This window comes from Sminthopsis crassicaudata, chromosome 3, assembly GCF_048593235.1.
Source record: "Sminthopsis crassicaudata isolate SCR6 chromosome 3, ASM4859323v1, whole genome shotgun sequence".
Lineage (NCBI taxonomy): Eukaryota > Metazoa > Chordata > Mammalia > Dasyuromorphia > Dasyuridae > Sminthopsis > Sminthopsis crassicaudata.
The window spans coordinates 515,583,666-515,655,754 of record NC_133619.1 but is presented as its reverse complement, the minus strand read 5'-3'; the positions used below and the strand labels follow the sequence as shown (position 1 = coordinate 515,655,754).

Sequence of the window (72,089 nt, the reverse complement as noted above, 5' to 3'; positions counted from 1 at the left end):
AGCTTCTAGCCACTACGTAAAGGGCTGCCACAAACATTTTGGCACATACAGGTCCTTTTCCCCTCTTTAGTATTTCTTTGGGATATAAGTCCAGTAGTAGCACTGCTGGATCAAAGGGTATGCACAGTTTGATAACTTTTTGGGCATAGTTCCAAATTGCTCTCCAGAATGGCTGAATTCTTTCACAGCTCCACCAACAATGCATCAGTGTCCCAGTTTTCCCACATCCTCTCCAACATTCATCATTATTTGTTCCTGTCATCTTAGCCAATCTGACAGGTGTGTAGTGGTATCTAAGAGTTGTCTTAATTTGCATTTCTCTGATCAGTAGTGATTTGGAACACTCTTTCATATGAGTGGAAATAGTTTCAATTTCATCATCTGAGAATTGTCTGTTCATATCCTTTGACCATTTATCAATTGGAGAATGGCTTGATTTCTCATAAATTAGGGTCAGTTCTCTATATATTTTGGAAATGAGACCTTTATCAGAACCTTTAACTGTAAAAATATTTTCCCAATTTGTTACTTCCCTTCTAATCTTGTTTGCATTAGTTTTGTTTGTACAGAAACTTTTTAGTTTGATGTAATCAAAATCTTCTATTTTGTGAGCGATAATGATCTCTAGTTTTCCTCTGGTCATAAATTCCTTCCTCCTCCACAGGTATGAGAGGTAGACTATCCTCTGTTCCTCTAATCTATTTATGATCTCATTCTTTATGCCTAAATCATGGACCCATTTTGATCTTATCTTGGTATATGGTGTTAAGTGTGGATCCATATCTAATTTCTGCTGTAGGAGCTCCCATTCTAATGGGGGAGATACTATGCATATAATTACATACAAACAAGATATGTACAGGATAATTAACAGAAGAAAGGCACTAGTATTAACAAGGATTGGGAAAGGCTGTGGGATTTTAACTGGGACTTGGAAGAAGTTGGAAAAGTCAGTCAGAGAAGAGGAGGTAGGTAATTTTAGATATGGGAACAAAGCATATGAAAAATTCAATGGAATGAAAAGATGGGAAATGTAAGGCAAATAAGGAAGCTAGTGTCACTGGATTTCAGAGTACTACGTTACAGGGGAGTCAGGTGTAAGAACATTGGATAAGCAGGAAGAAGTCAGGTTATGAAGGGTTTTAAATGCCAAAGAGAGGATTTTACATTTGAATATGGAATTCATTGAGTAGGAAGTGATGTGGAAAGTGACATGAATAGAAAGCTCAATTTGACAACTGGGAAGAAGACACCCTTGAGGTATGGAAACCAACCAGCAAACTATTACAACAGTCCAGACATGAGGTGATGAAGGTCTGAAACAGGGTGATGGCAATATCAGAGGAGAGAAGAAGTACATGAGATGTAACAAAGGTAATATCAACAGGATTTATCACCAGATTGGAAATAGAAGATAAATAACTGAGGATGACATATGGGTTGTAAACCCGTATGATGGAGGAAGATGGTGTCCTGGAGAATAATTAGAAAATTAAGAAGAGGGGTATTTTTTGGAGGGAAGATAATGAGTTCCATTTTTGAGTTTATATGTCTATAGAGTATTCAGTTTGAGATGTCTAATAGGTAGTCAGAGATGTGAAACCATAGGTCGGCAGAGAGGTGGATAAGTAGACCTGTTAATCATCAGCATAGATAGGATAATCGATTCTTTGGAAGCTGATTTGAGACATAGTTCAAAATATGAAGAAAAAAAGGCATGAGGCAGGGTTTTAGGGGAGACCTGCTGCTGTTAGTTGGCATGACCTGGATAAAGATCCAATAGAAGAGATTAAGAGAGAACAATCAGGTGGGTAGGAGGATAAGTGGGAGAGAGCAGTAACACAAAAACCTAGAGAAAAAAGCCTGTGAAGGAGAAGATGATGTCAGTCATTAGAAGAGTCAAGAAGGAAGAGACTAAGAAAATGCCATTACATTTTATGATTAAAAGCTTTCAGATCACATGATCAATAAGCTGAAGGATGAGATGTTTTCTTTGATCCTCATGACCTCTAAAATTTCTCTGAAATAGAAATTATGCTCTAAATGTAAACCATTTTTAGTTGTCTCCATGGTTTAGGACACCCAGAATCCAAAAGAAGATTAACAGAAGAGAAAACTGAAAATTTATTAATTGATACTCATTGACCCTGAGCTCACTTCTGATGCTAAAGGCAGTGAGCTGCACTAGCAAACTCAAGGACCTGATGCTTGGGCTTATAACAAAAAACAAAAAGGGCTTATAACAGTCCTTGCTCCCTGGTCTCTCTGCCCACTTTGTAATGCCAATGAGAACTCAGCTCCAGGATGTGAAAGCTTGCCCAGGCTATGCCAGATAACCAGAGAAGCCACAGCCCTTAAGGAACAAAAACCTGCTGGGGGACTACAACCCTGTAGCACCAGTGCTACTAAACTCTGAACAATTGGTACTGGGGTGGGTGGGGGGGAAACCTGGCAGTTCCAGCGTTGCAAAGATCTTAATTGCAGCTGCTGGGCAGAAAACTAAGGAACAGGGAATTCGACTCTCACCTGTGGCTTCAAGAAGCTGTAGCACACACAATAGTCACACCTCAGTAAACCATGTTGTCAGACAGGCTAACCCAGGTAAACAAAAAGCTTCAAACCCATTGGTTAGTGTGTGTGGGGGTGTCTACTCCAAGTATGTAAAGACTTCCCCTAGCAGAATGGGAAGATGAGAACAGTTTGTTCCAATGGCTATAAAAACAGTTGAAGCAGGTGCTACAGAGGGCTTAGAACTTAGTCAGAAATCAAAGATATCAAGGTCATCCACTGCATCTTGGACCATTGCCAATTGTCACTAGACTTTGATGCCTCTGGAAGAGAGAATGAGGTTGAGGACTCAGAAATTTGGCTCAATTCTATATTTGAGAAATGAGGGTTTTATCAGAGAAATCCTTGTTTTTGTTTTTTTTTTTTAATTCATAATAATAATAATAAATTCTGCTTTAGACCTTTATTTTAGCTCCTTGTGGGTCTTCCTGTTTTAAGTATGTCTCTTATAAATACCATGTTGTTATATCCCAGTTTCTAATTCATTCCTTTATCTGCTTTCACTTGAGTGTGCTCATCCCATTCACATTCATAGTTATGATTACTATGCATTTCCCTCCACCCTATTTTCTTCTGTTTATCCTCTCTCTCTTTTTATCCTATATTTCCTCAAAAGTATATTTTGCTTCTGGCCATTGCCTCCTTTAATACATCCTTCCTTTCCTCCTATTTCTATTATCCACTTCTTCCCTTATTTTTTTACTGGATAAGATAGATTTCTATACCCAACTGAGTGTTTATAGATAATCTTCCAACTTTGAATCTGATGAGAGTGAGGTTCAAGTGTTGCCTCACTCTTCATCATTTTCCTCTCATTATAAAAGCTCTTCTTTGTATGCCTCTTTTATATGAGAATATTGTCCTCATTTTTATTCTACTTCTCCTTTTTGCCTTTTCTTAGTGCATCCCTCTTTCTTACCCCTTTATTATTATTGGAGATAATTCCAATGTAAGCGATTTGCACTTATATCCTCTATCTATGTAGACTCCTTCTAACTATCCTAATAATGATGTTATATGTATCATTTTTTTCATATAAAATATAGTTTGACTTAATTAATTATAATTACTTATAATTATAATTACCCTTTTATGTTTACTTTTTTGTGTTTCTCTTGAGTTTTCAGTTTGAATGTCAAATTTTATATTCAACTATTTTTTATATTCAACTATTTTATATTCAACTATTCAATCTATTTTTTGACTTTGAAATTTATATAAAAGTTAGACTTTGCTCACCTTGGGATAGGGAGGCGATGTACCAAGTTCAGAATTTTTTTTGTGTTACTGTTTTCAAAGCCAGTTCTGGGCCTCTGTAAATTTTTGGTGTTTCCAAGGTGCTGTGATCTAAGCAAAAGCATGATCAATGTTCTCTTGCTCTGCACTCTTGTTTTTACCCAGAGAGGATTTCTGCTCCTTTGCAACTGCAAATATTAATACTCTTCTTGGCCCTGAAACCCGTTACTAGGTTCTTTGCTTTCCTGTAGCAACAAATATTAGAGCTGCCTTTTTACTTTGAAACTGTGAATAGAGCCTCTGATCCCTTTTGAGTCTCTGCCTTAGGACTGTGATCCAGAACTGTGTATGGGCAATAGAGTTGCCCATCAGTGCCAGCTGCACTCAATGCAATAAAGAGTCCCAGGTAATCTTTTTCTGACCAGTTGTATAATGCCTTTACCATCTCTGTCCTGAGAACCCCCAAAGCATTTGTGGCTGCTGCCACCCCAGTGTCAGTGATCTCTCCCCTGGACCTCCTAAATTGTCTTACACTGGAAGCATATCTCACTTTGACATTTTAGTGAAGAACAGAACTCCTTAAACAGTAGCATTTGCCAAATGGAAAAAGAAGCACAAAAGCTCACTGAAGAAAATAATTCCTTAAAAATTAAAACTGAGCATATGAAAGCTAATGATTCCATGAGACATCAAGAAACAATTCTCTGCTATTCCAAAATTTGATTTGAGGAATTATTTTAAGTAATTTAGAGGGGAATGTTAGGAGAGTTCAGCTGCCTGTATTCAGCCTACTTATAAGCTCTTAATTGACTCAACTCTTTACTCTTTCCAATCCACTCCCTTTTTATAGCTATCAAAGTGATTTTCCAGATATGCAGACCATGATATCTTTTCCAGTGCTTCCCTATTGTCTTTAGACTCAACAATAAGCTTCTATGTTTGGCTTTTTAAATCCTCCACAATGGCTGCTGCATGGCACAGTAGATAGAGCACCAGCCCTGAAGTCAGAAGGACCTGAGTTTAAATCTGGTCTCAGACACTTAATACTTCTTGGTTATGTGACCCTGGGAAAGTCACTTAGCCCCAATTGCCTCAGCAAAAAAAAAAAAAAAAAAAAAAAAAAAAAAAAAAAAAAAAAAATCCTCCCCAAACAAGCTTCAATCCACCTTTCCAAACTTATTACACAAACTCTCTTACTCACATTCTTCCTTACATATGAAGCTGCATCTTTCATCTTTGTGCCTTTTTGCTGGTTGTGTTCCATATGTGGAATGCACTTCTGTGTTTGCTGGAACTGCAGATGAGCAAGTGATTCCCATTATTACATTCTAACATGGAATCTTAGAACATTGGAACAATGTGTAAAAAATAAGAACTAAATCTGAATAACAAAGAATTAAAACAGATGAAACTGGCTACATTGAGGCATAATATGGTAATAATATAAGTGAGAAGAGTGTTGTACTTGTTACCAAAAAATAAAATAAAGCAGGGACATCTAGGTAGGCAACAAGCATGGATTAAGTTCTTACTATATATCAAACACTGTGCTAAGTATTAGGTGGGAAAGTCAGAAGCAGAGCAGGGAGAATAAAATTTGGTCTGGTTTGATCTCAGAGTAAAAACACTCAAGAGAAAATCTCCAATGGGAGGGGACTAGTATGGCAGAGGGATGTTCTGGGTTGAGAAAGCTGCAAGCAAAGATGAATATTCAGGATTTGTGATTTTATTGATGTTGGAAACGCCTAAGTGCCATGACCTGCAAGTGAATTTGGATTTAAGTGAGGGAGGCTGTGCAAGGTTACCTGCCTCACTTTGTCCTCCAGAGCCATCAGGGTCCAGATATAGGTCAGGATGACTGGAGATAGCCCTGGATGCAGTAGGAAGTCTCAGCCTTTTAAAGCTCAGGTTTTTAACAGTTTATCTGAGGTCACACCCATTCAGTAAATAAGATTAGGTAGCCATTGAGGCAAAGAATGGCCTCTTTGATCTAGTCCCAAAAAAATATGGAAGGGAGTAAATAAGCATTTATTAAGTGCCTATTAGGTGCTAGGCCCTGTACTAAGCAATCATTAGTTCTTCTGATCCTCACAACAACTCTGAGATGTAGAGGCTGTTATTATTCCCATTTTACAGATAAGGAAAATGAGGCAGCAGTATTGGTGATTATCTGTCTAGCATAGCCAGTAAGGCTGCATTTGAACTCAAGTTTTCCTGACCCCAAGCCCAGCACTCTTATCTACTGCATTACCCAGCTGCCTTCATGGCCAGATTGCTTTGTGGCAGAAGGCCTGAGGATGCAGAGAAGGGTGTGCCCTAGACATACACAGGGAGATGCGGGTGCAGACATTACTGTCAAAAGGATGGGTATCTGCTGAGTCCTGGTCACTGATCTCTGGCCACAGAAGCTTTACCTTTTGGCAGTGATTAAGTTTGGCAAATTACCCCAGGAAGAGCAGTTTAAAATTTTAATGACTTCCCGAGATTCTCCTAAACTTCCTTAAACTGGGATGTCTGCAGGCCAGTTCAGAGCCCAAGGCAAGAGTCAACTGGGAATTTTTCAAGTCATTTTATCCCTTTAAAAACGTTTCCCTTTGGTTTTCCAACTAGGCAGAAAGCTGATGGTTTTTCCTTAAGCCCTGGGAGGAGACACTTCAGGAAGAGGGAGTAAGACTCATAACTGACCCCACCTTTTCCCAAAGGAAAGTAATATAGCAGTATCTGCACTGGATGTAGAGTCAGAAGCTCTGAATCCAATTCTGAAGCCATCCACAGCTTATGTGCCTTTTGATATGTTACTCTCTCTGGCCTTCAGTTTCCTCATCTGTTAAAAGAAGAAGCTAGAACTTAGGGTCTCTAAGGTCCTTTCCAGCTTCACACCTGTGCTTCTATATTAGAGCTGAAAAGGGCCTTGGGTATTAGTAGCTAGTCTACCACCTTTCTTACTGTAGTCATTGACAATTGTATCTTGTGAACCAACATATTCCACTGACCAACTGCTTTATTTCTTAGCCAGTACCAAATGGTTTTGATGTCTGCTATTTTATAATATAGTTTTAGGTCTAGTACAGTTAAGCCACCTTCATTTGAATTTTTTTCATTAATTCCATTGAAATTCTTGACTTTTTGTTCTTGAACTTTGCTATTATTTTTTCTAAATCTGTAAAATAATTTCTTGAGCATTTGATTGGTGTTTCACTGAATAAATAGATTAATTTAGGTAGTTTTTATTATATTCCCTTGGTCTACCCATGAGCACTTGATATTTTTCCAATTGATTAGATGTGACTTAATTTGTGTAGATGTTTTGTAGTTGTGTTCATATAGTTCCTGACTTTGGCTTGACAGATAGATTCCCAAATATTTTATAATATCAACAGCTATTTTAAATGGAATTTCTCTTTGTATCTCTTGCTGTTGGATGTTGTTGGTAACATATAAAAATGTTGATGATTTATGTGGATTTATTTTGTATCCTACAACTTTGCTAAAGTTGCGAATTGTTTCTAGTAGTTTTTTAGTTGATTCTCTAGGGTTCTCTAAGGATACCATCATATTATCTGAAAAAAGTGATAAGCTGGTTTCTTCATTACCTACTCTAATTCCTTTAATCTCTTTTCCTTCTCTTATTGCCAAAGCTAACATTTTTAATATAATACTAGTAATGGTGATAGTGGGCAACCTTGTTTCACCCCTGATCTTCTTGGGAATGGTTCTAGTTTGTTCCCATTACATATGATGCTTATTGATAGTTTTAAATAGATGCTACTGATATAATTTAAGGAAAACTCCATTTATTAGTACACTCTCTAGTGTTTTTAATAGAAATGAGTATTGGAATTTAACAAATGCTTTTTCTGCATTGATTGAAATAATCATATGATTTTTTTTTAGTTTGGTTATTGATATAGTCAATTATGCTAATAGTTTTCCTAATATTGAACCAGCTCTGCAGAATTGGGGATTTTTAAAAGACTAAAAAGAAGATACAGGAGGAATATGATGGATATGTTCAAATACTTGATATTTGAAAGTCTGATACATAGAAGAGAGTTTAGGGCCATTCTACAGATTTAAGCTCTGAAGGTAGTGATCTCCCTGTCAGTAAAGATATTCATGAGGTTGTATGACATTTCAAAGGTGTTGTGGAAAGGATTTTGTTTCAGGTATTAGATCCTTTAAAAAAAAACAATTCTTCTAATAATTATATATTTTTATTTATGAACTTATGGATCTGATTTTTCTCTCCATATTCCCAAGCACTTTCCCTCCTACACAACTGCTGGCCATGTTGTGATACATAGTCTCCTTACATCTTCAGTCCAGGCTTTAGCAGATGTGCTAGAGGTCTACCTCTGGGTCTTCATTCCCCCAGACTAATACTGCCCACCTGTTTTTGTGATGATGATCTCCGACTCATCTGGATCATCCATCAGGACACCAAGGCTTACTCAGTCTCCTTGCTATCAGTTCTGCTCTTTGATCTCTCCATCTCCAGCATTTCACTCCTTCTATGTCCTTTTCTTTTGTTTTGAGAACAGGCAATAATACTACCATTACTTTAGGAAAAATCATCATATTACCTAAAAGCTGTGATATTCTAGAGTCAGCTCATAAAGTCTGGAGAGAGCCAAGTGCTAAATTTTCAGTGTGAGCATTTACACCTCTGATAGCAAATCTACAAACTGGGGCTTGGTTTTTTGACTGTCTAGAGAACAGTGATATCAAACTCAAATATAAAGGAGGAGGGGAAAGTCACTAAACTATACATAAGGATCTTTGCAGGCTACATATTGACTTTAAAAACAATACACTTTTATCCATTTATTTTTTAAAATTATTAATATATCAACATGTTCAAATCAGATAGGAATATTTTAATCATTTCAGGCTGCACGCCTGAGTGTTGTGGGCCCCATGTGGACATGTGGAAATGCCTGATAGCATTTTGTACACTTAGGAAACCAAGTCAACAAGGGTTTATTGAGGTCCTGCTATGTATGCTAAGTCCTGGATATATAAAAAAAGCAAAATCAGTACTTGTTTTCAAAGATCTCACAATCTAATGAGGAAGAGTTATAAGTAAGCCAGGGTAGCCCTGGTTTTGTCCCATGGTGGGAAATTTAGAGAGCACAATAAAGTTAATCTTGTTGTTCTTCAGAAAAGTAGAATGATGTGAGATGAATACAAGTTCAGATGTTTACTGAGTCAGAGAAAAGGAGGTTCAAGTTGTAGTGGGAATATGGGGAGAGCACACTGTACTCTGTACACTTCCTCTTGCTCTTCCTCTGTCCCCTAAGGAAATCCCCAACCTGACCCACCCATTCCACTTCCCATTCCCCTTCCTTTCTTCTTTTCCAAGCTCCTCTCTAGGGCCAGGAAGCAGAGAAACATTCCATCAGTGAAACAGAACAATAATCCAGATGCTGCCTTCCAAGATGTACTCAGTGCTGGAGGAGGTCTCTCAAATGTCTTGAATTAGGCTAATTATACACCAAGGCCCTTCCAATTGTGAAAGGTTATTTCCTTAGTTTATTATATAGGAGTTACTAACCTGAGTCCAAGAAGTTGCTTTTAAAAATATGTTGATAAATGCATTTCACTGTAATTGTTTATCTTTGTAATCCAGGATTCACCATGACACCAGACTTCTGACACCAGACCATGACAAACAAGTTAGATCCCCTGATTTATAGTAACTCACTCTCCCTTATTCTCAACAAGTCAACCAGCATTTACTAAGAACTTAACATGTACCTTCGGAATCTAATGCTTATTGTGCAACAAGAAAATGGTATTTACACACATATATTGTATCTAGGTTATATTGTAACACATGTAAAATGTATGGGATTGCCTGTCATTGGGGGGAGGGAATAGATGGAGGGGGAGATAATTTGGAAAAATGAATACAAGGGATAATATAAAAAAATATTTAAAAAAAGAGCTTAACATGTGCCAAACACTGTGCTAAGCACTGAGAATAGAAATATAAGTGGCAAGACAGCCCCTGCTCTCAAGGAGTTTACATTCTAATGGGAGAAGCCAATACAAAAAAGAGAGATGGACAGGTTGGGATAGGAGGAATTCCCTGAGGTCACGGTGAAGAGTGGACCCTGGAGAAGAACAAAGGCTTGATTGGCCAGGTGCCTTCCAGAAAATGGAAGTTCTGAGATGAGCCAGCCAGCCAGAGGAAGGAGTTGGAGGGGGAGAATGGATTTCCAGTGTGAGACCTTTGAGGGTGAGGAGATTCCTACCGCATGGGAGAGAAAGTGTGGAGGGTCAGGCGTGGAGTCTAAAGAGGAAGGAAGATGAGCCTGCCAGGCATCCTACTTAAAATGGAGATTCTGGGAGGAAGTTGCCTTTGCAATTATTTATTGTAGTTTCTTTGTGCCCATCAGGTCTCTCCACTGGTCTTTGGGTCCACCCTTTGAGACTTCAGCACTTCTTGTGTTCTGATGTTTCCAGTCAAGTGGCAGCACTGAGAAAGCTTCTGAAAAGAGGGGTGTTGATGAGAAAACAACTTAGGACCATCAAAAACATGGCACAACTGAGAGGAAGAGTCACTGAAATATCAGAGACAAGAAGGGCACCTTGGAAAGTTCCACGGAGAATTTATTATTTATACAAAAAGAAAAACACATTGTTTATAATAAATACCTGCCTGTAGGTTCATGTAAAATCCTATTTTTTGTTATAATATATATGTGTATGTATATGCACATGTGCATATACATATGTGTGGAAATGCCCATTTGGGGTGTTAAGTGCATAACCACAATAGCATCAGCAACAATAATAATTGTAGAGGGCCGCAGATAGTGGGGGAACTCTGAGCGAGGCATAAGATCCTTCAGCCTAGAGCAAACCTGCTAAAAATATCTGGTTTGGCTCCCCATTTTCCCTATGGAATTTCTCACCTCCCTTCCTGACTTCCCAGAGAGGATGTGATCACCTCCTTTTTTGATGTTTTCTTCTCTCTTCCTTGGGAGAAAACATCAAAAAAAAAAAAAAAGACATTTTTAGCAGGTTTCCTGGAGGTTGGATTTGAGTCTATGAAAAGGAATTTTTCTGATTCCAAGCCCAGTCCTCTATCCACTGTGTCACCTAGCTGCCCCTAGTATAAATGCCAACTCTTATTATTAGCTATTAGTATGATGTGAACACATCTTCTAACTCTGATCCCATCAATACTTCCTGGGTCATGCTACTTTCAGAAAATGAAGCCCAGAGAAGCAAGGAACTTTGTTTAAGGTGGCACAGATTGGACTCAAACCCAGGACTTCTTCTTTTAGAAGTATTTCAGAGTGTTTCCAATTCACCACACTACCTCTGAAACATTTCTACTGTTTGATTTAGGGGTAGCATAAAAGTATTCCCTAAGGGGCATGTAATAATTTTTGCTATGATCTTATTTTCAAAAAATGACTCATAAATTTAATGTTGAACATCAGTACAACCAATTAAACATATTTTGCTACTAGGTAAATTTAATTAAATGAATTCCAACACATAAATCTCATAACCACTTTTCAGTCACTCCCTCGAAGTCTTCCTGAGAATTCTTTCTACATCCATTCATTTTCTTTTTCTTTCCGCTTCTGTATTCTTTCTCATTCTCTGTTCTGATTCTCTTCTTTCCCCCTCCCCCTTTGTATCATTTCATAAAGACTCTGTTATTTTTCTTTCTGTAGTACCTTCTCTTGAGTATTATATATTTACTCTTTAGTTGGGGTCCCCAGAGGGGCAATTGACAATACTCAGGGTTCTAGAGGTAACTAAGGAGCTAGGTCTCTAGTATTGTTACTTATGAGCCCCTATTGGTATCTTTATGTCTTTCCATTCACAGTTTGCCAGAAGATATCAATTAACTTTTTCTCCCCAACAAAAGATACTTTTAAATAAGTATGTATAGCAAGAAGAGTTGATATAAAAGATCTCTTCCACTTGGGGAGACACTCTTACCCTCTTACAGCCACAAGATCTCTGGGGGAAATAGGGTCAAATTTAAATATAAAGGTAGTGAGAATACATGTGGTAAAGAAGTTCTTAACTCCTGGCCCTGTAAGTTCTTTTTCTCCTTTGTGAAATCCTTGTTAAGTCTGTCCTGGAGTGTATCATCAGTAATAGATGATTGACTGCTCAGGTGGGCTGGCTTCTTGCATGGTATGGTGTCTCTGTTGGAATGGATGATTTACTTCTGGGCTGAGACTGGTGTGACCTCTGATGGGATCTTTGTATCTCCTGAACTCACATGGTTGCCCAAGCACTATTATCTCAGAACATTCATTCACTTAAGATAAAAAAAAAAGATTAATGAAGAGAGAGAGAGAAGCAGCTCTTAATGTCAGGTGGGAGACTAGGTTGGTACCCCTGCCCTACCCATCTCTGGATCAACCCAACCTAGTTCTGCCTTGCTTGTAGCTGTAAAAGAAGAAAAGAAACTAAAGGATGGGCAGGTCTTTCCTTTTGTATGCAGCCTTATTTCTGGCTCAGCAGTCCTTGAGTCATTGGCTCTGAAGCCAATTAGGAGATGCATCATCATTATATTGTACTAGTCCCTCAATCATGCATGTACGGGAACAAGTTGCTTTCAAGTATGGAAACAAGCTGCATCATTCCTTTGAAGCCAGGCAGGTAATATCATGCATCCTCCAAGAACTGGCCCTTGTAGGGGGAGTCCCCATATGCTATACTTTTCCCCTATTAAATGTCAATGCACCTGGTATACAGTTTGAATTCAGTGGTCATATTTTCACTCTAGAAAAACAGTTCTGGGATTCCTGAGAGGTTCAAAGATTGTCATTTCTTGTGCCTTCCCCAATACCTGAAGAGTCTCAATAAAGTCCAGATGACACAGATTTTATATCTTCCCAAATAGAGGCAGAAAGCACAGTCATCTGTCTTTGGAGGCCAAATCCACTTGGCTTGTTGATTTTGTAGAAGCATTAGCCCACTAATACTAAGAAAGACTGTACTTTTTTTTTTCCATTTTCTGCTCAGGGCTCAGTCAAGTACCAAATGAGGTAAAAACAAAAACAAAAACAAAAACAAAGAAAACTAGCATTATGTCCATGGAGGAACTAAGCCACTTTTTTTTTTTTTTTTAACCTAATCTCTATCGAAACTCAGTTCTAATGCCATAAAATCTGCTGTCTCTTTTCAACAATATTGGATGCCCAGAATTATTTAGGTATTCCTGAAATATACAGGGAGTTTAACTGTAGGTCCAGAACAACATTTCTAAGATATACATCTCTGTGTCCCTGTCAGAATTTAAGCCACCCAACATTTCTACAATTTCTATAATACCTAGGGAATTCCAGTGGCAAATCTGAACTCAGAAAACCCAAGGAGGGTATGGGGCTCCCCGAAGTACTAATTACTTGGGTTTCTAGGCCAAAAGGCATATATCATCCTGTAGATTTACATTTCATAAGAATATCAGATGAGTTATTTAGACATGATGTCACAGATGCATGCACTTAAAAGTAAAAAGTGAGCATTACTGATTTCTCATATTATACCCTAGATAAATATCAGGCACCAGTAGTTAAGAGATTCAAAATACATACAGCTCATATTAGCTACAAAACTCATATTAGGTACAGACATACAACAAATCATATTAAACCACCCCCTACAATGTAAAGCTTATGGGGAATACCAGTTCAACATCATCCCTTGCATGGGATGTTTAGAAAACAACTCATATTCTGGATTGTTGGCTCACACACTAGGTTTCTCTGAAATTTGCCCGCTGATCATTTCTTATTGTATAATAGTATTTCAGTACATTCACATATCACAGACTTATTCATTCTTCAATTGATGGGCATTCCCTCAGTTTCTAATATTTTGCCACCACTAAAAGAGATACTATAAATATTTTTGTACATGTTGGTCCTTTCCCCTTCTCTAGGATGGCTTTGGGATACAGGCCTACTAGTGGTCTTGCTGGATCAAAGTTTGATTGCCCTTTGGGCATAGTTCCAAATTACTCTTTAGAACGGTTGGATCAGTTCACAACTCTAGCCAAGGATCCTTTAATCCCATTTTCCCCACTTCTCCAATATTTATAATTTTCCTTTTATGAGATCATTTTAGCCAATTTGATATGTGTGAGGTGATACCTCAGAGTTGTTTTAATCTGCATTTCTCTAATCAAAAGTGATTTAGAGCACTTCTTCATATGCCTATATGAAGACAGCTTCGATTTCTTCATCTGAAGACTGTAGGCCTTGGCTGTTTACTGATGTTGCACTGAAGCCCATAGAGATCCCTTGTGTCTGGTGCTATGTTGGTGGGGTAGGGGATAGGCGGTGGTGCTGGAGGCCAGAAGGGTCTGTCAGCTTACTTGGTACTGAGCTGAGGTCCCAGTGCTAGTATCTGGTATGTGCTGAAGCCAAGGCTGGTGGGGTGCTTTATGAGCATATATGAGGTGCTTTATAAATGCTTGTTCCCACCTCCTTACTTCTATGAAATAGGCCGGGTACTAATTTTGATTTTTATTGATGAAGAAACTGAGGCTATGAAAAGTAAGGTGATTTACCCAATCCTGTCTCTAATACTGCATGACCATTGGCCTTGAGTATATAACTATTCATCTTTGTCTCTAACTTTTCTCCTCTACATATAATAATGTCTACATATAATATTTCTGAACACTGCACTAGGTACTAGAGTTGTAAAAACAAAGATACACAAGTCTCTGTCCTCAAGAAGCTCACATTCTATTGGAAAAGATGTATATATGTATAAACATATATGAAATATATATACAGATCTATGCTAAATATATAACTAAATATAAAGTAATTTTGGAGATTAGTAAATATGGAATTCAGGACAAAGTAAAAACATTATTTCCTGAAATAGAAACAGAGGCAGAGACAGAGAGAAACATAAAGGGAGGCAGAGAGACACACACAGAGAAGAGACAGCTAGACATACAAACAGAGACAGAGAGGGAAAAAGAGAGAGGGAGACAGAGAGAGGCAGAGACACACACAGAAGAGACAGAGAAAGACATAGGCAAAGAGAGAGACAGACAGAGAAAAAGAGAAACAGAGAGAGACACAGAGACAGAGAGAGACAAAGAGAGAGAAAAAGAGGAGAGACAAAGAGACGGAGAAGGACAAAGAGAAACAGAGAGACACACACAGACATGCAGACAGAGACAAAGAGAGACAAAGAGACAGAGAGAGACAGAAAAAGAGAAAGAGAGAGGGAGACAGAGAGAGACAGAGACACACAGAAGAGACAGAGAAAGACATAGGCAAAGAGAGAGACAGACAGAGAAAAAGAGAAACAGAGAGAGACACAAACAGAGACAGAGACAAAGAGAGACAGAAAAAGAGGAAAGACAAAGAGACGGAGAAAGACAAAGAGAAACAGAGAGACACACAGAGACACAGACAGACATGCAAACAGAGACAAAGAGAGACAGAGAGAGACAGAAAAAGAGAAAGAGAGAGGGAGACACAGAGAGACAGAGACAGAGAGAGACAGAGAAAGACATAGACAAAGAGAGAGACAGAGAAACAGAGAGATAAACACAGAGAGAGACAGAGACAAAGAGAGACAGAAAAAGAGGAGAGCCAGAAGAGACAGAGAAAGACAGAGACAAAGAAAGACAGAGAAAAAGAGAAACAGAGAAACCACACAGAGACACAGACAGACATGCAGAGACAAAGAGAGACAGAGAGGCAGAGAGACACACACAGAGAAAGACAGAGACATATAGAAAGAGACACATAGAGAAAGAAAGAGAATGAGATAGAGACAGAGAGACATAGAGACACACAGGAAGAAACAGAGAGAAAAAAAAGAGACAGAGATAGACACAGAAAGAGACACACAGGGAGAGACAGTAAGAAACAGGAGACAAACAGAGAGACAGAGAGAGACAGAGACAGAGACACAGAGACAGAGAGACAAAGACAGAGAGAGAAACAGACAGAGACACCGAGACAGAGAGACAGAGAGAGAACACAATATTCACACTTGGAAGAACATGGATTTTGATACGCAAAGAAAACCGAGGAGTGATTAGACAGATAGGAAGAGAAGCAGAAAGGAAAATTGTCATAATTGTCCAGAAAAGACAGAGAATTCAGGAAAAGAGGTTGATTAAGAATGTTGGATGTAGGAGAGAGAAATCAAGAAAGATGAAGCCTGAGAAAAGATCATCCCATCTGATAATTAAGAGATCATTGGCAACTAAGGGTCTACAATTACAATAGATTTATTACTTATTAGTTGTATGATGATAGGAAAGTTGCTTAGGCTGTCAGAGCTGGAAAGGGATACTTACCAACTGGGCAAATGAGCTTTAGTTTTTTCATGTGCAAAATGGGATAATAATAGCATCTATTTCATAGGGTTGTTGTGAAGATCAAATGAGATAGATGCAGAGCATCCCACAAACCATAAAACTACATAAATGCTAGTCACTAAAATGTTATTATTTTTAAAATGCTAGTTATTTAAAGAGTTTAGAAGTCTGTGTATGTGTGTTCTGACAGTCTGGGTTCTAGGGCCCCTTCTAGCTCTTACAGTTTATGCTCTAAAGGTCTTTCCAACTCCGACATTCTGGGTCCTAATGGTCTCTCCAGATCTGATCAGTTTTTTTGTCGTGTTTTTCTTTTTTGTTCTGATCTTTCTCTCCCAACATGATTCCTATGAAAAATTCATATTTAAAAAATGAATGTACATGTTTAACAAAAAAAGTTTTTACATGTAACTGAGGAGAATAAAAATAAAGAAAAAATAGATAATTAAAAATAAGTTTTAATTTTAAAAAAGCGTATCTGCTCTATTCATTAGCTGAGCTGTATAATTCTCCACCCCTCTACCAGATCCATTTGATCTGATCTGTGTCCTAGGAGCTCTCCCACCTTTAGTACTGACTTGTGTGTGTCTCAGTCTATGCTGGTGTAGTCAGTGTTCCCACTACTAATAAAGTCACAGATACTTTTAATCATTATGAAAAGCTTGGTCTCTAAGCTCCCTCTCAGCTCAAAAATTCTATGGCTTGATGGGCTGGTGGGGAATCCATACACAACCACAAGGTGGCAGCATTGGAAGCCGTAACAGACACCGGGTCTTTGGCCAAAAACACATATTCTGTGTCTCGGAGGATACAGAATTGGCAGAGTCCTTAGACATGATTCAGTGCAACTTTTTCATTTTTAAAATTAGGAGATTGAGGCCCTGGGAAGGGAAATGTCTTGCTCATACACGTAGACAATATTTCCTGACTCCAGGTCTGGCAGTCTTTCCACTATCCAACAGTGCTTCCTGAGACAGCTGTAGATAAAGGCTCAGACGTGATGCCGTGAGAAATTCTAGTAGGAAAAATATCATTTTCAACTTGTGGAAGGACTTAGGGAAATCTTCAGGAAGCAAGTGGATTCTGGCTCAATAGAATGTAATTACGTTCCCTGAGGACAGGGATTATCTCAATTTTGCATTTGAATTTTCAGTGCCTGGTAGGACATCTAGCACATAATTTGTACTTAAGAAATGCTTGATGTCTCTCCGGGGCTTGTATCCCAAAGAGATCATAAAACAGGGGAAAAGACCCACAAGTGCAAAAATGTTTGTGGCAGCCCTTTTTGTAGTGGTAAGAAACTGGAAACTGAGTGGATGCCCATCAGTTGGGGGATGGCTAAATAAGTTATGGTTTATGAATGTTATGGAATATTATTGTTCTAGATATAAGGAACAATCAGCAGGATGATTTCTAAAAGGCCTAGAGAGACTTACATGAAGTGATGCTAAGAACTATCTCAAGATCTAAGAATGATTGTGTGGTGGACCAATCCCTTTCATGTATATGAGTGGTCCCAGCATCAGTAATGTTGAGCCCTCTTTCTTAGGATGGGGGATTTCCTGTTTGCAAACACCCTCCCTTTGAAATTAATTAAACTTCTGCTTGTGTCCTAATTCTGCCTTTAAACTGCTTTGTGTGGTTCCAGTTACCCACAGGTTAGAGAGCATTTCCAGTCCTCGACTTCATGTGATACAAAATTCCAAGATTGTGCAGGGTCTTGAATATCAAAGTTGAATTATTCAAATCAATAATGCCCTACTATCTGGCAGACACTATACTCATGATTGTGCTTGTAAAACAATTCCTTCCTTCAGCAGGTAATGAGCAGCCAAGGAAGTGTTTTTAATGGAGAAATAATGTGATCATCAAAGTGGGTCAAGTAGACCCACTTTTCACATGCTTGGGGAGCATGTGAAGGATAGATTGGAAAGTAAATAAAGTAGATAAACTGAAGGTAGCAAGAATCCTTTGGAGATGATTACAATAACCCAGGGAGGATGAGATGAATTAGGGTGGTGATGAGAGTAAAGATGGGGTGAGAGAAATTTTAGAAGTGGAGCGAGTAAGATGTGGCAAATATCTGATTGTGTGTGTGTTTCGTAGTGGAAGGAGGGAAGATGACAGAGAAGAATCAGAAATGAATCTCAAATAACAAGTTAGTCGGCTGGAGAGATGGCAGTGTCATTGTTAGAAACTGAGAAACTGAGGTAGGAGAGAGGGTATGTTTGGGGCTCAGATGATAAATTCAGTTTTAGACAAGCTGAATCTGAGGTGCAGGTGTGCCTTCTGCTCCATATGATGAGCATCACCTGTATAAGACTGTATAAGACTGACCATTGAATCCAAGATAGGAGATGTCAACACCAAGGAAGGGAATGTAGAGGTCCAAGGACAGAACCTTTGGGGGAACATCCGTGTTTTGGGGAAACATCAGGAAAAATTAGGAGTCAGAATAGTCAGGAATCAGATAGTAAAACAGTAAATAAATCATAAATTTTGTCATTATTGACCTTAGATCAATTTTGTAAGGAGATGATGATAGAACTCCTTGGGAGTTGGGACGATTTTTTGAATTTTTTTTTACTCCCAGTGTTTTGCACAGCGTTTGGCACTTAATAGGCACTTAATACATGCTTGCTGACTGGCTGATTGACTAGATGATGAGCGACTAAAGCAGAGGTGTGCAAGAACCAATTTAAATTGACTCAAAAGAGATGATAGTTAAATTGTCAGCAAAAAAGTTTCCATCATGGAAATTAGTGAATCCTATGAATCAGTTTGACTTATTGTTTTGTTCTTAGTTTTAAACTTTAGGAGAAAATGTTACTAATGCAAATTAAACTTAAAAATGTACTATGCATACTTTTTTTTTTCCCAATTGCTAAACATTTACCAGCATACCACTAGGTGGAGATGTTCAATATTAACTACCCCTGCTAGGAGCTGAACACATTTATAGTTTGAATGAGAACACTCAAGAGACAGAGATAGAGACAGAGAGAAACAGAGACAGAGAGAAACAGAGACAGACATCCACACACACAGACACAGAGAGAGATACAGGGGAACAGAGACAGAAACAATGACAGAGGGGGACAGAGAGATACAGATTCAGAGAGAGAGAGATAGAGACACCTACACATAGAGAGATAGAAAGATAGAGGGGAACAGAGACAGACAGACAGAAAGACAGAGGGGGATGGAGAGACAGAGATAGAGACAGAGAGAAACAGAGACAGAGAAAAACAGATCCAGACACCCACACACAGACAGAGATAGAGAGAGATAGAGGGGAACAGAGACAGACAGAATGACAGAGGGGGACAGAAAGAGAGAGACAGAAAGAGACAGAGAGACCTATTCAGATTCGGAAAGAGAGATAGACAGAGACATCTACACACAGACAGAGACAGAGAGAGATAGAGGGGAACAGAGACAGATAGACAGAGGGGGATGGAGAGACAAAGAAAGAGAGAGACAGAAAGACAGACACACAGAGAGATTGAAATGTGTGTGAAAGAAGAGATAATTCATAGAGTAAGTTTACAGAGAGAACAGAGGGGATGTCATTGAGGCTTCAGGAGGAAACAATTAGTCTTTGGAAAAACTATGGATTATTTATTTTGAGAATGGAAGGAAGACGGGAATAAGCAAGTACATTGAAACGACTTGAAGACACCTAGCCCACTTTTTCTCTGATCACCATTAAAGTCTCCCCAGTCAGTCAAGGATCCCAGTCAATATCCTCTAAACAATGTATGTGTCAGCTCTATTTCAGTTCCCTTGGCCTCTGATCCCCTTCTTTAAAATGAGGAATGTTGCAGGTGTGTTCCTTAGAAGTCTTTCCAGAAATAATATATTTTTATGATTCTGTGATGTTAAGTTATTCAATTATAACCATCTACAATTTTGTGTTTCCAAGACTTTGTGATTTAAGATCACATTTTTAAGATGTGATTTCCTTAGAGTTTAGAACAATGATTTGTCACAAAATAAACTTTGATTGTGAACAGAAGCTAAACCTGGGGATTGTTCGATGAATGTGACTCTTTCCAACAGATTGATGAGATTATTGATGTCAGTTCCAATGATCTTGTAATGAAGAGAGCCATCTAAACTCAGAGAGAAGACTGTGGGAACTGTGGTTCACAACATAGTATTTTCACTCGTTTTGTTGTTGTTTGCTTGCATTTTGTTTTCTTTCTGTTTTTTTTTTTTTCCTTTTTGATCTGGTTTTTCTTGTGCAGCAAAATTGTTATATTAAAATGTGTGTATACACACACACACACACACACACACACACACACACATATATATATGATTTAACATATAGTTTAACATATATTGGATAATTTGCCATCTAGAAGAGGTGGGGGGAAGGAGGGAAAAATTTGGAACACAAGGAAATCTGCCCTCAGACATTTATTAACTATGTGATCCTGGGAAAGTCACTTAATTCTGTTTGCCTCAGTTTCCTCATTTGTAAAATGAGCTGGAGAAGGAAATAGCAAAGCACTCCAGTATCTTTGCCAAGAAAACCCCAAATGGGATCATGAAGAGTCAGACATGACTTAACCAAATGAACAGCTCTTTGGAAAAAAGGGAAAGAGCTGAGGATAAAGAGATGGGCTCTGTTCAGGAGCAAAGGGAGGAAGGAGGAGAGTCTGTCCACAATTTGACTTATTCAATCTACCTGCCTAGTCTCATCTAATATAATGTTTTTATATATTCTATTCTCTAGCCAAACTGAAATGTTCTCCATGCCCTTTTCTTGTTTTATCTTTTATCTGTCTTTGTATGTTCTATCTCCTATACTTGAACTGAACTCCCTTTTTTTCCTCCCTCACTCCTCCAACACACCCATACACACACACATAAAACCCCCACACATATACAATCACCCTCCATCTCTATGAAAAAAGTGCTCATTTCTGCTCATTGCTCCTTAGGCAAATCACTTCTGCTTTATGGCTCTTGGCTTCTTCATCTCTAAAATGAGAGTATTGCATTGGATAGTCCTTAAGGCCCCTTCAAACTCTCAATCTATGATCCTGTGTGATCCTGTCAAAATGTTAAAATTCATCTCTTCTTCAGTGATCTAACTCAAGAGGCCACTTCCTCTGAGCAGCCTTTCCCGACTCTTCCTTCACAACTAAGTACCTCTGCCTCATCCTACCTAACCCAGGTGAAAGCAATCCCTTCCTCCTGAAGTTTCTTTATTCTTTTCCACTCTTTTTAAGATTTTTCCTTTTATAATGAGGTTTTTTTTTTGTTACCTGCACTTTGTTGTAAACTATTGGAGCTGTTATAAATTATGTTGAGTTTATTTTTTTCAATTATCTAAACAGTAAGTCAGAAACATTTATTAAAAACCTACTATATGCTACAAACTTTGTTTCATGATGGGAATAGGAATACAAGCCAAAAAAGGGCACCCTTCTAGAAACTTACATTCTAATGGAGATGTTTGGTCATTCAATAGTGTCCAAGGGTTTATGGCCATTTTGGGGTTTTCTTGGCAAAGCCACTGGAGTGGTTTTCCATTTCCTTCTCCAGCTCATTTTACAGATGAGGAAACTGAGGCAAGGAGGTTAGGTGACTTGCACAAGATTAGTGTCTGGGATTGGATTTAAACTCTTTTCTTTCTATCTCCAGGCCTGGTACTCTATTCATTCCTGACCCCATAATTGAGCTAGAAACACATTATTTTTCACTTCTTGTTCCCCAAAAGGACCAATGATTTCTTGTGAATTAGATTGAGCTGCACAAGCCTCACCCTCTCCTCCATAGTCATTGGAATCTAGTGGCAAGTCAAGGCAAGATGACTGGTGATAGCTCAGCAAATGAACGTAAAAGGAAGCTGGAAAGGGGCTTCCAGAAAGAAGAGATATTCCAAGATAAGAAGGATACTAAGACAAGGATTTTTCAGCATGAGAAAACTGCTGATTGGGATGAATTACCCCGCCTTATTGAGCCTCAATTTTAATCATTTGTTTTCCTACCTTTATGAATTTGAGAAAATGACTTATTTCCTCTGCTGTAAAATAGATTCTAGGTAATTCTAGAGATGTTTTGGGTCTAAATACTATGATTCCATGAGCTCATGTCAAAGGCAAATATTAAAGTACCATACAGCTCCTGGTAGTGTATATAACTAGACATCCCTTTCTGGTGCTTTCAAGAGTATGGGACCTGGGCACCATTTATTTTTATTTCCAGTCTGGCTTTTTGATAAATGTTTGTTAAATTGAACTGAATTAATGCTGCCATTTTCCCTTCCTTCCCCCTTTCATTCACTTCACTTTGCCTGCTCGTTCTTCTGCTATAAGTACTTCTCATCTACAAGAAAGGAATGTCCCTTCCCACTTCCAACTCCTACTCCCATTAAGTGTTTTCCAACTCTGAAATCCTAAAATTCTACAAATGCATAATTCTGAGGATCTATGATTCTAGAGACTACTATTTCAAGATTCTATGATTTAAGATTTGATGATTCTATGAGGCTAATGTTCTCAGATTTTTCATTTTCAGATCTCCCTGTTCCTCAGTGTTTCTAAAAGCCTAACTTTTCCGATTCTAGGATTCTTCTAATCCAGACCTATCAGCCTCTTCCACACTTCAAAGCAACAGATGTCCTATCAGTGGCTCAGTGATTATCAGTCTCCTAACTGGTGTCTCCAATAAGCTTTTTGAATTCAGAAAGAGACAGTTTCTGTCTCTTACTTGTCTAGATTCTCAGTCCCTCTTGTAGTGTGTGGGTCATTAAGCGATTAGTAAATTGCTGAGTTGTGATGAATTGAATTGTTGCCTTTCTTCTCTTCCATCCATTTTCCATATGTTGCTTGGTTGTGCCTGACTGACTCTTTGTGGCCCCATTTGGGGTTTTATTGGCAAACATACTGAAATGATTTGCCATTTCCTTCTTTAGATCATTTTACAGATGAGGAAACTGAGGCAGACAGGGTGAAGTGACTTGCTAGGGTTATATACAGCTAATAAGTATCTGAAGCTAGATTTGTATTTATGAAGATGTCTTCCTAACTTTAGGCTTGATGATCTATTCACTGTCACGTAACTTCATATTTTCCACATAGCTAGTAAAAGTCTTTCAAAGGTGCTCAGAATCCCTCAGAGTCTCCCCTATGGCCTCTAAACTAAAATGTAATTCCTCAGTCTGGCATTTAAAACCCTCTATGATCTGATTCTCTCCTACCTTTAGTAATATTTCCTATTAATTTTCTTTATGTATTCTGTAGACATTGTCTCTCCTCTTCTGTCTTTGCACAAGCTGTTCCCTGTGCCTATAATACTCTTCACTTTCAAGTTCACTTTCTAGAATTCTTATCTTTCTTTAAGGCTATAGGGCTGGCTTCCTCCTTTCTCCAGGTTCCCCCAGTCCCCAGGTATTGTCATACTTTTTCCCTCTTTGAATAATTTATATTTACCTACATACTAAACATACTTTATATGCCTAATAAAATGAAAGCTTCTTGAATGCTCTGTAGGCCTAAGTCCTAGAATAGTGCCTGGAATTTCTGTTGAACTCTTGTAAGCACCAGAACAGGGTTATACAGCACCCTGTATTTGCCTTTTGAGATGGGCTCATGGAATCATAGAATTTAGACCCAGAAGGATCTGTAGAATTATCTAGATTCTATTTTACAGTGGAGGAAACTGAGACCATGAGAAAGTTATTTCCTTAAACTTATTAAGGTAGGATGATGCAGGATTAGAATTCAGTCTTTTCATAGCCAGTCAACAAGCTTCATTAAGCTAGGTAAAGCAATGGATAGGAGCCAAACTTGAAGTCAGAAGACCTGAGTTCAAATTCCACCTCAGACATTTACTAGCTGTGTGACTCTGAGAAAATCACTTAGTCTCTCTTTGCCTCGGTTTCCTCATCTGTGAATTGGGGGTAATGATCACAGTATCTACCTGCTGGATCAGTAATTTAAATAAATAAAATAAAAAATCAATAATTTAAAAGAGCCCTGGTACATAGCGTGTTAGCCCTGATGATGATGATACATCAGGCCTGGAGGTCCTAGAACAGGAGAGTGACATGGCCTTTTAGGAGGGTCAGTTTGACAGCAGAGTGGAGGATGGGCAGGAATGGGGTGAGAGTTAAGGCTGTGTCCACAGCAGTGAGAGGTGATATATTACCCATAGGCTGAAGAGCAGATTTTTTCATTTCCTTTTTTCAGATGTGAAAACTGAGGCACAGAACTACATCACGGGTCAACCAGATAGGACAATATGGTGGGCTGACATGGACTGGGCAACTCTTGGCCCTAACACTTACTAGTGCTGGAACCTGACAAGTCATAATTTATTTTCTCCTTTTCTACAAAATGGGAATAATGGCTTCCCCAGTTACCTTCCAAGGTCTCTGTGACTCTGTAAACCTTAAAGCCCTATAGAAAAATCATGATATGAATTATTTAATGAAAGAGGTAGAGTGGAAGGATGGTATATATATGACAGGGGGCATTAGTTCTAATGCCATCCCTTATTCTGCCACTCCCTTGGTGACTTAATTTACCTTCATTAGGCCTCAGTTGCCTCTTTTGTGAAATGAGGCAGTTGGACTAGATAGTCTGGGGTTTTTTCCTATGGCCCATCACCCGTGGGCACTTTGCCCAAGGTAAACCTTAGGGTCAGAACCAGGGCCACAGCCCAGGTGTTCTGACTCCAAGGCCAGGCCACTTTCCCTCTGGACTATTACACTGTCTGCAGCTTGACCCAAAGGCTTAAGCCCAGCCCCGAATTACTATTGCCAGGTGTGGTTTTAGAGACGAGAGGAATGCTTACCTGCCCTAAGCAAAACTCCTACTCCGCCTTCTGGCCAGAAGAAACTCTGAACTCTATGTTCTAAGGCTCCTTCCAGCTCTGACAGTATGTTCTATATTCTAGGACCCCCTGCAGCTCAGACAGCACAATCTATGTCCTAAGGTCCCTTCTACTTTTGAGATCATGTTTTATGTTGTAAAGCCCCTTCCAGCTCTGATACTACATTCTATGTTCTAGGGCTTGCAAAATGCTTTACAAATGTCACTTCATTTTCTCCTCACAACAAAGGAAGTGGCAGGTAAGTACTAATGTTATCTCCATTTTGCTAAGGGTTAAAGTGAGTCAGCAGTTAAGTGACTTGCCCACTGGTCTCATACCTAAGAAATAAATGACTGAGGGCTTGATGCGGTTCCCTACCCTTGCTTCTGGGTCTGCCATCTGGAGGCAGACAGAATAAGTCATCTTTCTTCCATATGACAGCCCTTCTAAGATATCTTTCCACTCTAGTCCTTCTTCTTCCTACTAAACATTCTCCTTCGCAAAATAATGAACAGTAAAGGCTAAGTCAGTGTAAACTAGGATTTTGAACTGAATGGTGCTTGAGATGTCCTTTCATTTTACAGACTCATCCTTAAAGAAGTCATATGACTTGGTTCACACAGGCAAAAATCAATCCAGAATTCAGTTTTTTTTTAAATTTGGAATGGGTCTCAAGGGTCATCAATCCATTTCACAGAGGAACTCCTAATTGAACATGGCTGATAAAGGATCATATAACTTCTAGAAGCCTGAAGACATCTGGGGGGGGGGGGGCTTCCTTATACTTCCTGAGGCAGCTTATTTCACTTAAAATATCATTAATTTTTTTCCCTCTCACATTGGATCTAAATTGGCCCCTTTACAACTTCTCCCCAATCCTCCTGGTTCTATCCTCTGGGGCCAATGAGAGCAAATGGTGGTCTGCTTTCTATTAATATGGTACTTCTCTCTCCAAATCCCAATTTCTTCAGTTAAACGAATTCAAGCCTCTTCCCTGTCTTGCCTGCTCTTCTCCACTTGTCTTCAGTTTCTTGATGTTGCTTCTCTAGCTGAGAGTGAGAGTGGGAGAGGACGCATCCTCCCAAGTGAAGTCTAAGATGATTATTTATTTGTCACAGTACTGTGCCGCTTTCCAATGTTAATGGTCACTATTACGCCAGACCAAAGAAAACACCTAGCTTAAAGGGTGCCTTGAATTCTTCCTTGAACCCCTTATAAGAGGTGTTTCATGGCCTGAAACTGGGAAAGGGACCCCAGATGAAACTCATCTCTTCTCATTAGTCAGGTGTGGGCAGTTTAATTTGGGGTCTCAGGTGAATAGTCTCATTACACAAGGAGACCCCATTGGGTCCCAGTTAGAACAAAAAGGCATAGCTCTTCTTGGGGGAAATTCTGGGCTCTTAAACCAAAAGTTCAGCATGACTTAGTATGTGATAGGACAACTTCGGAAATGAAATGGGATTTTAGGCTTCATGGATGGTCACACTGTCCAGAGCAGAGACAATGACAGACCTGCTGCTTTTGTTAAATTCCATCAGGTGATGGACGTGGCTCTTTTCAATAGTGAAATGATTCAGCCAGTGATGAAGAAAGCCATCTGCACCCGGAGCGAGGACTGTGGGAACTGAGTGTGGACCACAACAGAGCACTCTCACCCTCTTTGTTTTTGCTTGCTTGAATTTTATTTTATTTCTCATTTTTTTCTTTTTGATCAGATTTTTCTTATGTGGCACAATAATTGTATAAATGTGTATGTCTATGTTGGATTCAACATATAATTTTTACCATGTTTAACATATATTGGATTACATGCCATCTAGGGAAGGGGGTGGGAGGGAAGGGTGGGAAAATTTGGAACACAAGGTTTTTCAAGGGTCAATGTTGAAAAATTATCCATTCATTTTTTTGTTTTGTTTTGTTTTTGCTGAGGCGATTGAGGTCAAGTGACTTGCAGATAGGAAGTGTCTGAGACAGATTTGAACTCAGGTCCTCCTGACTTCAGGGCTGATGCTCTATCTACTGTACCACCTAGCTGCCCCCATTCATATGTTTTGAAAATTAAAAAAAAAAAAAAAACTTCAATAAAAATGAGGGAAAATATTTTTTAAAATGTAAGCTGAATTGAAAAAAAAAAAAAATTCCATCATGTGTGCTCAGTTGTGGGTGTAGTCTTCTAGGAGGAGCACCGAGAAGCTGGAAAATCTCCAGAAGATTAGGGTGAGTCAGAAAGTTCAGAAGTCATCAGAGGCTGAAGGGGGTTTAGAGAGAGATCATCTAGCCTAATCCCTTTATCTTCTAGATGAAGAAACAGGCTTTAAGAGAGGATCTGCCTCGTCTAAGGTGGTACAGTAAGTCAGTAAGAGAGAGCTGGGAACAATACCCTGGTCTCTAAACTCTTGGCTGCTGTTTTCTTCTTAAATTAATTATATAATCTACCAACTCTATCCCATACTGTCACTTACGGGAGGAATGTGTTGCTGTGTTTAACAATTGGATCTCCCCCCAAAATATATACAACACACCTTTGAACTTAATTTGCATTAATACTATTTCCCCCATTAGTTTCTTAAGTCTAAACAGTTAACAGAATAATAAATCAAGCCCTAATTTGCAGGGGTTGCTAGTTTCCAAGGGCATAAACGCTTATTTTGAAAACCTGACCCTTGGCTGGGTGCATTTGCGCTGGCTCCAGAATTGTGTATTGGTGACATCTTTACTACCACAGGGTCATTCCAGGTTGTCCACCAATGCCCTAGGCCAGAGCTTCTTTACCTTTTGTTCTGTCATGGGCAGTCTGTGGATTTTTCAGAATTATGTTTTTAGATGTATTAAATTAAATAAATAACATGACAAAGGAAATCAAGCGTATTGAAAATTTTTATATATACATGTATGTATGTGTGTGTACATATATGTGTATATAAAGCAGCAGGGTGCCACAATGGATAGACAAGAGTGCTAGTCCTAGAATCAGGAGGACCCGAGTTTAAATCCAGCCCCAGGCACTTACTAGCTGTGTGACCCTGGGCAAGTCACTTATTTCCTCATCTGTAAAAGGAGTTGGAGAAGGAAATGGCAACCACTCTGTATCCTTGCCAAGAAAATCCTAAATGGGGTCACATCTGTAGAGGGCCACAGATAGTGGATAAGGTAGAAGACCCTTTAGCCCAGAGGGACAATAGTAGAGCACAGGTGATCACAACCCTTCTCAGGAAGGGTGAGAGCACCAAAGGGAAGTGGTCACGTCGTCCCTGACTTCTCAGGAAAGGTGAGTGCACTAAACCAGACATTGTATGCACATGTATACATGCATCTCTCTCTGAACTTTATGAACTCCAAGTTAAAAATCTCTGGTCTAGGACAACCACTTCATCTTACACTTAAGGAACCTGAGCTGGATCAGGAAAGTGATTGGTTCAGGTTCACACAAATCTAATGGCAGAATTCATCATGGAAATACTGATCTGGGGGGACCTTACTGGATACATATTCCAAGCCTGAAAAAGCTCCCCCTCCACAGCTTACCTGGCAAATGTCTGCCTTCGCCTGAAAGTCTTCGAGGAGGGGCCCCCACTGCCTTCCTGTAGAGCCTGCTCCATTCTGGGAGAACTCAAGTTGAGATCTTGATCCAGCTTCCCTCCCCTGGTTCCCAGTTTTGCCCTCTGGGGCTTCTTCCCATGAGACAACCCTCCAAATAGTTCAAAGACAGCTCTCATGTTTCCCCAAGTCTTCTCTTTCCTTTTCTAGACTAAACATCCCTCATTGCATTAATGGGCTCCTTTCCTGGGAGCTCTCCATTTTCTCAATGTGACACCTAGAACTTAGCAGATTGGGCGCTGGGGAAGTTGTTTCTCTTCCTGATGCCCACCTCCCTCCACCTGAGTTCTAGCCTCCCCACCTCGGATCCCAGGCATCTCCTCCAGATGCATTCTGGGGGATGATCATCTCTTTCAACCTGGAAATCATGCTTCTCAGTGTGAGTTAAGACTTGATTCATTTTCTGGGCTCTGATTTGACAGTATTGACTCATACTGACTGTGAAGTCTACTCAAACCCCTAGGGTGCCTAGATATTAATGATTTTTGTTTCCATATCCACCGACTGGCATTTAAAGAAAAAGTCTACTGGAAAGAATAAATCAGTACAAATAGGCAACTGAAGAGGGAAGGTAAAAGCACAGAAGGGACCCCAATAAATCAACAGGATACGACACATATATAGCCTCTCACACCCCAGAATTTTTTCAGATGAGAAAACATGCATTCGGTATAACTACCTTCTTTATTGATTTACTCATTCAGCTTGTCCATTATTAAAAAAAAAAAGAAAAAGAAAGAAAAGAAACAAAACAAACCCCCTAAGAGAAAGATGCCTGAGCACAGTGTGAATCAAGGCATTGGGGGAAGGCACTTTGGGAAAAACACCAAGGGTATATAGGCAGAGATGGGCTCGGGGCCCACTTTGGCACCAGACGAGCCACGGGCTACATTACATGGCTGTGGGTGGCGTGGGCGGGGAAGGGTTGATGTCCGAGTCAGGGGAGATCTAAGTCAAGAATAAGGGGCCCGTTGCAGATGTGTGCTGGGAAATGCTGAAGCAGGAGCAGGGGCTTTCTGAGATGGAGGGGGCAAGTCCCCAGGTTTCTGTTTGCCTCAAAGAATTCCTTCTCTTTGTCCTGAACTTCCTCCTAGGCTCTGATGTCTCCCCAGACCCATGGGCGGGGAAGGGTATTCCCAAAGACCTCTGTGTCTTCTCTCGGAGTCCAGAAAGGGGATGTCTGTCTGAATCAGACGGGGCTGTCCAAGCTGGCGTTAGCAGTGTTTCCCATCACTTCTCAGCCCTTATGACTGGTCCCCCATATTCTCTAACTGGTTCCAGGTGCTACCCAGGAGGCTGGGAGAGAAGTCCCCTGCTAGGAATTGGTGTTTAGGGCAGGACCTGGGAGCAGAACAAGTGGGAAGGCACCACACACACACACACACACACACACACACACACACACACACACACACTCTCAGGAGTCGGACCTGGTATTGGCACATATAAATATAAATTAAATTGACAGGCTTACCAAAAAATGGCATGAGGGTAGGCCTCAGTACCTGCTTGTAATGGAGGTCTAGCTTTTCCTCCACCTCCATGGAAGTCCCACCCTTCCCCAGACCCTCCAGGGGCCCTCTCTGTTTCCAGCTCTCGAGGTGATAGATGAGGTTCGTCACAAGACGTAGGGGGCTTTGGCCACGGCGCCGTGGCCGTCATGGCAGTACAGGACCTCCTTTTTGGTCCGGCTCATCTCTCGTCGGTACTGGCCCTCTTTGACCATCTTGACGCACCACAGGTCCTTCCCCAGGGTGATGCTTTTGATGGATGGGAGGTATTTCAGAAACCTGTCGGGCAGGACCACCAGCCCCGTGCCTGACAGGTTCAGCTCCTGCAGGGAGTTCAAGCTGGAGAAGACCTCGGCCCTGACCGACTGGAGACTGGGGTTGCCCGACAAGTCCAGAACCTGGAGGCTCGGCAAGTCACGGAAGGCAAATGGGGCGAGCTCCGTCGAGCAGCGCAGGCTGCTGAGGGACAGGTGAATGAGGTCCTTCAACCTGGCGAAGGCCCCTGCCCGGACCCTGCTCAGGAGGTTGCCGTCCAGATTGAGGTAGCGCAGAGGGAGGCCCTGGAGGTCAGGCACCTCCTGCAGCTGGTTCCAGGAGAGATTCAGGCTCTGGATATTGGGGGTGGCCCGGTCCAGGGATGGCCGAATCACCCGGGTAAGGAGGTTATGGGAGAGATCCACATTGAGGGGCTTCCCCTGCCCACGAGAGGTAAAGCTCTCCAAGGAGACCTCTCTGAGTTTGTTGCTGCTCAGATCCACCTCACTCAGGGGAGAGCTGGCAAAGCTCTCCTCAGGCAGGGCCACCAGGGCATTGTGGCTCAGGTCCAGGGACTCGAGGTATCGTAGCCGGGAGAAGGTGGTGGAGGAGATCTTGGCGATGCGGTTGTAGCTCAGGTCGAGGCCCACCAGGGTGGTGTAGCCCGGCCCTGTGAGCATGGACTCGTTGACCGTCTCCAGCTGGTTAGAGGACAGGTCCAGATAGGTTGTGTCCAGGGGGATGGGGACCGGCACAATGTGGGAGCCCAGGCCGCTGCAGTCCACCCGGGTCAAGCTGAAGCTGTCGAACAGGCCGAAGGTTTCCACTTCACAATGGCAGCCTGGGAAGCATGGGCGAATGGCCCTGGCGCAAGGGGCCAGGAACAGGAGTAGGAACCAGAGGGACCACAGCATCGTGCAGCCTAGGAGACAAAAAGAACAAGATTACGATGAGGGGAAGAGCGATGTCAGCACCCACCGGAGGAGCAATTTCACAAAACCCAGGACCCAGGACACAGAAAGTCAGAGTGGGAAGGGGCCTCAGTGAGCACCTAAACCCACCTTTTACAGGAAACTGATCTGTCCAACGTGACAGCAGAACAGGTGAGACTCAAACTGTGGTCTTCCGACTCCTAGGCCCGCGCCAAGAATTTCAGCCCTCTCAGAAATCTTACATCTTTCCAATCTAATCTCCCAACCCCTGAAGTCATTACTTCTACAATGTCCCTGACAAATAGTCATTCATGCTCTGTCTAGAGACCCCCTGTGAGGGGGAACTCCTTCCTTCCTGAGGCAGCCTATCTCATTATACGCCGGCTCTGGTTGTTAGGATTCCCATCCTTTTACAGAGATGAAATTTGCCCAGTCATAGAATCACAACATTTAAGAGTCAGACAGGGCTTCAAAGGCATGTAGTCCAGCCCCTATTTAAAAATCTATAGCATATCTAAGAAATGGCCACCCAGTCTTTGATTGAAAATGTCTAGACAGGAATTCATTCCTATGCATTGCCCCAATCTGGGTCCCTCCTCTGGGATCGAACAGAAAAAGTCAATTTCCTCTTTCCTTCAGGCACAGGAAGATTCCCCTTTCTCCAGGTCTTTTCTTCCCTAGGCTAAACATCCTCATTTCCTCCTCCTGATCCTAGTAGATTATCCTTCTCTGTACTTGTTCATAAGCTGTAGAGCTAAGAAAAATACCAAACGCTTAGGGACTGTCTAGTCTTATTTTTACAGAACAGGAAACTGAGCCCCAAAGTCAGAAAGTGACAGACACAAATTCTGCACCCCCTTGTCTCCAAATCCCATTCCTTATCTGCGATGACACTGTGTCAATGTCTAGTCTAACCCATAATGCGAGAACTGGACACCCTTATGCAAGGAAGTTTGACCAATGTCGACTTACCCAAGAAAGGAAGTCACTTCCTGCCAGGTAGGAGCCTGGGGCCTCTGTCACCCCTGCACTGGGGCCCTGACGACTAGAGGAAAACCCTGTGCGCTCCCAGCAGCCAGACGGCCGTCCCCTCTCAAACCCACTTCCCGCTGCCTGGCCTGGATCCCAGGACCAGGGCCAGCAACTCTCTCTGCCCGAGGCTCTGAGGCAGGGTGAGGACACATAGCTGGCTCATACCCAGTCACCCAAATGCATCCGAGGCTCCACCCCTTCCCCTACTGGCCTCCTGCTCCTTTCAGATAGACTAATTTTCAGATTAAAGTCTGTTCAGGTGCCTTTCATGCCTAGCCCTAGTTAGAAGGGCTGGGGTGTTCAAAATTTCAGGAAACAAAAGGGGGAGGGAGTTACCCTAAACCCTCTATTATGTCCCAGCTTGTTTACTGTCCTACTATTAATTACATCTAAATGCTCTGAGCTCCTCCACCAGGCCCAGCTCTTCTTACACAGACCTGTTCCAAAGGTTTAAGAAAGAAAGAAGAGAAAGACAGTCCCAGAGATTATTCTTCAGTTACCCAAGGTGATTATACAACTCTGTGGGCATTAAATATGAAACAGCCACTTTTGTCAGATCTTGGGTTACGTAACCAGGTCCAACTCTAGCCTGACTCAGCCACTGCTAGGGCAAGGCAGGAGACCCGAGTTGGAACAGAATGCACCTTGGAGACTACTGGAAAGAAATGGGAGAAATATTAAAGAGGAACGTGAGATGGGACAGCCACCCAGAAGTCCTGAGTGGAAATTCCATCTCTTCACTACCTGTGAATTCCATCTCTTCACATCCTGGGGATGTTCTTTAAGTTGAGGATCTTTTTCTCACGTGTAAAAGGAGGGGATTGGAGAAGATGGTTTTGGGGGTCATTTCCAGCTCAAAATTCGGTGACTTTGTCCTATTTTCCTACTTTACAGAAAAATCACATATTCTGAAGGTTAGGAGAACCTATCTTTGAAGCAGAATCTTCTGAGAACCAGGAGTGAAAGTACACACCTATAATCCCTGTTACTAATGAGGCTAAGGCTGGGGGCTGGCAGTCAGCAGAGCTTCAAAAGGCAAATTTGTTTAGGTATTAGCATCCTGGCACCCATTCTTTAGGGAAGGGTAAACTGGTCCAGGTGGAAATAGAGCAGGTCACAATTCCCACACATATCAATAGCAGGATCAGGCCCAGGAAAGACCATTGCACTTCCTGCCTGGGTGAGATAGGGAGACCCAGGCTAAAATAAAACCCCCTCTATGACATGTGAGAGAAGTGGTCAGCCAGCTTTATGAGAAGGAAACTACACCCTCCCATAGCTGTCCATGTGAAACAGCTCTGAGAGCATGCTGTTTTAGACTAAATCTGATTTCTTACAGTTTTCACTCACTGGTCTTCATTCTGGCCTCTGGGAGAAAATTTTGAGACCCAGAGAAGAAATGACTTAAAAGTAATGAACCCAGTGAGAATGGAATCTTGGAAGGACCCTAGAGGAGGTCCAATGCAACCAATCCTTTCATTACAGAGGTCCATTAAGGGAAAATTACTTCTCTTTGAGATTCTAAGCTCCTTACTAACTCCTCATGGGAAAGGACAGTGTTTTTGTTTTTTTCTCCTAAATCTTATACCTTTCCAGTATGCAAAGTTCACTCTAGGGACTTAGAAAAGCTCAAGTTCAAATTGGGAGAGTGAGCATGCAGTGGAATGAAGAACCCAGACCTGGTTAAGAGTTAAGAGTCTTGTGGTCCCAGTCCTGGCTCCACCACCAACCGACTGGGATCTCAGGAAACTAATTCACTTCCCAATACTTAAACCTCAATTTCCTCATATATAAAATTGGATGAAATAATTTCCAAGATCTTTTCTTGCTCCATATTCAGAGACCTTATGAAATCTAGGTTGACCACTGACTAGCTCTGATTTTTTCCTCTCTAGATCTCAGCTTCCTAATCTGTAAATTAAGTTGAACTATAAAGCATTTCAAGATACCTGATCTTTAGGACGTAGAAGAGTGATGTTCTGACATTTTATGTTCCAAGAATATGACATGTTTCTATGTGCTAAAAAAAATGAATGTCAAGGACTGAGTAGAAGCTTTGGGGAGATAAAAGGAACACTTAATTAATTTTGGACCCTTCTTGCGTGACTTGGATGAAAACAATAACATTTTGAGTAATAAGGATGGCTGGGCTGGGGAATCAGCATGATACAGGAGAAAAGAGAAAAACCAGGAGAACAATTTTTATACGTTAACAACCCAACTTTAAGGACAAATAAATTTGAAAGCTGGAAGAGCTCTGATCAATGTGATCCATGATTCCAGAGGACTGATGCTAGTTGCATCAGGTGCAAGATTCAGATGCAGGAGGAGATCTGGATTTTTTTGAATACAATTAATGGGGAAATTCATTTTGCTTGACTATATGTCTTTTTTTTTTTTTTAAATAAGAAATGAATTTTTCTTTTCTTTTTAACGGAATAAGGGATCAGAAGGAGAGAAAATAGATGCCCATTGAATAAAAGACTGAAACTTTAAAAAAATAATAATAATAAAAAAAAAAAGCTCTTTAGTTTGACAATGAAAAGAAATGGACTCTAGGCTGAGCCCTACCACTAAGCCAGTGTAAATCTGGGTAAGATTGAGAAGGAAACATTTTCAAGGATTGGGAAATGACTTTGCCTGGGACAGAGATTTGGGGCAGTAACATTAACAGACACTGAGTAAATAATGCATTAAATCTTTTGATTTAATTTTGACTATTATTATTAAGTCCTGACAGAGGGCAGGAAAGAGAATCTGTCAGCCATCCAGGATTTTTTTAAAAATGACAAAAAATGTGACATACACAGAGACAAGAACAAGGAGGTCTTAGCCTTGGGTACCAAGCTTCTACTCAAAATCAAGCACACCACCTTCTGTTTTCATTGGTTAATCTATCTTTCACCTAATCTCAGTCTGTTTAAAAAAAACTCTCTGACCTTAAAGTCTCAGGTGTTTACTGAAGTGGACAAGGCTACTGCTTCTAGCCTTTTCTAGCCATTTCTCATTTCTGTGCCTCACTTTCTTTTCCTGTAAAATGGAAGGATGCTTTAACTAAATGATCTCATGGGTCCTTTCCCAGTCTTCACATTCTATGCTCTACACTCAGTTTCTTTTTCTTTTTTTTTCAGTTAGAGTTAAGTGACTTGCCCAGAGTCACACAGCTAGGAAATGTTAAGTGTCTGAGGCCAAATTGGAACTCAGGTCCTTCTGACTTCAAGGCTGGTGCTCCATCCACTGTGCCATCTAGCTGCCCCTCATGCTCAGTTTCTTAAACAATGGGTTGCAACCCCATATGGTGTCTCATAACTAAATATGGGGGTCACAAAGTTATGACTTATTATCAGTAAATGTTTGATTTGTATACCTACTTTATAAGTCTATTTACCTGAGATCATGTAAAATTTTTTCAGGCCAAAAGAGGGATAAAGGGTCAGAAGACCTGTTCTAGAGAACTTAAGTGGTACCTTCTTCAGGAGGTCTTTTCCCAGCTAAGAACAGTAATAAAAAATAGCATTTGTATAGTACCTACCATATGCCAGGCACTGTCTTAAACAGTTTACTAATCTTATCTCAGGGATAGTTAATTGATTCAGGGAATAAAACATTGAGCTTGGAATCTAGAGGTGAAGTTTCTGTCCAGGGCCACACAGCCAGTAAATAGCTGGATTTGAACTCAGAATTTCCTAACTCCAGACTCATTGCATCCTCTAACCCCGAACCTGCTAGTTTTGTCTCCTAGAAAATTCCCTTGTATACTCCATGTATACTTATATCTATACATACATACATACATATATAATAAATGCATGTTAATCACTAATCACTGAGTCACTATCCTCAGATACTCTAGACTCCTAGCCCTTTCCAGCTGACATTGCAAGCTTACCCTCTAACATTCTAGGTTTCTCCTGTTCTGACATTCTCTGCCCCTCTCCTTTCTCTGCTTCTGCTCAGCATTCAGTCCTCCATCAGAGAGCTGTTCATGAAGTAAGGCTGAGGGTTGGTTGCCTAATAGAGTGAATCTATTGCTGGTTTTGAAAAAAGGCAGACAGATGGCTCATGGGGGACCCAATTGCGATGAGAGAGATACTCAGGAAAGTTGGCCAGGAAAAGAAACTTAAAGAAAACTGACTGGGCTAGCCCCCTGCCTTCATGAGGGAATCGAAAGAGAAAGAGAGGCTCTTGGCCCCAGCAAAGCAAGGAGAATTTCCAAATTGGCTCGGAAAGAGAAGGTGATGAAATTCTAAGGGGGAGAAGAAAAGGAAAATTCTGGGAAGAGAAAGCAGTTCCTGAAAATTTGCTTTTTTTCCTGAAAAATGAAAGGTCTTCAGTAAAGTTACCCTCTTGCACCCACTCATACCTCCACGAGCCTTTCCCCTCTCTGGGAGCTCTGATGTCTGACCCCAAAGGGCACAAACCAGAGGAGGCTTGAGGGAGCAAATACTTGTGGCTTGTGACATGTGGGATCTAATGAGGCTCAGTTCTTTGCAAAAGTGACCCCTCAGTTTCCTTCTTTGTAAAACAGCACCTATCTCACATAGGTGCAGCAAGAAAAGATGCTCTGGAAATGGGAGCTACAGTGATACCTTGTACTGGAGTTGTGGGTATGAATATGTTGTTCAGTCATGTCTGACTCCATTTGGGGTTTTCTTGGCAAAGGCACTAGAATGGTTTGCCATTCTCCAGCTCATTTGACCTATGAGGAAACTGAGACAAGCAGGGTTAAGTGACTTGGCCCAGGATCACACAGCTAGTGAAGGTCTGAGGCTGGATTTGAACTTAGGTCTTTCTATCTCCAGGCCTAGAGCTCTATCCACTGCGTCACCTCACTGTTCAAGAATTATGGATATACATGTGCCATATCCACTTTACTAGTCCAGAAATTTTCTGAAGGAAAGGAATTTATTTTCTCTTTCTTCTTTACTCCCTGGCATACAGCTATCTAGAGCCCTGACCAATAAATGTTTGCCAAATTCAAATTTTTTTTTACTGATTCCATGGTCATTATGGGAACCCCATCTTTAACTGGATGTAAGGAGCCCTATTTTTCTCCCTAACCAAGAACTAAACTGAGATATTTTAATGGCAGTGGGATCCAGTGAACGCTGCATGGAAGGAGCATATAAGCTGGGTTCAAACTCTGTTTTTGCCATCAACCAGTCCTATTACTTTGAGCTGGAGTACTAGGGGGTACAACAGATAGAACACCCAGGCCTGGAGACAGGCCTCATCTTCATAAGTTCAAATCTGGCCTCAGACATTTACTAGCTACGAGACCCTGGGCAAGTCACTTAATCCCATTTGCCTCGGTGACCTCATCTGTAAAATGGGCTGGAGAAGGAAATAACAAATCACTCCAATATCTCTACCAACAAATCCAAATGGGATCATGAAGAGTTGGACAAGACTGAAAAATGACTGATCAACACTAAATTGCTGTAAGCAAATTAAATTAGTTACCCTTCTTTGAACTTAGTGTCTCTCTCTCTCTCTCAAATGATATTCATACCACCTATCCTAGAAAGGTAGAAAAGCGAGTTTTTATCACTACACCCTAAGATCCTTTAGGTGCAGGGTCCTTTTTCATGTTTACATCCCAAACCCAAACATCATATTAATTGTTCCAAGAATGTGGAAAGGCCTAGAGTAACATCTCCAGTGTATTTGGTAGACTTCTTCTGGAGGATTTATAAGAAGACACAGTCATGGAAAAGAATCACACAGCAGGAGAAGGTGTGGATGGATTATGAGCTGGACCACTGGAGTTAAAATCTCCAGTCACTGAAGTGTTGTCAGCACAGGATCTAGTGGATAGGAAGTAAGTGCTTAGACTTGCTAGTCAAACTGAGTATGTTGAAAGAAAGGAATGTGTGCTAAGATAAATTCTCTAAGGCAATGGCTATCAAAGTATGGTCCAGGGAATCAGGGGGTTCCCAAAGTAAAACTTTTTCCCTAATAACACCAAGATGTTTTAATTTCAAACAATAGAAAATATGGATATATAATATAGATTCTAATATGAAGTATAATAATAGTAAATATGGACATCTAATATGGTTCTTAATATGGCTGGCTACCTAATATATATTATAATAAAAGTGAATGTGGAGTTCTACTATAGATAACAGTAATAATAAATGTGGATCTCTAATATAAATTATAATAGTAAATATGGATATCTAATAGAGATTATAATAATAAATATAAATCTGTAATATAGATTATAGAAATAGTAAATACAAGTATATTATAGATTATGATAATAGCAAATATACATATAGAATATAGATTATAATAACAGTAATTATGGAAATGGAATATTTATTACAATAACAGTAAATATGATTATCTACTATGGATCCAAATATGGCTAATTGAGATTATGATAGTAAATATAGATCTCAAATATGAATCTTTAATATACATTATAATAGTAAATATGGATCTTTAACAGATTATAATAGGAAATATGGATATCTAATATAAATAATAAATATGGATCTGTAACATAGATTATAGAAATAGTGAATATCTAATACGGTTTATAATAATAGTAAATATAGATATCTAATATAGCTTATGATAAGAGTAAATGTGGATAGCTAATATAGCTGATAATAAATATGGATTTATAATATAGATCATAATAATAATAATAAATGTGGATATGTGATATAGAGCTTACTATGGATATTAAATATAGATTATAATAATAACAAAAAAGGTTATCAAAATTCTTTGAGGGAGACCTTAATAATTTTTAAGGATATGAAGTAGTTCTTAGACCAAGATTCCTGAATTCAATGTTCTTTGACTCCTATCTCTGAAAAGCTATTTGCTAAATTCCCTTTCATTTCTGACTTTCTATATTCTAAGGCCCAGATTACATCTGGATTCCATGATGTAATATTAGCATGGTATCAGATAGAAAGTTAGATATAAAAGAAAAACTTGGATTCAAACTCCCTTTCTGATACTTAACTTGCTAGGTGACTGAGTCACTAAATTGCTCTAAATCTCAGTTTCCCCACTTATAAAAAATCTCTAGGAACTTGTCTAGTTCTAAATTTATGGTCCTATGATTCTACAGTGGGAGTTCCTTTCTAAGATTGACACTCTCTTTTAATTGAATTCTGCTAATTGTTTAACCTTTCTGCCTCAGCTCTGAGGAATGGGGGGGGGGGGGGGGGCGGCTTAGGACTAAATGATCTCTGAAGTCCCTTACAACCCTAAAGCTATCATAACTACCACTTTGGTGGTGCAGATTGCTGATGCTCCTCCCCCATATCTACCTGATTGAGACTCCCCCTTCAAGATAGCCAACAGGCAATCAGTCAGTCAAACAGCTTTTGCTTTAGGACCTCTGGAGAGAGGTGAGAACATTTTTCTTCCCCCCAAGTTTTTCTTAGGACTTTACTTGGTTTCACGGTGAGAGGTTGGAATTCTAGCTCCAAGCATGGTTTTTGGGGCTCTTTGGAGAACAAGGATGGGAACAGCTTCAGGGAGGGGAGAGGCTGGAAGTGTTTGCAGCAGAGGCCAGGTGGCAGTCATTAAGAGCAGACCACAGGGATCCGGCCCCAAACTCCTCTTGGAAGCTGCTCGGTGTGTGTCTGTTACTCGTTCCTTGGGCTTCTACCAAGGAAAACGTACAAACGAGTGCCTCATTTTCTAAGTTGACCTTGAGGTACAAGAGCCAAGTCTCCATTTTAGGCTGCCTTCCTGCAAGTGGAGCCCAGAGGGAGGGAAGCAATGGCCATCACTGTCCTCTGTTCTAGTCAGATCTCATCTGGAGGGTGGAGCTTGGTTCTGGGGCTCATTTCAAGCTCCCTGAGCAGGACACTGAATCTCAGTTTCCCCATATTTAACATGAACTCAAAGAATCTGTCCATCTCCTGTGATTTAAGGTTTATGCCTATAGTCTAATCCAGGAAATGCTATAGAGAATCCAGAGGGAGGTGAGTGACCAGTCCAGTGAAGAGACAAAGGAAACAACAGTTTTGACTAGGACTGGCTAATGAAACTGATGATGTTTGATCATGAGAAAGAGAATTTGGGAATGGGGAGGGAGGACATTTTTTCTGCTTGCAAATACCCAAAGAGCTATCATAACTACTCAAAGAGCTGTGACCAGAAGGCAGCGCTAGTATTGATTGTGGAAAAGTCAGAGAGGGGCAAATTTCAGCTCAATATAAGAGGTTGTGTGACCATGGACAAGCCAATTCTCTTTGAGCCATGGAGGAGGGTAAAATGTGAGTGGTTTAGACTAGATGACTTCTAAGGTTCTTTCCAGTTCTGAATCCTAGGATTCTTCAGGAATGTCTCACAGTCAAAGCTGCCCAACAATGGAATGGGAAGGAAGAAGCTCCCAGGCACTGGCCATATTTAAGAAAAGGATGGATGACCCTCAGTGGCAATATTGTAGAGGGACTCCAACCTCAGGTCCCTCATTAGATTAGTTGGTCCACCTCCATTTATACTTTTTTTGTTATAATTTAGCTATAATCAGACCTGGCACCAGAAGGAATTAGGTTCTTTTCTCCCTCTTCCCTTCTACTTCTACAGGTTCAGTATAAAGCTTTTCTTACAAAAGTCTTGGTTTCTCACCAAGTGTGACACTATGAAAAAGTCACTTCCAGCTATGTAAGAGGTCCTCCTTATTTGTTCTGAGCAAAGTGGAGGAGAGGCAGCTAAGTGATGCAGTGAATAGAGTTCCGGGCCTGAAATCAGGGAAACTCATTTTGTGAGTTCAAATTTGGCCATAATCACTTATATGTGCTGCTGGGCAAGTCATATCACCCTGCTTGCCTCAGCTTCCTCATCTGGAAAATGTACTGAAGAAGGAAATGGCGAAACAACTCCAATGTCTTTGCCAAGAAAACCCCAAATAGGGTCATAAAGAGTTGGTCCTGACTGAAGTGAATAAAAAGAAGAGGGGAGAGGAGATAAACAAAGGAAATGTTTCCTGATAAATATCAAACACTTCATAGTATCACTCCCATTTTATATAGAGAGACATTAAGGTCTAGAGAGCTTTCGTAATTTGAAACACTGGCAGTATCTGTACAAGTTTACACAGTATCTGTCTCTGACACACAGTGGCAGGATTTGAACCAGTTTTCCAGTTCCAGTAGCAACAAACTATCCCCAAGGCCATAATGCCTCAGAAGTCAATACAGCTATTGTATTCATTATATTCATTAAGAGGAAGTGTGTTTATCAGGTAAGCTTCATGGGGAGGAGGAAAGTGTTAAAAAATTTTTTTCCACCAGAAATAACTGAAGGAAACATAAAAGGCATCATAGTTGGTGGAGTTGTAAACTGATCCAACCATTCTGGAGAAAGATTTGGATCTATGCTCAAAAGGCTCCAAAACTGTGCATACCTTATGATTTAGAAATATTGCTACTAAGCCTATATCCTAAAGATACATTAAATATGGAAAAGGACCCACATGTACTAAAATGCTTATAGCTGCTCTCTTTGTGATGGCAAAGAATTAGAAATCAAGGGGATGCCCATCAACTGGGGAATGGCTGAACAAATTATGGTATATGAATGTAATGAATAGTAGTGTTCAAATCAAGAAGATTTGAGAAAAACCTGGAAAAACTTACATGAACTGATGCTGAGTGAAATGAGCAGAACTAGGACATTGTACACAATAACAGCAAGACTGTATGATAATCAACTTTGATATGCTTAGTTCTTCTCAGCAATACAATGATCTAAGATAATTTTAAAAGATTCATAAATGGAAGATGCTATCCTCATCAAGAGAAAGAACTATGGAGGTTTAATGTAGATTGAAGCTTACTGTTTTTACATTTTTTGGGATTGTTTTTTCTTTCTTGTGGTTTTTCCTTTTTGTTCTGATTTTTCTTTCACAACATGACTAATGTGAAAATATGTTTAATATGATTATACATATATAATCTATATCAGAGTGAATGCCATCCTAGAGAGAGAAAGGGGGAGGGATGGAGGGTAAAAAAAAATGGAAACCAAAATCTTATGAAAATAAATGTCAAAAACTAATAAATTTTAAAAATATATGAAATATTGTTATTTTCAGAGAGATGAGGGAAAGAGAAGGAGAAAAGGAGGAAAAAAAGAGAAAGCAGGAAGAAGAATATGCAAGATAAGGGAATTGATAGTCCTGGTCAAAAATCCCATCTGGAGAATCCTGTACATTTATGGAAAACACACTTTAGGTATACTGATAAAGTGCCAGATTAGATGACACAGTAATCGAATGGAGAAGGTTCAGGAGGTATCCAGAATGATGAATATTCTTTATATCATATCTTTGTTCATTCATTTCAGTCAATGCCAACTCTTTATGTTGGGGTTTTCTTGACAAAGACATAGGAGTGTTTTGCCATTTCCTTCTCTGATATATTTTCCAGATGAGGAAACTGATGTAATGTGCCTAGAGTCACACCCTTAGCAAGTAATTATGGCCAACTTTGAACTCACAAAGACAGCCTGATAACTGTATTCTGGTATTTGTAGGTCTGTCTCTCAGAAGAAGATGTAACTTTATTCTGGTTGTCCTCAGAAGGAAAAACTAGGGACAAAAACTTGAAGCTGTAGAGGCAGACGGTCTCAATAGAAAAACTGTCTTCACAATTGCCTCGGAGGTGATGGGTTCCCCCTTGCTAGAGGTTGTTAAGGAAAGGCTGGAAGACCACATACTTGTAGGGAGGAGTCTTATGTAAGGTTGAGTAGAATTTTTAATTTTGAATTTGAGATCCTTTCCAAGTCTTGGACTGATTAGGAAGCTGAAGTTCTGAGTGGTTTCTGTTCTTGCCAAGGGGCACACCTGGCGGGAATAAGAGTATGGATCAGGGCAAGCCATGGAAATCAGATCTTTTTCTTAAACCACAAGGGCTCTAACAGGCCCTGGAATTTTCCAGAAGCAGAGTACAATATACACGGGTTCCTTTCTTCAATAAGTTTAATCCATTTCAAAGGATAACACATATTTTGTTAGGTGCCAGGTGTGTGATATGAACAATAAAGGTTAGAACTTCATAAAAGGGAAATTGTTGTGAGCTAGGGGAGCCATGGAGGGATTAGAATCATAGAAGGATTGGAAGGAAATTCAGAGGCAATGAGTGTGAATCTCCCTTTCTCTTCCAACGGCATTGTCATAATGCCTCCCTTCCATCTCACTTCTACAGAATTAAATGCTGCTTGGAATCGCCTCTTAATCACAGGCCCTGCTTTTTTACCCTATCCCCAAATTAATATAAAATAAGCCTTAGTGACAGAACTGGGAGCTATCAAAAAATGTCAACTTTTCCATTCACTCTTGTCTAGGCCCCAGATTCCAGTGTTTGATCATAGGTAGCATTCTAAGATGGTGTGCCTCCCTAATTTACCCCTGGACATGCATTGAGCCTGATTCTCTTCTGAGAAGTAGAAGAATTTTACTATAGTCTTTGATGAGTTCTGAGATTCTACTTTCTACCTCTTGAGATGAACATTCTATGATCTCAGGTCCCTTTTTGAGATGACAATCACTGATATTGCCAAAGCCTGAATTTCCATCAATAGTAAACACTTACTCAATGTTTGGTAATTAAAGCGTTCCCTCTAGGGCATTCCATCTGGATATTGAGAAATGTGGGGTTGGCACTCAGGTCCTGTCCAGATTCCTACTATGAACCTTGTAGGGGAAGCAAGAGATGATTAGGCTGGCAAGAAAGTTAAAGAGAGAATTGAATAGGAGGCTGTCCCTTTTAATGGAGTTAGCTAGTTGATAGCTAGACAATTCACTGGGTGCTTCAGATAGGTGGATAATTCTCTGAGTTTAGAAATAGGAAGACCTGAGTTCAAATCCACTCTCAGATACTAGCTGGCAAACTAGCTTAGTCACTTTACCTCAGCAAAATGAAGATAACAATATCACTTACCTAGCAAGCTGGTTGTAAAACTCAAATGAGATAATATTTACATAACATTTAGCACAGTGCCAGAGCCAGATCAGGTGGGGCAATTATTGTTGCTAATGAGCCAACCCAGCCCTTTGGATATAGTAATCCCAGAATATGTACATCTGGCCTGGACCAGACTTTATTCATAATCTGGGAGGCAGACAAGGGAATTTGGGGAAATGAGCCAGGAATTCTTTATGGACAGAAAGGCCAGGAAATGTTTGGTTTGGAGATGAGAAGCCTTAGGCAAGAGTAAAGGAGTGGGAAGAGATCTCACCATTATCTTACATATCTGAAGGATTGTCACAGAGAAGAGTCTTGTTTTGTGTGATTTCCAGTAAAACCAGGAGCAAAGGGATGTAGATTTCTAGTGTAAGGAAAAGCTTCCCAATGGGTTGGGCAGCCTTGAGAGTTAGGGAGTTTCCCATCAATGAAGCAAAGCAGACAGTTCCCAAAGGAGAGACTGAATGATCACTTTTTTGGGGAAGTTGGAGAGAGGATTCTAGCTTCAGGGAGGGACTACACTTAGCTGAAGTCTTTTCTAAACTCTATAATTGAACTCAAATCAATCAACAAATATCTATGAAACATATTCTGTATCCTAGGGACTGACAGTGCTAGATGCTGGGAATACAAAGAAAAATACTAAATCTTTGCTCTTTTTAGAAGCTCACAATCTAATGAGATACATACGTACCTATCTATACAGCTATGTGCAAAGGAAGCTTCTCTGAAGACAGATCTCCATCACTTTTTGCCTGGGCTATTTATTCCTGTGGCACTTAAGCCATTCTCCTCACCTCACTCAGATTGTGTCATCTGAGCCTCTCGTTTTACATAGTGGGGAAACCAAGGCTCATAGAAATTATATGATTTGCCTAAGTTCATGCTGATCATAAAATGTAGGACAAGCATTGGCTCTAGCACTGGTCCCAAATGACTTCTTCAATTTATCCCTCAGCCATCTTTAGACATACCTTCTCCACTCAGTTTATCATCTCCATCTCCTCCCGTGGAAAACTTGGATCCCATCCATGAAACCAACTTGGGATCTGACTGGCCAACTTTCACCTAGTCATCAAGAGCCTCACTTCCTTGGCCTTCTCTTCACCAGACTCCCCATCACACATTCTGCTTCTATGTGTATCCTGAGTGCCTGGCAAAACGTAGTAAATGCTTAATAAATGATTATTCTCATGTTCTTATTCTCTCTCCCTCTTTTTCTCTTGCCTCTCTCTCCTTCCTTTCTCTTTCCTCCTTTTTTGTTCCCTCTACTCCTTCCCTCCCTTTTCCTTCTTTCTTCTTTCATACTTTCCTTTCCTTTTTCAATCTTCTCATTCTTCCTTCTTTCCTACCTCTTAATTCTTTTCTTCTGTATCTTCTTCTTCCTACTGTTGTCTTCTCTCCTCCCTTTTCTTCCTTCTTCCCTCTCTTTCCTTTGCTACTCTTGAGGACCTCACCACATACTACATCTGTTGTTAGCTTTTCATGAATTAGTCCTGTTCTCCCAATTATTCAGGGAACTCCTTCAAGGTGAGGAAACTGAAGTTCAAAACTTAGGATTACACAATTAATAAGTGTTCGATGCAAAATTCAAATGTGGATTTTCTTAGTCCAGCATTCTATTCATTGTATCACCTAGTCATCCACAGATGATCCAGAGGTCCCTTTCAACTCTGAATCAATGACCTTTGGCAAAATTACTCGGAAGGAAGGAAGGAAGGAAGAAAGGAAGAAAGGAAGGAAGGAAAGAAGGAAAAGAAAATGGACCTAATATTATTGTTCTATCTTATAGATGAAGATGCTGGGGTTGATAGATTTAGGCTTGACTTAGATCTAAGTAAGGTTAGAATCAAGACTTGAAGCCTGGTTGTCTAGCTTCTAGACAGGGCTAGTATGTAGCACAGGTCTAAGAGCAAGGCTCCCATCCTATTTTGTAGAATATGGACAACATAGTGACCATTAGTCTAATTTTATGAAGAATATTTTCAAAACTAATGTGACTTCCTCCAAATACTGACTGGTGACACCTGGAACATTTGGGATGAATGGGTTTAAACATTTCAAAACTATTCCCTATGAGGATTGGTTGATGGAACTCAGTTTGGTGCAGAGAGAAGAGATGACCCAGGGAGTCAGGACTATGCCTTTGAGTGTGTAAAGAAGAAGAGTATCAGAGATTTAGATTTCTAAGGATCTCCAGAAGTATCTAGTCCAAACCTTCACACTGAACAGACACAAAAGTAGAAAGGTCCAGAAAATCAAATGAGTTACCCAGTATCACATAGATGGCAAGTGGCTGAGTCAGCATTTGAACCCAGGTCCTTTGGATCCAATATTCTTTCCAAAGGGTGTTTGAGCTTCAGGTAGAATTCAGACCAGATGACCCTGGACCCTTCCAAATTTGAGAACAAGTTTTTTGAGAAAACATGACTGTGGTCTTGGTTCTGTTATTTAGTACTGATATGACTTTAGGCCAATCACATCAACCCTTTAGAACAGGGATTCTTAAACTTTTCCCACTTGCATCCCCTTTTTGCCCAAGAAATTTGTGTGACCTTGGGATGTATAGGTTTATACTTCATAAGATAGGGATAAAAATCAAACATTTACTGATAATAAGTCATAATTTCACTTCCATATTCAGTTATAAGACCCCAATATGTCTTGAACCATAGTTTAAGAAGCTGGGCTCTAAAACTCAGTTCCTCCTCTGTGAAATGGGAAGGACAACCCTATCCTAGCCTATCTCAAAAGATGATAGTTGTGGTTAAATGAAATAATAATAGTTATGAAGTAAGCTGTTACTATCAAAAAGTAGAGTTATATGAGCTACATTACTATTACAATTTGTTCTCCTCTTTGGGGAAACTGATTCCAACAATCCCCTATTCTTCCTGCTGCCATCTCTCCCACCCAGGGAATTACAAAAAGTCCAACTCTCCAACAAGAAATCCTCTGGTGAGAGAATGATTTGGTCAGCTTGATGATTTTCAGGGTCTGAAAGAAAGCCAGAAGGAACTCCCTGCCTCTCCTTGCTCAGCCTGATGATTCTCACAGGACGTTGCCAAGAGTAGGAGGGAGGGTTAGGGTATTCACAGGCTGGGTGATGGAGCTCATGATCCAATGGAATCCCTGATTCTCCATCTGTCTCTCTTCCTTCCCCCTCCCTCCCACCCTGCTTGGTAAGATCTGGAAGCCAACAACCATGGGAAGAGCCAAAAACTTGGAAGAAATAACTCCCTACATTCTAAAGATTCGTTCCAATCAACTCTGGTCCCCAGCCTCATGGAGATGCCTGTGAAAGTCACTCCTTCCTTTACAGCTGGATCGCTCTTAACCTCTTCTAAATGTTCTCCACCTCTCAATACTATAGCTTACAGAGAAGCTGCTGATCTACACTGGTTGAGGAGGTTTCTCACTCAGAACTTCCTTATGCTAAAGAAATCACAGAAGTAGTTCATATCTTCTTTAGCTTTCTCACAATCAAGCTCAAGAAAATGGGCAAGGCAGACATAATTACCCTTGCTATTAAGGACGGATGGGGAAACAGGCTGTTAGAGCTAGATGTCCAACTTGCTCATAGAAATTCTTTTCCAGTTCTATTTAAAGTTCATAATTATACAGTAGTTTACAAGCTGCTTTCCTCACAGTACCCTGTGAGGAAATTCCCATTTTTCCGACAAGTAAACTGATGCTCTCTCTTCTAGATATTCTGTAGTGTAATGTCTTTTCTAGTGTTGATGTATTATTATTACACGTTTTAATGTCCCTTCCAGCTCTAAAAGATTCTATGTTCTTTAACCAGAAAAGAAGTAGGCTCTTGATCCAATCCATTAGATTGTGAATAAGGCCAACTTTAGCCCATCTGAGGCCTCAAATAGTGGATTGGAGGATTCTGGTCAAAAGAATCTTAAGATGATAAATGTAGAAAGTTGATACCTTTAATCTGTCCACCTCCTCTGAGAGACAGGTTAATATAACTGTCCCAAGACCATTTAAGTAGTAACTTGCTAGCAGAATTGAATACTGATCCTTTGACTCATAAAGACTTTTACCATTATACCACATTTTTCTTCTTCCTCATTTCCCTCAACAAAGATCAACATTTCTTTCCAGACTACTGGCAAAGATGACTTGAGTTTTCCTTAAAAAAAAAAAAAAAAATACAACAAAAAGATAAATTCCACACTCATCCTACTGAGATTCTTCCTCTTATCAGATCACATTTGGGATTCATTTCTATCAGCACTATCTACCACCTCCCAATCCAGTTCCATCAAATTGGGTAAAGACCAGGTGCTTTGTCTCTAAGCCAATTGTCCATTTCTGGAGAATCTCTTGTTCAAGTTCAAAAAAGGATGCTCTAAATCAGTGGTCCTCAAACTTTTAAAATAGGGGGCCAGTTCACTGTCCCTCAGACTGTTGAAGGGCAGGACTATAGTAAAAACAAAAACTCACACTCTGTCTCCGCCCCTCAGCCCATTTGCCATAACACAGTGGTCGCATCAACGTCCTCAGTGGACCGCATCTGACCAGCGGGCAGTAATTTGAGAATTCCTCCTCTAAGCACTTACTCTGGGCAAGGATATGCTTGGAATTGGGGAAGTCAAAGAAATGAAATTGGGAGATGAACTCTGTGCCCTTCATAGAACAATTTAGCATATAATATGAGCCCACAAATCATTTCCTCCTTGATCTGTTCTAACTATCCTTTAAAGTCCACTTCAATTTCCACCTCCTCTAGGAAGGTCTCCTTCATCCTCTGGCTGGTAATATCCTTGCCTCTGGGATTTGCAGAACAGTTTGCTCCTATCTGATGCTCTTATCTTATATGCTATTTTTGTCAGTGTCTTATCTTGTAATCTCCATGAGGATAGGAAATATGTTTTTCTAAACTCAGTCTTTCCTTTGCTGCCTAGCACAGTCCTATGCACACAAGAGCTTAATTAATATTTGCCAGATTGAATGACTACATTGGGGGATACAGCAAAAGTCATAAGAGAGGCACTGTGGGGCAAAGAACTCTGGTCTGGCTGTAAGACTAGTGACCACAGGTAAGGCACTTCCATGTCTACAAACCTGTGTTTCTGCATCTGGAAAATAGGAACAATAATACTTGATTTCAAGTATTGAACTGACAAAGCATTTTATATACATCTCATTTTAGCTTCACAAAAACCCTGTGAGATAAAGAGACTGTATTATAATCCCTATTTTATAGAAGAGGAGCTAAGGTGACATAACTTATTCAGGGTCACCTGGCTAATGTCACAGATGAGAACTGAATTCAGCTTCTCTCGATTCCAGATCTAGTATTCTATTAATCTTTGGGCACTTTATAAATGCCAGCTGTTCTACAAATGCGAGATTTTACATCAATGAGTTGTAATCTACACTGGTGGAGGGTACGCCCACCTCACTGAGATCACAGACACATCCAAGCATTAAAATAGTATGATTTTTGTAGACTAAGTCCTCTGAGAGTTAGGGAATGGAAGAGATTTCTTTCTTTTGTGTTTTTGAATACTAGAGGGGAAAAAGCAGGACTCTTGTATTACCCTGCTAATAGCCAGACAGCTCTACCTAGGGACAGAATCTCAGATATCAACATAGTCAACTTGCTTCACAGTATCTATAGAAAAACTGAGGCCCAATAAAGGAAATTGATTTTCCTAAGATTATACAAGTTATAATAGCTAGATAACACAGTGGATAGAACACCAGATCTGGAATCAGGAAAACCTGAGTTCCAATCCTTAAATACTTCCTAATTGTAAAGCCTGAGCAAGTCACTTAACCCTGTTATCTCAGTTCTTTCATTGGGGGAAGAAGCTGGAGAAAGAAATGTCCGACCATTCTGGTATTTTTGCCAGAAAACCCCAAATGAGATCACAAATGAGTGAATAACAGCAACATACAAGTTAATGTCAGAATCAATAATAATAGTTCACCTTTGTATAGTGTTCTGTAGTTATATAGCACTTTTCTATCCAGTTAGGATACCTTGATTCTTACAATGGGTCTTGGAGATTTGGGCAACTAAGTATTGCTATTTCTGTTTCAGGATCAATGCAGCTGAAGAGCAGAAGGGGAAACCAATTTGTTCAAGGTCACAATGAGTCAAAATGGCATACCAAGTGTCCTGACTTCCAATCTAAAAACCTTTCTAAACCTATTTATGGGCCTCAGTTTCCTTCTTTGTAAAATGGGAGGGACTCTGGGTAGAATTAATAGTCTTTAAATCAGGGGTTTTTAGCCTTTTGGGGGTCATGAATCCCTTTAGAAATCTAGTGACACCTATAGACCTTTCCTCAGAATCTTTTTTTTTAAATGCATAATTGAAGGATATGCTAAATTAGAGCTTAATGAAAATTAAAATGTCATTTTCTTTTCCATCTAAGTTCACAGAGTCCTGAAATGTATGGGCTCTCTGGACCAGGTTAAAACCCCCTATTCTTAAAGTCCAGATTGGACCTTCTGTCTTCTAAGTTCATATTATGGAAGAGCTAAACTCATTTTACAGATGAAGAAACGGACTAAGAAAGAGGAGTCTTGTTCAAAGTTTCTCAGTTTAATAAAGTGGCAGAAGTAGGGTTTGAACTTCCATCCTCAGAGCTAATATTCCTTCATTCTTCCACTAAAGTCCCTTTTAGGCCCCACCATTCATTGTTCTAGTCTGTTCCCACTGATATTTTAAGGAATCTCCAGATTCAGGCTTTCCATCTCCCTCCTCCTCTTCAAATTGGGAATGGACATTTAGGAATCTCTGAATCACATCACTATTGAGCTGGAGGGGGCAGGGAAGGGAACAGAGAGAAGCTAGGAAGAAATACAATAAATTCTGAGCATTAGGAATTCAGAAAAAGGGTGGGGATCCTTGGCTCTAGCAAAGTTCTGGATCAGAGGAGTTTGCAGAGTTGGGGATAGACATTATTCTTCCATCCTATTTCTGGCTGGGAAAGTGCTCGCTCTGTCCCCACTTATCTGTGTGCAGGGCTGGTTCCCAGCTCTGACCATGAAACAACCCAGATCCAGTCACTCCCCACCCCCTACTTCCCTCTTTCTTAAGATTTTAGTCTTTCCTCTGGCTGGCATGTCTGGGCTGATCCAGACAGAATGGAGGAGTGAGAAACTTCTGAATCATTCGCAGAGAGTCCCCTCATCTCATCTTCCCTCGGCCACGTCCCCTTCTTCCCCCAGTTTGGAAAGGGACCCTTCCCAGGTCGATGAGATGGTTGAGGGTGGTGATATGGAAGACCCACATAGCCAACAGCCCATTTCTGCAGACTGGGAGAGAGAGGGAGGGAGAGCCGACCAAATGGGGGGAGGCGGAGCCAACTCCAAAGTGTGGGGCTGTTGGGGCGGGGACCAGAGCCTTCCTAGCCGCTGGGGCTGCTGGACTTGCAGCCGTGGCAAGGCGGTCGGTCCCTCAGCCATCCTGCCCCCCTTCGGCCCCCCCAAAGTGCAAAGACATTCAGGGAGGAGACGAGCTAGCCAGGATGTGAGTGACCTGGCAGAAGGCTCTGGTCTCCTATTTTCGGGGAGACTTCTGCTCCTCAGATCTCAACTCAAAGTAAATCAAGGACCCCTCTCTCATGAGCTCCCCCGAGTTTCCCAAGAGACTTCGTTTCTCCTCCCGGAGTAGTTGTGAATTGATTCTTTCCGCCTCCAAAGGGTATAGACTTTCGTTCTAGGGATTTCAACTTCTGAATGGGGAGTGGGAAGGGATGAATTTGTTCCCTCACTACCCCCTGGGAAAGGAGGGCTAGTGGGAAGGGCGAGAATTTACCCCCCCCCACAAGCAAGTAGACATAGTCGTAGGATTTAAAGTAGCGACGAACCTAGAAACTAGAAATCTATCCACGACCCCTCATTTCCCCTTTAATAAAGGAGGAACCCAAGGCCCCGAAAGAAATAAATGACTTGCCTATGGTCACTCAACTAGTTAGTAAGACAGCAGAGATGGCTAACCCAGGCCCTCTGCTTCCAATCCCGATACCTTCTTACCTATAGAGAGACAGGCAGACAGACAGACAGACAGACAGACACAAACACACTCCCCTTTCCCTCTTCCGGCAGCAAGCAGCAGTAGGATGAAGCCGAGACCACCTCTTTTCACACCAATCCCTCACTGGCCTTTGTCTTCCTTAGCTAACGAGAGCCTCGGAATCCACATATCTCCACCTCTCACAACCCCCAGCCCTCCCACCCCCTCTCCACCCCGCTTTCCGGGCTACATCCGAACTAGAAGCCAAAAGGCCACTCCCGGCCCCCCAGCCAAAGGTGTAGCCACTAGCTGGGGGGTGGGGTGGGGGTGGGAAGGTGGGACTGGCCCTGGGAGACCTCTCGCTCTATCCCATGCCTCCGGGTAATACTATACCCAGCTTCGAACCCTGCTGCCTCGGGGGCTGCAATTGGGGAGGGGGTGGGTTCGAAGTTAGAGAAAAGTTCTGGAGGCCGCGTGGTGAGGCGGAAAGAGCCTGGATCTGGACACAGAACGCAGGCAGACCACATCATCTAGTCTCAGCTCGGTCCGCCACTGAACATCCCGGTGACTCGCGGGTAAACCACTTGCCTGCTCTCAGTCTCAGGTTCCCTCTCTGTAAGATATGGGGTTACTGTAGCACCCATTTCTAGGAGAGGGGGGTGTAACCGAGCGCTTTCTGGCCGGCAGCCGCGGCCGCAGGCAGGGCAAGGATGACCATCCTCGCTGCCGGGAGCAGGCTGCGTGCGCGAGGAGAGGGGACAGGAGCGCCGTCCGGGGCTCCAGCTTCTGGCCGGGCTGCAGGGAGGAGAGCGAGCCGGAGGAGAAGCCCGGGGCTTTGAATGAGCCGGGGGGAGAGCCCGCCGCGGGCGGGCTCCGGGGGGAGGGAGAGGAGGAGAAGGCAGGGAGCTGGGGCCCCCGAAAGGGAGAGAGGGAGGGAAGGAAGGAAAGAGAAAGGGAAGGAGGAGGGAGGGCATCTGTGCCGGGCGCCCGCACGCCCAGGAGGCGGCAGCTGCCCCGCCACTGCCCATCGGATGCACCGGGAGAATGACTGCAAGACCCCTCGCGTCCTTCCGCTGTTGCCCCGGCCCCGCCGCACTCACACCTTCCAGCGCTCCCGTCGGTCTGCCGGCTGCAGCGGCGCTCTCCCTCCCTGCGGTGCTCAGTCCTTCGCCTGGGCCGCCGGCCCCTTCTCCAGCCTGTCCCTGCTCATCCTGCGGCCGCCGCCTAGTCCGAGCGCCCGGCTCTCATCTCCTCCGAGCGTGCCTGAGTCCTCCTCCTTCTCTTCCTCTGGCGGCAGCCGCTGCTGCCACCTCCCTCCTTCCCGCAGGCACCGCGGAACAGCTGCCCGGGGCTCCAGGGAGCGTCGCGAAAGGGCCCGAGCCCGGGCTTGCTCCTCCTCCCCTCCAGGCCCGCCCCGGTCCCGCCTCTTTCCGCCCCGCAGCCCGGCTTCTCCACCCTAGGGAGCGTCTCAAAAGTCCTCAGCCCCTTCTCCCCGCCAGTCCAGACCGTTTGGTCCTAAAACCATCTATCTCCTTCCTTTTATCCAAGCTTTCCTCTGCCGTCCCGCCCTCTGCGCCCCGTCTCCCTGTTCCCTCCCCTCCGCCCCATCTTGGGCTAGTGTAGAAATCTCAACAGATGGTTACGAGCTTTGGGAACATCTGGCGGTTGGAGCCGATTTGCTTGGAGGGGTGTGTGTGTGAGTGTCTATGTGTGTGTGTGTCTGTGTGTGTGAGTGTGTCTGTGTGTGAGTGTCCCTCTGTGTGTGTATGTGTGTGAGTGTATTGTGTGTGAGTGTGTGTATTTATGTGTGTTTCTGTGTATGGGTCTGTGTGTGTCTGTGTGTGAGTGTATGTGTGTGAGTGTGTCTGTGTGTGTGTGTCTCTGTGTGTGTGTCTGTGTGTGTCTGTGTGAGAGTGTATGTGTGTGAGCGTGTCTGTGTGTGTGAGTGTGTCTCTGTGTGTGTGTCTGTGTGTGTCTGTGTGAGAGTGTATGTGTGTGAGTGTGTCTGTGTGTGTGTGTCTCTGTGTGTGTGTCTGTGTGAGAGTGTATGTCTGTGTGTGTGAGTCTGTGTGTGAGTGTGTCAGAGTGTATGTGTGTGTGTGAGTGTGTCTCTGTGTGTGTGTCTGTGTGTGTCTGTGTGAGAGTGTATGTCTGTGTGTGTGTCTGTGTGTGTGAGTCTGTGTGTGAGTGTGTCAGAGTGTATGTGTGTGTGAGTGTGTCTCTGTGTATGGGTCTGTGTGTGTATGTGTGTGAGTGTATGTGTGTGTGTCTGTGTGTGTGTGTCTCTGTGTGTGTCTGTGTGAGAGTGTATGTGTGTGAGTGTGTCTGTGTGTGTGAGTGTGTCTCTGTGTGTGTGTCTGTGTGTGTCTGTGTGAGAGTGTATGTCTGTGTGTGTGTGTCTGTGTGTGTGAGTCTGTGTGTGAGTGTGTCAGAGTGTATGTGTGTGTGAGTGTGTCTCTGTGTATGGGTCTGTGTGTGTATGTGTGTGAGTGTATGTGTGTGAGTGTGTCTGTGTGTGTGTGTCTCTGTGTGTGTGTCTGTGTGAGAGTGTATGTGTGTGAGTGTGTCTGTGTGTGTGTGTCTCTGTGTGTGTGTCTGTGTGTGTCTGTGTGAGAGTGTATGTCTGTGTGTGTGTGTGTGAGTCTGTGTGTGAGTGTGTCAGAGTGTATGTGTGTGTGTGAGTATGTCTGTGTGTGAGTGTCTGTGTGTGTGTGTGTGTGTGTGTGTGTCTATGTGTGTTTCTGTGTATGTCTGTGTGTGTGTGAGTGTGTGTGTGTGTGTCTGTGGGAGTGTGTGTGTGTGAGTGTGTGTGTCTCTGTATGTGTGTGTGTGTGAGCGTGTGTGTGTGGTGTGTTGGGTGGGCTCCAGTTTCACTTACTTCAGATCTCCACCCTCAGTCCCCACACACACATCCTTCTAAAGCTGAGTACAATTTTTGGAGTTAGAAAAACAACGTTTAAGATATCTAAACTTTAAAAAAATTTTTTTTTTTTTTTTACTTCCGAAGGAGCCACCTCCTCCTTAAAATCCCTAGGAGTGCGTGAGAGCATCAATACAAAACCGAATTCCGGCAGCCTGCCTGAGAGTGGGAGACCACCTTAGAACAACTTTATTAAAGTCCCCGCTTCTCTCCGCCTTTCCGCACGCTTTGCTCGGTTACTTTGTGCGCCAGGAAGCGCCATGGACCATCACCCCCACAGACAAGGGGGAACCTGACAAGTAGGGACTTTTCCAGGCACCTTTAACTAGGAAGTATCGGAAGCAAGATTAATCCCAGGTCTCTGGAGCCCAACCCCCCTCTCGCGCCCTCTTTCCTCCCCCCCTTCTCCCCCACCGGAGCTGTGAGGCTAGTAGGCAATCAGAGCTGCAAGGGGGCGGCATGGGGGAGGATATAGGGAACTGTTCGAATTATAAAAACAAACAAACAAAAAAGCAAAAGGCAGAAAGACTTTTTTAAAAATCGAGAAAGATTTAGGGCTAAACAGGTTGCCTCCTCATTGGATTGACATCCTTTTAGAATCTAGCGTTCAGAGATTGTATGTGGCAGCCCAGCCTACAGGTTTTCAGTCTTTCCCTGTCCTCGCTCTTTTAAGATGCTGTGGGGTTTTATTTATTTATTGAGACCTTTGTCTCTCTGTTCCATTTGTGTGTGTGTGTGTGTGTGTGTGTGTGTGTGTGTGTGTGTGTGTGTGTAAACGCATGTTGGGGAAAGACATGAAGACACTAGAAAAATATAGTCCCTACTCAGAATAGAAAAAAAAAATGAATTTGCTCTTTAGAGAACAAAGAAAGTAGTTTCCTTAACCAGCTCTAATAAGGGACTTGCAACGGGGGAGCATTCACTAAGCTCAGGATAATCTAAATCTTGAATTATTATGATAATGAAGAAGATGATGATGATGATGACTATGTTAGTCTGTGGGAAAGGGCAAGGGGAACCTGTCTTGTTTGACTAGAAATCATCTCTGCCTCTGTCCCTCACTTTCTCTTAATTTTACTTCTTTCTCATGGACATTCTCTTCATTTCTCCTTCATCTTTCCTCTTTTTTCCCCTGGACTTTTTTCCTTTTATATTCTCTCCTTCCTTCTTTCCCTTTCAACATCCCTTGCTATCTGTCTATATGTCTCTTCATCTTTCTCACTTTCTGTCTCCATCTGTCTATCCCTGTTTGTCTCCCTCTCTCTTTTTTTCCCCATCTCACTCTTTCCCATCTCATCTCCCCATGTCCTTTTTTTCCTATATTTTTTCATTTAAAGTGAATTTTTCTTTTCCTATTTTTGAAATTATACCCCAGGCATTTCTTGGTGTCTTCAGTGAAAACACAGGGCCCCACCCAAGGTAAACGCTTAGATACTACCTGTGTGGCCCTTTGCAAATTCCTTTCCCTATCTGAGCATCAATTTTCTCCTCTATAAAATGAGAGGTTTGGAGCTAGCTAATTTTTTTTTTCCAGCTCTAAAGTTCATGATCCTAAGTGTTTTGATGATGAAAATACTAATGAAGGCCTAGGGAAGAGGGTAGAGGCCATAGAAATAGTAATATGCTAGTAATAAAAATAGCTGACATTTACAGGGACAGATAGGTGGCAACATGGATAGACTGCCAGGCTTGAAGTCAGGAAGACCTCCTCCTGAGTTCAATCTGGCCTCAGATACTTACTAGCTGTGTGATCTTGGGAAAAGCCCTCATCTTGGAGAAAAATATGGCAAATGATTATAGTATTTTTACCAAAAATAAGTCAAATGAAGTTATGATGAGTAGGATACAATTGGACAACAACACATATTACTTTAAAGTTTGCCAAGACATTTACAAATAGCATCTCGTTTGATCTTCACAACCACCTTATGAAGTGGGTGATATTATTATCCCCTTATATAGGTAGAAGACAGGCTGAGAGAATTAAGTGGTTTGCCCAGGGCAGACAACTACTAAGTGTCTGAGGGAAGATTTGAACTCAGGTTTTCCAGATTCCAAGTTTAACATGCTATCCATTATTCCTACTACTTGTTCCAGATCATTAGAATGATAAGGCAGCAACAGTGGAGTACAGCAAAGTGTAGCAGAAAGAGCATTGCATTTAGGTTCAGAAGACTTTGATTGAGTCTTAGTCCTTTAATTGATAGGCTATGTGACTTTAAGTAAGCCACTTTTTCTGCTGATTTCAACTTCTTTTCTATAAAATGGGGATTATAATATTGGAACAACTAGCTCTATAGAAGTGTGGATATGTGTGTATGTGAGAGATAATATTTATACTCTCTCTAATTGTAATATCTGTCCTCTAAGTTTAGTTATAATATGTAATATCTATACTCCAAAATCTATATTTAGATATAATATTTATGCCCCATCTAGCCTCACCTACCACCCTAGGGATAGTGCACAAAAGACCTGATTTTCAAGTCAGTCTCTTTATTTACTGGCTGTGTTACTCTGGGCAAATTGTTAGCACAATGCCTGGAACATAATTAGTAGTTTTGAAAATGTTTATTCCTTTCTTATTTGAAAAATCATAATTGGCCCATTTTTCATAGTCTTGTAGATTTAGAAATGGAAGGGATCTTAGAAGTTAGAGTCCAAAAGTCTCATTTTACTTATAGATGAGGAAGCTGAGGTTGAGAAGTGACTTGTCTAGCATATATCTCGTAGGTTTCTGAGGCAGGATTTGAACTCAGGACTTCCTGAATCCAAGCCTAGATATGACCCTGAGTAGAAAGCAAAGATCAGACTAAGAGATGAACTCAGAGCTGGGAAAGATGTGACCTGTCAGCCACCAGGCAACCATTCCAGGAGTGGAAATTTAAATGGGAGAAGGAAGATCGTAGCCAGAGGAATTTTCCCCCATACCTACTTGCCTCTGATTCCACAATTCTACTAGTGAGAAAAAGAAAGTATCCAATAATCTCATATTGCGCATACGATAAGCCAGCCTTTCAGAGAAGTAACAGGGCAGCATTGGGAGTTGCTTCCAGCAACAGAGCTTCACGTGGAAATGAAACAGCATTGGGAGTGAATCTCAATTTCCAGATTCCTTTGGTCTTAGTAATTTTAAAATTTATTTAGTCAACAAGCATTTATTAAATGCCTACTATATCCTAGGCATTCTGCTAGGTAGGAGATACAAAGATTAGAAAAATAAATTTGAAAAGGTCTCAGTCATAAAGGAATTTCTATTCAGCAAAGACAAAAATGAAATAGTCCCTGCCCTCATAATGTTCCACGAGTTGGACCTTGACCTGTTAGGAGATGGAGAATGGAAAAGCCCTCGGGGATACATTTGCTAAACCTAGCGATGAATGACGGGCCACAATGAATTGTAGTCAGGATGTCCTGAAAGAAGCCATTGGGGAATTATACCTATATTTATAGATAATAAAATTTTATCTCTTTCTTTTTATTTCTTTGGTAATGAGTTACAGCTGGATGCAGTTATTTCTGTGTTTGACTCAATTATGCCATTCTCATGAGGTTTGGATATATTAAAACACAGCATGAAGGGGAAAATTATGGAGTTTTCCTGGAAGATGTGGACTTAAGTCAAGAATGTATTTTGATAAATCCACATAGACCACAACCCTTCGACTAAGGTAATGAATACTGATATTCACAAGAGAGGTAAAGCTGTGATACAGATTATCAAGGCTGTTTAAGAATAATGCAGGATTTAATAAAGTATGTTAACCAGTATGTCTGCGGGGGGGGGGGGGGGGGGGGGAGGGGGGGAGACATAAGCCTTAGCAGAACATGGACATTCAGAGTCAGATTGGTACTGTGGAGCAGAATCAGACTAGTGGCTAGTAGTGCCCCCTGGTGGGCTATATCTGATTTTTTTTTTTTTTTTTTTTTTTTTTTTTTTTGTATAAATCAGTTTGCAAAAGGACTGTGTTTGCCAGAAAACTGAAAAGGATGGTTTTGTACTAAGGATCAAGGTGAGAAAAAAGCAAAACAGCAAGAAAGCAGGGGTTCCTCTTTTGTTGTTGTCATCCTTTTTTGATTTCATACAACCCCGAGATATCAGAGTTGTTAGAAAATTCAAACTGGATCTGACTATCTTTAACAGATGGTCAACCAAGCATCTGTTTGAAGACCTTCAATGACAGGAAAGTTACTAGCTCAGGTCGCAATTCACTTCACTTTAGGAAGTTGTAAGGAAGTTTTTCTTTATATCATGTAGAAATCTGCTTCTGCCACTTTCACCCATTAGTCCTTATTCTAGATGAGGTTGATTTTTTTTTCCCCTACTTATCAGGGTATTTTAAGTTAAAAAGAAGGATCAGTGGAGGAAGAGGTTGATTTGGAAACAACTGTGGTATAAAAAATAAAGAATGACAATGAAAAAATTAAGTAGAAATTAAATTGAAAGATGACTTATAAATTCACTTGGAGAGGTAAATAGAAGAGGTTTGCAAATAAAGGCAAATAAAGGAGAATTTTTTTTTATCATGCTTAAAAACCATGGGACACTTGGTTATTTTGTTTCGTATTACTCATAATAAGCATTTGCAAAAAGACCACCCTGAAGATAATTGTAGCTTATATAACAGGATCTGTCTCAGAGGAAGAGGATGAAGAGAAATTCTTTGAAGAACTTGATGACACTCCCAATTAAATGAATATATACTTTCATACAAAGTGACTATGTTATAAAGATAAGAATAGAGGACAATGGTAAAAAAAATTGGAAAACAAGGTTCAGAAGAAATGAGAAAGCTCACAAAGGTATAGATTATATAGAAGCTTCAGAACTGTATATAATTAATACATTCTTAAAAAGAGTCAGGAGGCACATAACATGGTAAATACTAAATAAAATCTCTAAAGTTGATTATATTCTTACAGAAAGAAAATCTTTAGTTACTTATTTGCAGTCATTTTCTATGTATAGTGTCTATGTATAGTCAGACTGCTAACTTATTAACGCAAAGATAAAAATCAATAACAAATTAAAAGATACAAATTAGAAGATATGATATACACACAAAATTATTTAAATTAATAAAAATTTTTTTTATTAACTACAGATAACAATTTGAGGGATAACCAGTGTTCACATCTGGGCTATACAAATATAAGAAAAAATGATTATTCTAACTGAATTAGCATATACAACCAAATTACCAGGGAGATACTGTGTAGAACTAGATAAAATAGTAATGGACTTTATTTGGAAGATTAAAAAGTTTTGAACTTAAATGGAAATAATGGAGAAAAATAGGACTGGAGGGAGAATAGCACTTCTAGACCTCAAATTATCCTATAAAGCAAAAATTATTCAGTCAATTTGGGAATGGTTAAAAATAAAGAAGTAGATCAGCAGAATTGAATAGATAAACAAGAATTAGAAAAGAGTTTATTTAATAACCTGGGGAAGAACTCCCTAGCTGACAGGAATTAGGAAAATTGAAAAGCAATTTGGCAGACATTAGATTTAAAACATCAGCTTACACCACACAGCACAACAAACTCAAAATGGATGTATAACCTGAATACAACAGAAACTATTAAAAGAAAACCATGTTAATAATCTTTTACAACTATGGCTAGAGGAGAATCCTTAGAAAGGAAAGATAGAGATAATCTTTAAAGAAGATAATTTTAGTTATATAGAATTAAAAAAGCTTTTATACTAACAAAATCAATTCAACTGAGATAAGAGAAGATGCTGATTAAGAAGATATGATATGAAATTGAATTAACTTTGACCTTGCCTACATAAGCAAATTTCTGATACTGAAAAACAATGATTGTATTTTTTAAAAAAGAAAACACCAACTACTAGATATTGATAAAGGCTATCACCATTTCTTAAGAAGTTTAACTGATGTAAATCTATTTCAGAGAAGGAAAAAAAAGAGTCTACAAATCTCCTAAGTCAAAAAATATTCAATATCCTTATGGGAGATGAACTATAACAGTCAAAGACAACAACAGTGTAGAATTTAAATCTAACAGAGGAGGATGGGGAAATTTTATGGACAGTACTACAGGAACAAAAGCAATTAAGGGGAAAACAAATTTTATTTATTTTTTTTTTCCTTTTTTTTATTATTATATATATATATATATTTTATAATATTATCCCTTGTATTCATTTTTCCAATTTACCCCCCTCCCTCTATTCCCTCCCCCCGACGACAGGCAATACCATACATTTTACATGTGTTACAATATAGTCTAGGTACAATACATGTGTGCGAATATCACTTTCTTGTTGCACAATAAACATTAGAATCCGAAGGTACATGCAACCTGGGCAGACAGATATTAGTGCTAACAATTTTCATTCCCCTCCCAGTGTTTCTTCTCTGGGTGCAGCTACCTCTGTCCATCATTGATCAACTGGAAGTGAGTTGGATCTTCTTTATGTTGAAGATTTCCACTTCCATCAGAATACATCCTCATACAGCATTGTTGTTGAAGTGTACAGTGATCTTCTGGTTCTGCTCATTTCACTCAGCATCAGTTGATTTAAGTCTCTCCAGGCCTCTCTGTATTCCTCCTGCTGGTCATTTCTTACAGAGCAATAATATTCCATAACCTTCATATACCACAATTTACCCAACCATTCTCCAACTGATGGACATCCATTCATCCTCCAGTTTCTAGCTACAACAAAAAGAGCTGCCACAAACATTTTGGCACATATATGTCTCTTTCCGCTCTTTAGTATTTCTTTGGGATATAATCCCAGTAGTAGCGCTGCTGGGTCAAAGGGTATGCACAGTTTGATAACTTTTTGGGCATAATTCCAGATTGCTCTCCAGAATGGCTGGATTCTTTCACAACTCCACCAGCAATGTATTAGTGTCCCAGTTTCCCCACATCCCCTCCAACATTTGTCATTATTTGTTCCTGTCATCTTAGCCAATCTGACAGGTGTGTAGTGGTATCTCAGAGTGGTCTTAATTTGCATTTCTCTGATCAGTAGTGATTTGGAACACTCTTTCATGTGAGTGGATATAGTTTCAATTTCTTCCTCTGAGAATTGTCTGTTCATATCCTTTGACCATTTATCAATTGGAGAATGGTTCGGTTTCTTATAAATTTGGGTCAGTTCTCTATATATTTTGGAAATGAGACCTTTGTCAGAACCTTTGTTTTTAAAAATATTTTCCCAATTTGTTACTTCCCTTCTAATCTTGTTTGCATTAGTATTATTTGTACAGAAACTTTTTAGTTTGATGTAATCAAAATCTTCTATTTTGTGATCAATAATGATCTCTAGTTCTCCTCTGGTCATAAATTCCTTCCTCCTCCACAAGTCTGAGAGGTAGATTATCCTCTGTTCCTCTAATCTATTTATTATCTCCCTCTTTATGCCTAAATCATGGACCCATTTTGATCTTATCTTGGTATATGGTGTTAAGTGTGGATCCATATCTAATTTCTGCCATACTAATTTCCAGTTTTCCCAACAGTTTTTTCCGAATAATGAATTTTTATCCCTAATGTTGGAATCTTTGGGTTTGTCAAAGATTAGATTGCTATAGATGTATCCTTTTTTGTCCTTTGTATCTAATCTGTTCCACTGATCTACCGGTCTATTTCGTAGCCAGTACCAAATGGTTTTGGTGACTGCTGCTATATAATATAGCTTTAGATGAGGCATACCTAGACCACCTTCCTCTGACTTTTTTTTCATTAGTTCCCTTGCAATTCTTGACCTTTTATTCTTCCATATGAATTTTGTTGTTATTTTTTCTAGGTCATTAAAATAGTTTCTTGGGAGTCTGATTGGTATAGCACTAAATAAATAGATTAGTTTGGGGAGTATTGTCATCTTTATTATATTCGCTCGGCCTATCCAAGAACACTGAATGTCTTTCCAATTATTTAAATCTGATTTTATTTTTGTGGCAAGTGTTTTGTAATTTTTCTCATATAATTCCTGACTTTTCTTTGGTAGATGGATTCCCAAATATTTTATACTCTCAACATTTGTTTGGAATGGAATTTCTCTTTGTATCTCTTGCTGTTGCATTTTGTTAGTGATATATAAAAATGCCGAGGATTTATGTGGATTTATTTTGTATCCTGCCACTTTGCTGAAATTTTGAATTATTTCTAGTAGCTTTTTAGCAGAGTCTTTGGGGTTCTCTAAGTATACCATCATGTCATCTGCAAAAAGTGATAGTTTGATTTCCTCATTTCCTACTCTAATTCCTTGAATCTCTTTCTCGGCTCTTATTGCCGAGGCTAGCGTTTCTAGTACTATATTGAATAGTAATGGTGATAGTGGGCAACCTTGTTTCACTCCTGATCTTACTGGGAAAGGTTGCAGTTTATTTCTATTGCATATTATGCTTACTGACGGTCTTAAATATATACTCCTGATTATTCTAAGGAATAATCCATTTATTCCTATACTCTCAAGAGTTTTTAGTAGGAATGGATGTTGGATTTTGTCAAATGCTTTTTCTGCATCTATTGAGATGATCATATGGTTCTTATTAATTTGATTATTAATATGGTCAATTATATTAATAGTTTTCCTAATATTAAACCAGCCCTGCATTCCTGGAATAAATCCTACTTGATCATAGTGTATTATCTTGGAGATGATTTTCTGAAGTCTTTTTGCTAATATCTTATTTAAGATTTTAGCATCAATATTCATTAAGGAGATTGGTCTATAATTTTCTTTCTCAGTTTTCGATCTACCAGGTTTAGGTATCAGTACCATGTCTGTGTCATAAAAGGAGTTTGGTAGGACTCCTTCATCCCCTATTTTTTCAAATAATTTATATAACATTGGGGCTAATTGTTCCTTAAATGTTTGGTAGAATTCACATGTGAATCCATCTGGCCCTGGGGATTTTTTCCTGGGGAGTTGATTAATAGCTTGTTCTATTTCTTTTTCTGAAATGGGACTATTTAAGCAATTTATCTCCTCCTCTGTTAATCTAGGGAGCCTATATTTTTGGAGAAAGTCATCCATTTCACTTAAGTTATCAAATTTATTGGCATAAAGTTGGGCAAAGTAACTCCTTATTATTTCTCTAATTTCCTCTTCATTGGTGGAAAGATCCCCCTTTTCATTTGTAAGACTATCAATTTGATTTTCCTCTTTCTTTTTTTTGATCAAATTTACCAAAGGTTTATCTATTTTATTGGCTTTTTCATAAAACCAACTCTTGGTTTTATTTATTAATTCAATAGTTTTTTTACTTTCAATTTTATTGATTTCTCCTTTTAATTTTTGTATTTCGAGTTTAATTTTTGGTTGGGGGTTTATAATTTGGTCTTTTTCTAGCCTTTTAAGTTGTAAGCCCAATTCGTTAATCTTCTCTTTCTCAATTTTCTTCAAATAAGCCTCTAAAGATATAAAATTTCCCCTTATTACTGCTTTAGCTGCATCCCAAAGATTTTGATATGATGTCTCATCATTATCATTATCTTGGGTGAAATTGTTAATTGTTTCTATAATTTGCTCTTTCACCCAGTCATTCTTTAAGATGAGATTATTCAGTTTCCAATTACTTTTTGGTCTATTTACCCCTAACTTTTTACTGAATGTAGCTTTTATTGCATTGTGATCTGAGAAGAAGGCATTTATTATTTCTGCCTTCCTACATTTAATTTTGAGATCTTTATGTCCTAATATATGGTCAATTTTTGTATAGGATCCATGAACTGCTGAGAAGAAAGTATATTCCTTCCTATTGCCATTCAGTTTTCTCCAAAGGTCTATGATACCTAGTTTTTCTAATGTTCTATTTACTTTTTTAATTTCTTTCTTGTTTGTTTTGTGGTTTGATTTGTCTAAATCTGAGAGTGCAAGGTTGAGATCTCCCACTATTATAGTTTTACTGTCTATTTCTTCTTGCAGTTCTCTTAACTTTTCCTTTAGAAAGTTAGATGCTATACCACTTGGTGCATATATGTTTAGTATTGATATGGCTTCATTATTTATGCTACCTTTCAGCAGGATATAGTTTCCTTCCTTATCTTTTTTAACGAGATCTACTTCTGCTTTTGCTTGATCTGAGATAAGGATAGCTACCCCTGCTTTTTTGGCTTTACCTGAAGCATAATAAGCTCTGTTCCAACCTTTTACCTTTACTCTGTATGTATCTCCCTGCTTTAAGTGTGTTTCCTGTAGACAACATATTGTAGGGTTCTGCTTTTTGATCCAATCTGCTATCCGTCTCCGTTTGATGGGATCGTTCATCCCATTTACATTTACAGTTAAAATTACTAATTCTGTATTTCCTGCCATCGTATTATCCCCAGATTATACTTTTTTCCCTTGACCCCCCTGATCCCCCTCCCCGATATTTAATTTACAGACCCCCCTTGTGACGCGCAACCCTCCCTCTTTTTTTTTTTTTTTAGGATCCCTCCCCCCTCCCTCCAAGTCCCTTCACTTATTCTCCTTTTCCTTTCCCCTTTTCCTCTCCCCCCTTTTAATGAGGTGAGAGAAAATTCTCTGAAAAACAAATATGTTAATTATTTACTCTTTGAGCCTCTTCTGATGAGAGTAAGATTCACACAATGATTCTCCCCCTCACTAAGTTCCCTCAGATATGGTGTATTTTCTATGTCTCTTCCTGGGATGTAGTTTCCCTCTTTTTATCACTCCTTCCCCTTTTTCTGAACCGACCTCCTTCCCTTTACCACACCCCCCTTTTTTCTTTTATATCAGTAAAATCAAATTATCCTTGAGTATTTTTTATATACCCACAACAAAGTTACAGTTCTCAAGGGTTCTGTGTACCTTTTTCTGTTTCTCTTCAGTCTTGTGGATGTAGATCAAATTTTTTGTTTAAGTCTGGTTTTTTTCTTAGAAACATATAGAATTCCTCTGTTTCATTGAATGACCATCTTCTTCCATGGAAAAAGATGCTAAACTTAGCTGGGTAGTTCATTCTTGGTTGCAGTCCTTGATCTTTTGCTTTTCGGAATATCAGGTTCCAGGCCCTTCTATCTTTTAATGTGGAGGCAGCCAGATCTTGGGTGACCCTTATTGTGGCACCTTGGTATTTAAATTGTTTTTTTCTAGCTGCTTGCAGGATTTTCTCCTTTGTGTGGTAATTCTGCAGCTTAGCCACAATATTCCGTGGTGTTCTTTTTTTAGGGTCTATTTCAGAAGGAGTTCGATGAATTCTTTCCACATCTACTTTCCCTTCTGTTTCTATTATCTCTGGACAGTTCTCTTTGATAATTTCCTGTAAAATAGAATCTAGGCTCTTTTTTTGGTCATAGTTTTCTGGAAGTCCAATAATCCGCAGATTATCTCTCCTAGATCTATTTTCCAGGTCTATAGATTTTCCCAGTAAGTATTTGACGTTGTTCTCCAGCTTCTCATTTTTTTTGTTTTGTTTGACTGATTCTTGGGTTCTCTGTGAATCATTCATTTCTATTTGTTCCATCCTGACTTTTAAGGAGTTATTTTCTTCTTTCACAGTTTTTAGTTCTTTTTGTAAATGCCCAATTTCGTTTTTAAATGAATTATTTTGCTCTATTGAGTTTTTTTCCATTTCCCTAATTTTTTTTTTTTGAGAATTATTTTCTTTTTCCAATTCAGAAATTCTATTTTCTTGAGACTTTTTTATCTTTTCCAATTCAGAAATCCTACTTTCCTGTGTTTTTTTAACCTTTTCTAATTCACTAATTTTGTTTCCCTGCATCTCCTGTGAATTCTTTATTTTTTCCAACTCCAATTTCAGGACATTGTTATTCTCTATCATAACTTCCCTTTCTTTTCCCCATTTTTCTTCGATCTCCCTCAATTTCTTAAGAGCTTCTTCTAGGAGAGAGTTATGTGATGGGGGGCAGGAATCGTTCCCCTTTAGGTTGTTATCTGATTCTCTGCTGTCAACTTCCTCGGGGTTGGATACCCGCTCTTTCTCTGTATAGAAGGAATCTATGGTTTTTCTAGCTTTTTTGCTCATACTTAAAAAAAATCTTTTGGGGTCTGTCTCTGGGGTAGGAAATTATTTACTTCTTTACCAGCTTCCTCCCAGACGGGATGGATGCAGCGGCTCCTGAGCCTGAGCTAAGAGAGAGCTCTGGGAGAGAGTTCCCCACCCTCTCCCTGGGAGTGCCTCAGAGGTGATTAGCACTGCTGTGCTTCGAGGGCGTAGAATAGTGAAGACTGCAGGAAGCCCAGGCTATGTGTCCGGGTGGGGAGTGGGTGTCTGCAGCAGGTGACGTAAGAAGCCCCTGCGCTCAAACTGGAAGTGTCTGCCAGAAACCGCGGTCCCTAGTTCAAAGGTTCCGCTTCTCTGGGACTTCCTGGAGCTGAGTTCCACTCCCTCCAGCTAAGCTAGGCAGTGTGTGTTGCCTTGGGCCGTATCCACCCACTTGTCAGTCTCTTAACTATTCTCAGGAGGTAGCTGAGGCCACACCCCCTGGTGCCTGAGTCACCCCCAGGGTCCGGGGAAAATCTAATCTGAGTTTTAAAATATTTTGGCTTTCTCTTCTGAACTGCTAAATAATTAGCAGAGAAGAGCTAACAGCCTGTGCCAGATTCCTTTATCTCAGTGGCTTCTCTGATCCCAGAGCCCCTCCCAGCGCAATGGGCGCAGTGTGCCCCTACCCCACCGTCTGTGCTGGTCTTTCTTATTCCTCCCCTGAGAACTGACCTTTCCTGTTGAAACTCCAGATTCTCTTCAGCTGGTAAGTCGTGCTTCCAGTCCTTGTGGTATCTATCAATCCTGAGCTAATTTTGAGACTTAATTTATCTAATTGGTTGTGAGGGAGTGAGGACGTTCACTGAGTCGTGTGTTTCCTCTCCGCCATCTTGGCTCCGCCCGGAAAACAAATTTTAAAAGAATTTGTTGAGAGACCCAACTAAGCCAAATTTTCATGAGATCATTTTAAGAGAAAACTGGAAGCAAGACAAAAAAAAAATGAAAAATGGAAATCTGTCAAAATTTCTATAATAAACGTCCACCCCCCCCCATCATTGACAGTGGAGCTACTGTATCACAGCTTTGATGAGTTCTATGAGGAAGCAAAGATGACATTAAACAAAGATGGGAAAAGCAGCTGGTTTAGACTAAGTATTCATAGAAGAGATGTGCTAGAGGGAATTAAAATTTGAGGGCACTAAGGGATTGATTTTCCCTTACATCTGTAAGACGGGACGTAACAAAATGTTGGAAAAACCTCAAACATTATTACAGATAAAGGTGATAGAAAATCAATAGCTAATGATCCATTTGCCTACTTTCCCTGATGAGAATACGAGAAGGTTTTCACAAATGATCCTCTCTGGTAGAAGACATTTTTATAGTTATGCCATTGATGGAAAGGTGCTGAGAATACAAGATTTTACTATAATTTTTGTTATCTGAGAGATAGCCTGGCATTGTGGATAGACTACTGGTCTTAGAGCAAGGAAGAAGTATATTTAAATTTTGCCTCCAATGCCTTCTAGCTGTATAATCATGAGCAAATCATTTAATCTCATCATCTGTTTTTTCAATTGTGAAGTGGGAAAATATGTGTATCTACTTCAAAGGGCTGTTGTAAGGGTCAAATTAAACAATGTGTGTAAAATGTTTTTCCCAGTCTTAAAACTATACATCAATTAATACTACATCACAATATTGTTTTGTTGTTTATCCCTCCTTTTCAAAGAGGACCGATGATATCATGGGGTGATGTCTTGACTTGAGTGTGATTTGTACTGTCATCATCTTTTTCCCACAGTCAGTGAAATTCAGTAGTAGGACAAAAGGCAGGAGTTCTGGAGATGGCTCAGGATACAGTGGATGACCTTGTTGTTTTCCATGTTTTACCAAACTCTAAGTTCTTCACAGCATCTGCTTTGGTTGCCTTCATGGTCATTAGAAGAAATTGTTCTCATTTATTATTCTTCTGGGGAAAATCTTTATATACTTGAAATAGTCATTCCTCTAGTTCCCTGAGGGGTTTGAGGCTCATAGGTTACCTTCAACCTGGTTTAGTTAGTCTGCTGAGATGGTTTTTTACTAGGATTTGGCTGCTATACATTCTTGAGCTAATTAGAGCCACAGGTGAGAGTTGGGTGAAAGGTGGACATCAAAGGTGGATGAATATTCATCAACATAATTAGCACTATCATAGAAGGGAAAAATCACTGTGGAGAGGCAGCCCACATTCTTTATCACTACCAGCAACAACTTCTGAGTAATTACCAGCAATAGGCAGATAAGCTTAGAAGATCTGAGAATGGCATTACCACTCAACCATCAGTTCTGTTTTTGGCCCAATTCTTTCAGTCATCATTTTGGGAAGCAATTCCTTTGGAATGTAGCCTGGTAATTACTTCTATAGGTGCTATAGTTACAGGTAACCTAGAAAGGTTTTTTGCCACCAAAGTCTTTGGTACTGTCATACAGTTCAAATTCAGCAATTGATATCATTTGATCAGTTTGAAGGAAGTATTAAATATATCCTTTATTGCTGTACCCTAAGGATCATGAATTTTCACTCAATTTTGTAGCTGAAACCTTCTAAAGGTATTGGCTGAGAAGATTAGAAAGGAAGCAGAAAGTTGGGAAACAATTTTCACAGCCAATATTTCTGATAAAGATCTCATTTCTAAAATAGAGAACTGAGTTAAATTTTTTAAAAAATAAGAGTCATTTCTTGATTGATAAATGTTCAAAGGATATGAATAGACAATTTTCAGATGACGAAATTAAAGCCATCTATAGTCAGGAAAAAATTCTCTTAATCACTATTGATTAAAAATGCAAGTTAAAACAACTCTGAGCTACTACCTCACACTTATCAGATTGGCTAAAATGATTGGAGGAATGTGGGAAAACTGGAACACAAATGCATTGTTGGTGATGTTGTGAACTTATCCAGCTATTCTGGAAAATAATTTGGAACAATGCCCAAAGGACTCTACATATCCTTTGATCCAGCAGTGTCATTACTGGGTCTGTATTCCAAAGAGATCATAAAAGAGGAGAAAGGACCCTCATGTGCAAAAATGTTTGTAGCAGGTCTTTTTATGATGGCAAGGAATTGGAAACTGAGTGGATGACCATCAGTTGGGGAATGGCTGAATAAGTTATGCTATATGAAAGTAATGGAATATTATTTTATAAGAAATAATGAACAGGCTGATGTCAGAAAAGCCTGTAAAGACTTAAAATAAACAGATGCTAAGCGAGGTGAACCAGAAGAATATTGTACACAGTAATAGCAAGATTGTGTGATGATCAACTATGATAGACAGTTCTTCTTAGCAATATAGTGAACCAAGACAATTGCAATAGAATTGGTATAGAAAATACTATCCGCTTCTAGAGAGAGAGAATGATGGAAACTGAATGAAGATTGAACTTTTAATTTTTTTTTGTTTGCTTTTTTTCTCTTTGGGTTTTTCTCTTTTGTTCTGATTTTTATTTCATAACATGACTGATATGGAAATATGTTTAAAATGATTGTACATCATTTCTAACTTAAATCAGATTGTTTGCTTAAATTGGTTTTCTCACATCCCTCCAAATTTATCATTATCCTTCTTTATCTTGGGAGGGGGGAAGTAAGGTAGTGAGGAAGAAAAAAAATTGGAACTCAAAATCTTACAAAAATGAATGTTGAATACTATCTTTACACATAATTGGAAAAAATAGAATACTATTTAAATAAAAAATAAAGGTATTAGCTGAGGAGCTTTATAGATCCTTTGCCTTCCCTTTCTGGGACTGATTTACATCAGTTATGTGTTATTTTCCCCACTGCAATATGAATTCTTGGTAACAGAGATTATAAATTCCATTTACATCACAGTACTTGCCATATAGTAAGCACTTAATAAATGCTTTTTTCATTCATTTATTTGAAGAATTATCTCCATCAGTCAATAGCCATGGAGAACAGTGGAAATGACACTGAATTTGAAGTCAGTATTCCTATAATCCTGATTCTGTCATAGTCTGTGTGTCTTTGGCAAATCATGTCGCTTTTGGGGGGCTTGGTTTCTTCATTTGGAAAATGGGATGGTTGGACTAGATGACCTCAAATTAAAAGTCCCTTTTGGTTCTCAATCTGTTGGAGCTTTTGAAGTATGCTACTAGAAATGCTCATTCTATGTAGCTGCAGAAAGCAAAATCAGGAAATGGAAGATGTCGGCTTGATGTTAGGAAACACATGGTAACAATTAGGATAGCCTATAAATGAAATGGGATATCTTAGGAGAGGTATCCCAGGATACCAGAAGGTAGAGAGTTCCTTCTCACTGAAGCTTTTAAAGCAGAAATTACATGACCATTTGTGAAGTATATTATGGCAAGGATTCTTTCAGGATTGGGTTGGACCAGATGGCTACTGGGATTCCTTCTAACAAAAGCACCAGGAAGCAGCTAGGCAAGTGGATAGAGCACTATGCCACTGTTCTAGATCCAAGTTCAAACCCATTTTAGATACTTATTACCTATGTGACTCTAGATAAGTCACTTAACTTTAGTTTCCCCAACCAAATAATGAAAATAATGTTCTTAATAGGGATGATAATAATAGCACACACATCAGAGGATTACTTTGAAGATTAAATGAAATAATTTTTAATCCTGAATGAATTTTAGAACATTGCTCCTCTTGCACATATGGAGCTAGTGTTTAATAAATGTTTGTTTCCTTCCTTCCCACAAGGACGCAAGGACTTGGAAGTTGGACAACAGTTGACTGAGTTGTGCTTTACTCCTGGGATTCAGAGTTTGAAAAGTAGATACACCTGAGTGGGTAATGATGATTCTGTGTCATGAGGTCAGGAATGGCAGAGCCCTCCACAGCATCCTTTGAGCCCTGCCCTATTCTCTTGGGTATGTCTGCTGTCTCAGGACTGTGGCAACAGTCATGAGATCAGAACCACAATAAATAGTCAACACTGATATGTAGCTTCAACATTT

The 72,089-nt window shown here is 40.2% G+C and overlaps 1 protein-coding gene across 1 annotated transcript; it reads right to left on the bottom strand.

The window, feature by feature from the left end:
• Positions 1-29,232: 29,232 nt before the first annotated feature.
• Positions 29,233-53,664, bottom strand: TSKU (tsukushi, small leucine rich proteoglycan). The gene is made up of 2 exons (XM_074304129.1): positions 53,332-53,664; positions 29,233-31,255 (listed from the first exon to the last, which is right to left on the bottom strand). Exon 2 carries the CDS (start codon positions 31,245-31,247, stop codon positions 30,186-30,188), a length of 1,062 nt encoding a protein of 353 aa, XP_074160230.1. The 5' UTR covers positions 31,248-31,255; positions 53,332-53,664; the 3' UTR covers positions 29,233-30,185.
• Positions 53,665-72,089: the final 18,425 nt, after the last annotated feature.

Coding starts and splice junctions, on each gene's coding strand:
- TSKU (XM_074304129.1), bottom strand. CDS start 31,247: ATGCTGTGGTCCCTCTGGTTCCTACTCCTGTTCCTGGCCCCTTGCGCC.